The following is a 72,089-nucleotide window of genomic DNA, read 5'->3' as shown; positions in this document are numbered from 1 at the left end:
TTAGGTGCTATGCATACATCAGGATAGTCAACAAGGGGTTGGTTGGGTTGAAAAAAGCATGTAACGCCTTGTAGAACAGCCAGATTCAGGAGGAAGTGCCACTTCAATTTCTGATTTTCTTTACACTTGTGTGACCAAGTCCTGCTGAGCTACAAGAGACCACTGGGGTTTGTGAAGGAATATGAAGGAAATAGACTTGGCAGGGAAGATATCACCTCCGTTTCTATTAGCAGCTGCCATGATTTAGCAGAATGTCTAATTCTGCTAAATTGGCATTAAATCTAGGGTTTGTTATTTAATAATTGATAAACTATGCCTTGAAGGTTTCTTGGGAGGTTTTTTGTGTGTTTTGGGGGCTTTTTGGTTGGTTGGTTGGGTTTTTGTTGTTGTTTGTTTGTTTGTTTGTTTGGGGTGGTGGTTTGTTGTTTGGTTTTTGGGTTTCTTTAGTTTGGTTTGGTTCGGTTTGGTTTTGATGTTGCATTGATTTTTCAGGAGTAGATATAGAAGCGGTCTATGACCTTATTTACAGATTCTGGTTTTAGTTACATGAATGATGAAAAATGGCTTTGCACTGGGCTTTCCCCACATTAAAGCACCTTCTATTTCCTTTTTTTTTTTTTTTTTTTTTTTTTTTTTTTGTTCTGATAGTAAAGCTTTCTTTAGTGGTTGATTTTCTCTAAACTTCATTAATTTCCAGTGCTCCCAGGTGGTTTATATCTTTCTGGCTGTCTGGATTGTACTGGATAGCATTGATCATGCTGCCACATCTCAGAGTACAGCATGATGGACCAGGTGCAGTTTCTCATAATATGACTCTTTGTGGATAGGGAAAGTAGGTGAAAGTCTGTGCAGTTTTATCTCCCGAACCCTTACAAATAGAAGGGAATGAGATGGATGCAATGTACTCCTGTTTATGACAATGGTAACTTTTTCTCCTCCTGAACATGTTTGCAATAAAAATAAATGGTTCTCTTGCTCTGACAAAGCCCCTGTGGTGTTTTTCTGTCCTACAGCAGCAGTTCTAAGCTTCATGGATTTGGATGGGTATCATTATTATTGTTTAGGTCTTAATGAATACTGATAAAATATTCATTGGCTTTTGAATTTTTTTAAAGGTTTTTGAAATTATGTGCCTGTGTGGGTAACTAAAGATATCCTGCCATAAAGGTCCATAAAAAACAAGTCAACAGAATGAAAGCATTAATAAAATTGTTTTTACAATTACTTCCAAACTGCATTTTCTGCTGACCTGTGTTTTACTTCTTCTTTAAATATTAATTGTTGATTTGCTAGTTTGAAAACACATCCTGAAGTTCTCATAAGCACATAGACACACATTTTTTTCTGGTTATTTAACTCCCTTCCTCTCTATCTTCTCCTGTGCTTCCATTTTCCTGTCTTGAATCTTCCCCCACAACAAGCAGGGTTAATGAAACATATTTGTGAGTGACGATAGTGCTGTACATCAATGAAATCAGTGGTAGATATTATAAAGTTACTGGAAGTTGTGTTCATGCATAATGTGCCATCTTTTTGCAAAAGATAGTGATGAAAATATTTGACAAGTGCAGTAAGACCCAAGAGCTCAAGGGCAAGAAATAGAACATAGCTCTTTATACTCTTTTGGTTTTGACAGTACTATTCAGTCAAATACTTTCCTTAGTCCCAGCTTACATAAAGATGACCACAAAACCTTCTCAAGACTTGTGTTTAAGAGGAGTGCACTGAAAGATTTTCCTCCCTACAAAGTTTCCTTTTTGAGTCATGTTGCCTTTCCAGTAAGTTAGTCTCAGCGGTAGGTTTCTGGTGCTTACCTTCCATACACTCATATATTCACAGAATGGTTTGCCTTGGAAGTGACCTCAAAAGTCAACTACCACAGGCAGGACACCTTCCATTATCCCAGTTTGCTCAGAGCTCCATCCAGCCTGATCTTGAACATGTTCAGGAGCATCAACAACTTCCCTGAGCAACCTGTTCTAGTATCTATTCTCCTTCACAGAATTTCTTCCTAATATCTAACCTATATCTACACTCTTTCAATTTAAGAGCATTACCCCTTGTTCTATCACAACTTGGCCTTGTCAAAAGTCCTTCTCCAACTTTCCTGTAGGCCCCCTTTAGGCAGTGGAAGGCTTTGGTAGGGTCTTCCCTGAGTCTTCTTTTCCCCTGACTGTACAATCTCACTCTACCATTCTGTCCTCAAAGGAGGATTGTTCCAGCCCTTTGATCAGTTTGGAGGCTTCCTCTGGACTCTCTCCAGCAGCTCCATGTCCTTCCTGTGCTGGGGACCCCAGAGCTGGATGCAGCCCTGCGGATGGGGTCTCAGCAGAGCAGAGCAGAGCAGAGCAGAGCAGAGCAGAGCAGAGCAGGGCAGAGCAGAGGGGCAGAACTCCCTCCCTCATCCTGTTGGCCACACTGCTTTGTTACCAGGGTACAATTGGCTTTCTGGGCTGCAAGTGCACATTGCTGGCTCATGTCAAGTTTTTCATCCACCAGAACCACCCAAGTCCTTTCCCTCAGGGCCATTCTCAATCCACTGTCCACCCAGCCTACGTCGAGACAACAGCTTGTCCTGACCCAAACACAGCATCTTGCACTTGGTTGTCATGCAGGGACGTTGTCAAATGTTTTGCACAAGTTCAGGTGTCTGACTGCAGTTGGTCTTCCCTCATCCATTACTGCAACCCTTCCAGAGATGGCCTCCAAATTTGTCAGGCAGGATTTGCCCTTAGTGAAGCCAGCTTGGCTGTCATCAATCACCTTCTGACTTTCAAAGTGTCTTAGCTTCCAAGAGAATGCGCTCCAAGATCTTGCCAGCCACGAAGGTGAGAATGAACAGCCTGTAGTTCTACAGATTTTCCTTACTGTCTGTTTTGAAAATGGGCATGTCAGTTTCCCAGTTCCCCTTCTCCCTCTCTTTTTCTAAGTGCTAATTTCATTGAATTGCCACAACTTAAGTATGATGGATAGTGGCTTAGCCACTTACTCAGCCAGTTCCTTCAGGATCTGAGGATGTGTCTTATCAGGTCCATGGACTTAGGTACCTTCAGGCTCCTTAGATGGTTTTGAACCTGACTTTCTCCTATAGCAGGCAGTTTTACTTTTTGCTACTTGCTATCTGCAAATTGGGCAGTGTGGCTGGAGAACTTCCTGGTACAGAGCAGCATAAAAAAAAATCCTTGAGTCCTTCAGCCTTCTCCACATCCAAGGTAAACTTTCATAAAAATAAGAGAGCTAGGAAAATAGTGGAAAAAGTTAGAATTCATCAGTTGAAAGTAAGGTAACTATTTCAATCTGCAAAATGATAATTACTGTGTTTTGTCTAGATTCTAATGATTTTAATTGTAAGAGGAGGGCAAAGAAAACATTTTAAAACTTATTACCTAAAATGCCTTTGCAGGCTCTGTGGAAAACAATTCTTCATCTTAGTGGACCCAAGACATATTAGTCTTTTGATTTAAATTCACTGAATTTACTGAAGTTTAAAACTTAGACAGATTTATACTTCCTCAGTCCAGGGATGATCTTCAAAAGTATTCTAAGGTTTTTAGGATAAAAATGTATGTCTGTCCTAAGTTCAGATGCTTCCTTTAAAACCGAAGTAGTTTCTTCACTGCTACAATGTCCAGACTTCTTTCTCTGACTTGTATTGTGTCTAGCCTTTGGAAAGCAAGCAGATTTCTCTAATTAGCAAAGTTCTCCCATATGGTGCTTGGACTTTGTGTGAATGTATTTTGTGTGGTGTAATAGCTGGGAGCTGAATTGGGATTTTTATGATTCAAGGCAACAGCTATGCTTGGTGAGGCAAATGAAGCTCATCTGAAGCTAGTGGGAACTAAGAAACATCTCTGGAGCTGAATCTGCTCTTTCTTCCATTTAAGCCTTTGAGCACAGTTGCAGCCCTGTGGATATTACAGAAACGGATATTAAAGAACTTCCCTAAGTGACACAGCAGCTTGTCACTTGTAACAGTGTGCCTCCAAAATGACCATGTCTTTCTGAGTATGCAGATGTAGTTCCTGACTCCTAAAAGTATTTCCCTATCAAGCTGCTTCTGAGCATAGTTTGGTTGTGATTAAAAGCAAGATTCAAAGCCATAACTTTTGTGAAGTGGGAGGGATAGCTGCAGTTATCTTATGTATTTTTTTACCATTTTGTCAGGGGAAGTACCCATGCCCAATCCTCCTCTAGAAGAGACTAGAACTATTTTAAAATGCTAGATGCACCACCGAAGTAATGAAATGCAGACTTCTCTAAAACTGGTGTCATTGCTGTGTAGGATCTACCTTCTCTCCAAATGGTCCATAGATAGTACTTGCAGCTTGATCCTTACTGTGTGGTGGTGTTTTTCTCATTTTCATACACCCATTTTCATACTCATTTTATGATTTTGTCATTTTTCCTGTGCATGGAAATTTCTTTCCCATCTCAGCCAGAACCCTTTTGAGCAGAGTGGTAATTTTCGGTCTTTGTCCCTAGAGGAACTATATGGACAGCAAAAAAGGCAGAGCTCCCCACCAAGATCTGGTTACTTCTTTCTCAGCTATCATATATGTGGCATATTTTGAAAGACAGAAATTATAGTATCTTTATAGAATAAGGATTACAAACCAGTCATTTTGTCATAATCCTTTATGATGAGTTTCTGCAGCAGTTAGGACTAAACTGTGTGTGCACGATGTAGATTTATTTCTGCAGTCCTTCCTTTGGGAATCATGCAATTATGTGAGGATCCAGCCTGTGCAGTCACAAAGACAAGCTTGGAAATACATTAGGAGGGCTACTGATGTAGTGGAATGTTCTAAACCCACAGAGAATGTTGGACAACACAGCTAAGAACACCCAGTAGTCAGTGGAACAGTTCCAATGTTTTAGAAATTGTGTTTCTAAACATGTTATTTTTTGAAATCGCAAACAATACTAAAGAGAAGATATTTTTCATATTGAAAGTAGCAAAATTTGCAGTAAATTATATTAAATAGAAAAAAACCCTGTAAATATATGCAGATTAGACAGCTGTCAAGGCACATTCCTGTCCGTGACAGAGAAATTACTCTGCAGCAGGAGTGTCTCTGCCCCTCTGAAAGCGGCATCCACTCTGTGCCACTACACTTGGAAAAAGGCCCTTGCCATTGACCTCAGGCATCCAATTTTTTCTCTGGTGTGGTGGCTGCGTTGCACCATTCCTCTCCTGGAAATATGGCAGATAGTTCTTGTGACAGTGTCACTACAATAGTGAGTGGACAAGGAGAAGGCAGGATATACAGCAAAAGCAGCGTGCTGAATTCTTTTTAAAAGGGAGGATTTTAGGACTTTTTCCACCTATTATTGTCATATTGAACCAGTCTAAGTTAAAGAAAAAAAAAAGGTGGGGGTAAGAAAAAAGCATTCTAGCATTCTGTTACTCATACACTATTAGTGGATAACTAAATAAATAGAAGATACTTGATCTATTGTCCACTATATATGAAAAGGGCACAATATGTTTCTGAATACGTGGATACAATTCAAATGATTATTCTTCAGGCAGACATAGATTCCTACAGGACTCTGCCTGAATTTACTTGTTCATTATTACAGTCGGGCTTTTTTCCTTTTTTTTCCGTTAGGGAGGAATAGAGCAAGACAAAAAGAAAAGAATTCTTTTTTCTTCTTTACAAAAAGAATTTCAAAGAGTTTTTACAGGTGGGTGTTTTTCTGTTTGTTGGTTTGGTTTTTGTTTGGTTGGTTTTATTATTATTGTTAGTAGTATTAGTATTTTCTAAAGATATTGTTGGGAATTATTTATGGAAAAATATGATTTAAGCTCTAAACATTATTTACACAGGAGGTCTTTCAATTGCTGATTTTGGTAAAAGTAGTACTGTGAGTTTCTATTTACTGTAAAAGGATTGACCAAAAAAGTCAATTATGTTACAAATAATTAAAATGTATCTTTTGAAGATATTTCTATTTGTAGGCAGCATTTAATGAGTTTAGGATAGATGCATTCTCGAATTCCAAATCAAAAATCAAAAATTCTAGAATTCCCAATCAAAAATATTTCCCTGTATTTTAAAGAAAAATTTTTACAAAAAGTTAGTATCAGTATAACTTTCTTAAATACAATCTGCAAACACCCTTGGAGCACATACCATGAAGGGTATATGCTGTATGGTACTTTAAGCAGGAATTATTTGAAGTGTTAATGATTCACTTAGATGGGGAAGATAAGAAGTTGCTTGATGTCTCATGATCTGTGAAAAGAGCAAGATAACATTTCATATTGAGTGGGATATCTTTTAATTGTCTTTTTAAAGAAAAGTAAAGATGAACAAACCACATTAGAAATTGAATTGGATTTTATCAGCCTTGGGTAGCCATTGGGAGAAGATGAGTAAGTGTATCTGTATATAAATGTATTTATACACAATACATGTTCACACGCTCACACTTAAGTATATGCAGATAGATAGATAGATAGATAGATAGATAGATAGATAGATAGATAGATAGACAGATAGATATGTACGTATGTATGTATGTATATCCAGTATTTAAAATATTTATGCCTACCTCAGAGATGTCTAATGAAGCATAGGATAATTATGAAATCTTTTAGTTAAGTGATATATAATGCACCACTTTGTATTAATACTTAAAGGCTCTGTCATGATGTATATTGTCAAAACTGTTAAAATTTATTTCTTACTTACCAAAAAGTTTTCATATAGACCCTTCACTATTACTGAACATGATGAATTCATTTAACTCTAGTTAAGGTATGCTATGCATTACTATTTTAAATAAAATAATATTTTTATATGCCATCAGAATACACTTCAGACAGCTAACACAAAACTTTTAAAGTCTAAGTGCAAATCTCCATATCCCTTTTCTATACATATGCAAGTCTGAATCACTCAGGGAGATGTCATGCAGATATACAACTGAACACAACATGGCTGTTTTAAATTTGGTAGATTAAGACTCAAAAATGTTTAGGAAGAAATTTCTAGTCAAATTAAAAGGATAAATGTTCAAAAATATTCAAACTGTAATTTTATTAAAGATAAACCCTTCAGTTTTGAAACTTCTTTGCCAAAAGATTTTGAGAATTATAGCAACATTCTTAATATTCACTAAGGTCCCATATTATCTGAGGCACTACACAAGCACTTTCTAAAAGGCTGTTCAGGGAAGTTTGAAGATGGAAGGCAGGTTTATACTTCAGACAATGCAACAAGAAAGTCTGCTAAGGTCCTCTAAATAGGATTGGCAGGAGACGTGGAAACAAAATAGCTGTTTGACTGCTTTTACTTGAATTGAACTAATAAACGTGATAATACTGTTTGGACCTTACAGCCTTCATCGCTACTGCCATGTAGCAGTTTAATTTATGGGCAAATATACTTCTTATACTATATTTATAGGTTTTAGCTTTAATTTGCTTGTATTACATGGTTGTTGAAGGTGTTAGTCAGTTCTGGGCTCATTCCAAGTACCATATGAATATATAATTAGAGGCTAAGAAGGCTTACAATCTCAATTGTCAAAAGAGAAATAAATGTCACACGCTTTTTTTACCACAGGGTAAAAAATGCCATTCAGATGGCAAAACCTGTTACGGTTGAACAGAGAAGAAAGATTCGCGTTTTGGAAGATTCAAAGAGGGCAAGGGAAGGCCACAGCCAGTGGAAAACTTCAAAGGAAGATGAGTGACTGTCCAGCTCTACTCAGAATGTAAAGCAGCACTCACCACTGGGGATAAATAAAGAGCATTGCTGACTATGAGGATATCACCAAACTTTGAGTTGTCTAGAGATAACTAGAAAAATTTACAGCTTCTATCTAAGGGTTAATTTTCTGTCTGGGAGACAGTTCTGACCCTGAGTCTCCAAAGCCTGCAAGAAGGTTTGTTTATGGCAGGAGCCAGGCCATGCAGCTTCATCTGCTGGGCATGCTGCATTTGTCCATTTGCTCATTTTTCTCTTCAAAACAAGTTCTATATATCTTTGGAAAATGTTACAGTCTGGCTTTTTCTTTTTTCCTTTTTTTTTTTTATTTCTGATAGGAAATTATCTATATATTTTAAAATATGCCAAGAAAGAGAAAAAACACATTAATGTCAATATTTAAAAGTGGGGAGAGTTGTGGTCTGAGCAATACATTTTCATGAACTCAAAATAATGGAAGTATTGATATTGGTCTGCAATTGGTAATGTCCACTACTGTCTACAACTGAAAATTTTAAGACAAGGTTCATCTGCTGCAGGAAAAGCTGATGGTTGAAAAGAGTGATACAGAAATTCTGAATTATCTTGACACCCTTTCCTTTATTTTCTTTTCAGAGACAGAGGTAATTTTGTATTTTAATCTCTTGAACAGATAAAAATAATCAGTTAAGCATAATTTACAACTATAACTTTATTTCAATAAGTTAGTAAGACATTTTGAAATGTCATTTAGGTAAAGAAGTTTTATAAGCATTGCTAATATTATTTATTCTAATTTTATTGTACAGAACATAAATAATTGTTTTTTATAATTTTCTAAAGTTACAAATATCTGCTACTGCTATTATTCCCTTAAATATGGTGCAAGAATTTCTAAACTTGCACATCAGCTTATCTCATATTCCAGAAAAAAATCTCTCATGGAGATACAAACATAACGTAGTTTTTCACAAGTGCTGATCAACTGAATGAGACAACAAAAAACCCTCAAAAAACCCAAAAAGAACACCATAATTAGATGTGCTAGGTCTTTAAATGTAAATGGCTATAAAGATTAAAATTACAACAGTGAAATCCCTGGGGAGATTGATTTTCATTGTTAAGAGATCATTTTAAACTTTTAAAAATATATTTGCCTTTGATCCATTTGTATTTTTTAACAGGAGATATTAGATCTCTGTTCTATAATAAACGACAGGTTGCTAATACCCCTGAAAATTGAAGTAGTCAAAATACTGCAAAGACTATGGATAAGCTTTGTTTCAGCCTGTTAATATAATCTATTATTTCCCAGAAACTGGATCAAAGTTACCAAAAAAGATGGTAGGAAAAAACTGTGTCAGTATCCAGTGAGGTGATTCAGGAGCTGATTGTCCTCCAATTTCATTCAGGAAAAAAGTTTACATATTGTACATGTAAATGTATCACACACCTCTACAAACATATCTTTCATAGGTAAAAGAAATTTAATGAAATGGCTGAGAAAACAGTCATGTCAGTGGCTCTGTTGCCATAAACTAAGATTTATTTTGTACCCAGGATCTTCAGTAAATAAACAGAGAAACAAATTAATAAATAACGTAGTAGAAATGGGAGGCTTTTCAGCACATTTAAAAAGGGCCTATTGGTTCTGAACATATTTTATAAATATTTCAAAAATAGTTCATCCAGCATAATGTCATAATGTTGCTGAGCTCAATTTCCATTTCATGTCTAAGTTATGTTATTGCAAGTTTTATGATCTAAAGCTGCCTGTTCTCCAAAAATCTTCATATCTATCTCTTGATTTTGCTTTGGGAAATACTAGCTGTCACATTCATTTTGGACAGGCCATGTTTGTTTTCATATTAATTGTGTAACAGAGAAGAAATAGCTGACAAATACTACTTTGACAAATTTTTTTGACTTTCAGTGTGTGAAGCATGAGGACAACCATATTGTAAGGTAAATGGACTTTGACTTTTTTACATTTTGCAACTGGCAAGTGATTCCAGAACTTTATATTTTCTACCTACTGCCTTGCTGCTTGCTACTGAGCCTTTAGCAACTCTCCCTTCAGTTTGGCCATGACAGTGTTGGCCTTGGAAACATGTTTAAAGAAACCCCAAAAGCATATAAAAATAACTGCAGTAAGAGAAACATTTTGTTTGCCAGTATTGCTTGGTACAAAATACATATTTCTCCACTGTATTTTTTTCAGGGAATTACTGGTGGAATATATTCATAGCTTCATAGAGTCTTACAACCAATCCCTTTTGGGGACACAGCATCAGAACAAATATCTGTGCTTGGGGCAAGACTGCTTCTTGAACCTCTGGCTTCATTAGAGTTGTGGGTTACAGGAAACTCTCAAAGATACAATTATACATAATAGAGTTCCCAATGGATTTACTGAAACCCATCATGCTGATAATTAAGTCAACGAGGCTGTCAGTTTATGAATTTTTTACTAACATATAAGTTGATTATGGATTGTATTTGCTACTCTCAAAAACATCCATAATGCTACCACATGGTGGGTGATCCTGATAATCGTGTCACCCAGCCTGTGACTCCTTGTTCACTCGATGCAGGTACACCACCTTGAAGTAACCAATAAAAGCTGAATCACCTTTCAAGTGATTAAGTACATATATTTAAGTACATAGTTTTTTCACAAAGACATAAATACAGAAATATCATCTATAAATATTTAAGTGAACTGGGAAATACATCTTTTCACATATATAAGTGATGACAAAGCACAACAGGGGAAGTATAGCATTTTGTAACAGTTAAGATTTATTATTTGATAAAACCCATGATAACTGGATTTCAAAGACAGAATTAATCTTTAGCCAAAACATTGTCTCTAATTTTAGCTCTTAGCTATGTGACAGTCTCATTTTTTAACTTGTCTATAGTTTAATCTCACTACTTTTTTTATTCTGAGGACCACTAAATGCATTTGTGGGAGATATGCATTTTTGGATATGAGCATTATATGTATAAAAATATGCAAAATAGGGTATATCACTTCTACCGCACTCCTATGATAAATTTGTTTAAATTACATTAAAAGCAAAGAAACACTAGTCTCAGAGCCCTTATAATAAAGCTAGTAATTTTTAAGAAGAAAGAAATCACCCTTGGAATTGAAGTATGTTATAGGTGAGATAAAAAAAAAAAAAAATCACACTTCTGCTGGACTTGCTTTAGGCACAGATCTTAAAACTTGTGCAGGTGCAGAACACAACTGCTTCTGTTTTGTGTGACCTCACTAATGGATCCTTGGATACTCTTTCTTATGTAACAACAATCAAAAAAGTAAAAATATCTATAGACTTATTCCATAATCATTACAGGTTAAAGATTTTCATTAGTTAAAATAGACAAATAATATACATAGAAATATGATAAGAATTTTTTTGAGGACTTTTGTGCATCTGTGTTTTTTGTATTTACACATCTAGTAGCCTGAAAAGGAAATTGTACTTCTTTGGAAATACATGCCAGCTAAATGCATGAAAGTAAACATAAAGACATCAGAAAGTGAGTAAACAGTCTAGATAGTAAAACCTGGTGCCTTTTTTTATCTCAGATCATGAGTTAATAGCTAACTGATTTTCAATATCATCCATGTAACGGAGCACCTTGAGTGCCTAGAGAAGGGCAGCAAGGCAAGGGATGACTCTGAGACACAAGTCCTATGAGGAGCAGCTGAGGGAGCTGGGTTTGTTTAGCCTGGAGAGGAGGAGGCTCAGGGGAGACCTTATCGCTCTCTAGAACTGCCTGAAAGGAGGATGCAGCCAGGTTGGGGTCAGTCTCTGCTCCCAGGCATCCAGTGTCAAGACAAGACGATGCATGCTTAAGCTGCGCCAGGAGAAGTTTAGGCTGGACATTTAGGAAAAAGTTCTTCACTGAAAGAGCGATTGGGTACTGGAGTGGGCTGCCCAGGGAGGCAGTGGAATCACTTCACTGGAGGTGTTTAAAAAAAGAGATTGAATGTGGGACTTGGTTGTTGTCATCTAATTGCAAAAGTTACATACCTTTGTGGTGATTTCTCATGGGCAGCTCCTCACAGCACTGACTACTTCACAGCACAGCCAACAACTCCATCTCTTCTCAGCTAGCTAACCCACTTTTTTGTGGCACTCTTCTTGTTGGATACAGCTGTGGCCTATTGAGGGCAGGACTGTTCCTAATCTTTGGTGATTAGTACAGCTGCAACTCCCCAGGTGTGAGACTGCCTTCTGCACTTTGTTTTCTTACATTCTATCCCTCCACAATTCCCCCTTTGCTTTTAATTACAAAGTTGCAGCATCTCTGGAAAGATATGTTTGAGTAAATCAATATTATAACATTCACATATCTCACTTAGGACTAACAGTATACAAATGTTCAGGCAACACGTCACAGCAACAACATACATTTCTAAGTTCTGATTTAGTTTTGCTTTTCACAGTCTAGAGCATCAGCCATTTTCTTAGACTAATCTCTATCTTTTGTAGGCCCCTTTACAAAAGATAGTAAACCCTGTGCAAACATCTTTTGTGTAATCTCTATTTAACTTTGGAATATGTCTGTGCACTGACCTTGATTCATTACCCAAACTTACCTTACATATTACCAGAAACTCTTATACTTACACTTCTAGAATATTGACAAAATCAATAGCTGTATAACTTTATAAGACAACTCACAAGAATAAGTTAAAGGCTATATATTAGGGTAGTAACAAATCAACAGTTACATAATTTTATCCGTAGCTATATGACTTGAATAACATTGATCCGGTACCTGTCGATGTACTTATGCTTATGGAATATAAACTTTCATTTATGCCCAAAGATTAATACTTGCAACTAGCAAACAAAATGCACGTTTTATCAGCAAAGAAATACACCATACTGAATGATAGAGCTATTCTATCCCCAGCTCCAACTGCTGTTTTAATAATTCCCTTCTTCCTTTTACACCTCTTTGTTGTATCAGTTGGCCACTGCAAGCTTCTCTTGCCTTGCTCTGTTTTCTAGGTAGATGAAGCAATCTGTTCTTCTCTTGATATGGTATATCCCATTGTGTCCCCAGCGACTCACTTGAACTCCAGGTGTCAAAGTCTGTCAGGTCTGGACGAGGCAGCATCCCCTGCTGCTCTCAGTGCTAAGCTGGGCTCCATCCCCAGCTACAGCCCAACCCTGAATCACATCAGGTTACTGTGGAGATGGCCAGTATATAATTTTAGAAGGCTTCTCCTACATGTTGTCTGTGCAGCTCTGACTCTGCCTCTCAGAGCTCCGTGTCACAGCTTGTGTCCTGCTGCACACTCTGCCATTCTGGGGGAACCCGGCACCATCCTGGGTCTCTGCCAGACTGAGGCCATACCTTGGCAGAGGGGTGCAGGGCTGGCTCCAGCGTGCCAAATAAGTCAAGTGCGTAGCATCCACCCTTCATATCCAGCACCCTTCTTCTTGGGGGTGGTGTCTCATACGTGGTCCAGACTTCTAGGCTCTCAGGTCTGCCTAGTTACAACTCATCTGGATTTTTAGGCTCCCAGGCTCTTGGTCCACCTGCTCAGCTCCTAAGCTCCACCGTCTTATTTCTCTTAGGTCTGCAGTCATCATCCTGAATCGCCTTGGAATCGCATTGCTTAATATTTAACTCCTTTTTTCCAAACCACCATAGGATCACCTCCTTACTGCTCTCTACAGTTGTCACCATGGGATCATGTCAGGCTCACCAACTGTTGTCATTTTATTGCAAAAGTTCCACACCTTCTTGGTAATTTCTCAGAGCCAGCTCTTTAGAGCACTGACTCCTTCACAGCACAGCCAACAAACCCCAACTCTCTCCTCAACTAGCTAACCCACTTTTTGTGGCACTCTTCTTATTGGATACAGCTGTGGCCTATTGAGGGCAGGCTTGTTCCTAATCTCTGGTGATTAGTACAGCTGCAGCTCCTCAGGTGTGAGACTACCTTCTGCACTTTGTTTTCTTACATTCTATCCCTCTGCACTTGCTGTCATGGTTTACTTGATAAAATGGTGTTTGGTCATAGGTTGTACTTGATGATCTCAAAGGTTTTTTCCAACCTAGTTAATTCTGTGACTTGGTGATTCTGTAATTTTCAGTCACCGTTTTACAACTTACAAAATTCTTTGCTTCATGCATTACCTGTCCTTTACAATCTCTATATACAGTGGTATCTTTTATGATCACACAGTAAAACAGAATTTATATAACCTTTTCTAATTTATCAATTGGTATTTAAAGGTCCTGAAAGGCTAAATTGATTTAAATTACCTTCTTTTTGATATTGAGGGTCAGTATCTGTTTTCTGGATGTCATATTTGTAGACCACCCTCCATAAAACATAATGACTCTGACAGTGTTGGTGCTACAAAATTTTTAAAAGTACATATTTGTCTCAAAGTATTCTTGAAGTTTGTATGATTACAAGCAAACCTGGCGTGGACATAAGGAATTTGGTACCTAGAAAATTTTCACCTTAGAGGGTCACCTTCATGGTCTGGAGGAGCAAAGAGAAGTGAACCAGAATTTGGTTAAAAGGCTTAATGAAACACTAAGATCCTTATGGCAACTGAGAAGATGTTCTCAGAACTATGTTGTAACTGAAAAAAAGGTATCAGATATTTGATTAGAAGTATTTCTCTTCCCTATATTACCTTTCTTAGTAACTGGCCTCAGGTGAAACAAAGACCTTAGAATAAATTTTTTATAACTCTCTACTCAGTTCATATTTCTAAGTAAGACTCATTTCTTTCTGGAAAGGAAGATTGAACACAATCTGAAAGCCACAAGTATCATATTTTGCATGTTGAAATAGCATTGGATGGAAGTTCTGTTATTACTCTTTAATTTGGTAAAGCCCTAACAAGTATTAAAGATATGTTTGTTATTGCAGCAACTTCAACTAGTAAGGAGAGAGAATTGTATAAAGTGGAGTTTGAGCACTCTGGACAGATTGGGCTCTGCACTTCAGTGCAGAAACTGAGACAGAAAAATTAAATTTAGCTTTATCTTATGTCCAAAGAAGTAAATAATAAAAGCACTCACCTGTCCTTGTAAATCACTGAGCTATTGGTTTCCTTGATGCTTGTTTTCTTTGCTCCAAGGGAAAAGTTCTCATTACTACTTTTTACATTCTAAGACACATATATATTTGTATGTGTATATACACATCTATGCAAATATATATAAACATCTATGCAAATATTCGACTGCTTCTGACTGCACTTTTGCCAAAAGAACCATAAAATTAAAAACTGACAGTAGAACAAAGCAGAGCCCTGTAATATTTCTCAGCTCATCCTCAGGCTACAAAAGGTACATGTTTCTCCTTAGAGTGAAACTAGACCAAATTATGGTCTAGATGATAATTTATTTATAAAAATTCATTCTTCCTAATGTTCCCTTCCAATTATTCACCAGAAAGAAATTTTCTGTGAAGTAATAGCTATTGAAAAAAAGATAAAATACCCTAAATATGTAAGTTTTTGTTGGCAAGACGTTCACAACTCTAAAGTGATTTTTTTCAAGATATAGTCATAAGGGAATTCAGGAGTTGCTCAGAAGACCCAAACCAAGAAAACCATAGCATTGCTCCATTATTCCATTTAGTCCAGTGGTCATCTGAGCTGTGAACAAGACAGTTTTGAATTGTTACTCTGAATGAGCAGTTCAGCTCTTGGATTAAACACAGCTTTTTAATTAGTTGCTGTAAAAAGTCTGACCAAGGAAAATAAAATAAGGAGTAACCTGACAGAAATAAAGCAAGGAATGACATTTTCTAAGGTGTCACAGTGCAGCTAGAGCAGGGATGGGGAAACCTTCAATTCCTGGAGTGGGAAGCACCCTCACACTACAGCAGGCACACTACAGTTTTTGCTTTGCTCTATCTAGTTGGAGCTCTGAGAAATTCAGGTAAATTTGCAATGGCAGCACAGCATGCCCATAGATCTACAGACCATGTACATTCTCATTCATCACAACATCAATGTCAAGTAGCAGTGTTTACCTGCTTGGGAATACTGGAAGCTTTAATGGTAGAAAGAATATGATAAATTGAAAAAGGAGACTTGGTGTCAAAATAACTTTTCTGATTCCTATTCTTTCTTGAACTGCACTGTCATCTTGCTAAAAGATCCCTACCCTTGCACAAATAAAAGGCACAAAACCTGTTTTTGAATTTATAACAACTACTTTCCTGTCCCTTCTTGGCTCCATGGGGTCTAATGGAAGAACCTTTTTGAAACCTGAAAGCAAAAAGAAATTAAATTATCATATCTTTTGCCTTGGCATTTTTGATTGTTTTTTGGTACCTAAACACCTTCATAAAATTTATCTGCCTCTGAAATTTGCTTATAAGCGATACAAACATAACCAGTTAGAAAACATCTTTAAAATAGTCACAAAATCTTTAAACGTTATAAATTTTTAGTTTCCAGTCATCTTTATCTGCATTTCAGATGAAAATCTAATGATGAGGCAATCATTGTTTAAGACAATTTTCATGGTAAATATAGTTTCCTTCTATTTTTGACTTAAACTGGACTATCAAAGGGGCTCATAATGGGAAAAACTTTGTACATGAATCTATGAGTAGTCTAACATTCATTACACAAAGATGACAAAGTGTAAAGAGAAGTACATTTCCATGTTTTTGTCATTTTTCAAGGACTTTTATATGGTTTGGTTTGAGGTGGTTTTGTTTTGTTTTGTTTTGTTTTTCTCCAGGTTTGTTTGTTGTTTGTTAGTTTTTAGTTTGTTAATTTTCTTATGAGCTTGAAGTTTCTGTCATTGATACTACACATAATTGAGTGTAAATGTCTTAAAAAGTAACCACAATTTGTTTTGGTCTTGATAGCCAGAGAATCCTCTGAAGGTTCATCCAGGCCTCACACATGAAACTTTACTTAACTAGAAGCAAAAGCAATTTCTCAGAGCCCGTTGTACAGGTGATATTTGTGATCCTTCCTGTCCTTTCTTATGTATGACAAAAAAAACCAATAATCTGATGCTAGCATTTCAATGAATAAGTATCTGAAGTAAAATTTCACTGAGATAACTTTAAATTTTTTGTTTGTTAATAGAATTTCAACAATTTGGGAAATTTCTGCAAATTTTTATTAGATTTAGGTTTATTTAATATCTTCAAAAATTCTCTGCAATAACAGAATCACAATTTGTAAATTTAAAACACATTGAAATGCTGGAAATTGGATAAAGAGCTATTGTGGCATATGGGTGGTTGTATTTTGATAAATATTCAGAAGTGGATACAATTCCAAAGCCCTTAAATTTTAGTGACGAACAATTCCTTTCTTTTCCAGTATATATTCTTTTACATTTGACAGGAGAAGACATTAGACAGTCACGTACAGGCTGAATGTTTTGCAAGGAGAACGTGGAGATGTAGATATGGTTTCAGAAACTTACTTTCATTAAATTCTTTTCTGATTGACTGAGCACAAAAGAGAAACTGCAAGTAGAACTCCTTGCATAGAATCATGGAATCATCAAATATCTCAAGTAAGAAGGGACTGATTAAGTCTGACTCCATGCTCCTTGCAGGACTGCCTAAAACCAAACTGTATGACTTAGAACATTGTCCAGACATTCCTTAAATTCCAGCAGGGTTGGTGCCTCAGCCACTTCCCAGGGTAGCCAGTTATGGTGACCAGCCCCTCTCTCAGTAAAGAGAGCCCCTCTCTCTCCAAATCTCTAGTCTGAACTCCCCCTCATGTAGCCTAATTCCATTTCCCCTTATCCTACTGTTGCTCACCAGAGAGAGAGTAGATAGGCAGCTGCCCCTTGGCTACCACCCTAGTGGAAAATGTAGATTGCCATAAGGTCATTCCTCAGCCTTCTCCAAGCTCCTCCTCAGCCACTCCTCTGAATTCTTGCCCTTGAGGCCTTTCACCACCTTGATCACCCTCCTCTGAGGGTCCTTGGTCATCCTCCTCCCTAACAGTCTGCTCTCCTTCTTACATTAAGGTGCCTACAACCACACACAGCTCTTCAGGTGGGGCTGCACCAGCACGGAGTAGGGTGGGACAATCCCCTCCCTCGTCCAGCTGGCGATGCTGTGCCTGATGCACCCAGGACAGGGTTGGCCCTACTGTCTTCCAGGACAGACAGTGCACCAATTTTCAATTCGTCATCAACCCAAGACCCCTTGGGGCTGGTCTCCAGTCTTCCTTGCCCCAGTTTGTATGTAAAAAAAAGATTTCTCCATCTCAAGCAGACACCCAGCTCTCTAATTCCATAGAGCTGTTGACTGATTGTCCAGCTCTTTGGTCCACTCAGATCTCTCTGTAAGGCCTCTCCACCCTCAAGAGAGTCCTCAGCTCCTCCCAGTTTAGTCCTTCCAGTAAAGTCAAATAATGTATATGTTATTCCTGTGTCCAGATCATTTATGAAAGTATGCTCCCCAGGAAAACAGTCAAAGCACCAGCCTGACTGAGTTAAAGAACATTTGAACACTGCTCTTGGGCACATGGTGTGACTTGTGTCCTGTGCAGAGCTGGGAGCTGGACTACGATGATCCTTGTGAGTTCCTTCCAACTTAGCTCATTCAGTGATTCTATGATTTAAGAGCATTGACCCTAAAATTGAGACCCAGGGAACTGGCACCAGACTGACGTAACATTGTGTGCTGCTACTGTTTCTAGAGAAATACTTTATAAAAGCAGACAAAAAGCAACAAACCAAACTAAACCAAAGCCAACAAAACCCCACAATCTCTCTCCTGCCCCCCTCCCACCACTGCTTACTTTAATTTTTTTAATAGTACAATATATGCTTGAAACATTGTCAACCTTGCAGGTCTTGCAAGTATGTAAAAGCTATTGGGACACAGGGAAGCTGTATTCTGAAGTTGCTTTTCTGCAATACTTATAACTTAAAAGGTCTGGCTACTAACAGAAATTTCAGTGGAAATTTTACAAAAGTTGGTTGTAAAATCCCATTTGTTTTGCTGTCTTTTGTGTTGTATTTGCAAAATGTGTGTTTTGCCTTTTGGGGCATCTTTTGCAAAGAAGAGTTGCGGTCCTCTTTATCCACAAACACTCTCTGAGCACTTCTCTGTATAACAAAATCCTGCCATTTCAGATTCTCAGTGTTTTCACTAAGTGGAAATTTTATGTATATACAAATATATTTGAAAATTTTATGAGTATAACTCTAATGGAACAGTTTTTATATGCAACAGTGCATTTTTGTGTTCACTTCAATTTATCTTTTGCAACTGGAAGATGAGGGATTCCAAGGGTAGCTTTTATATCATCTGCATGTGAAAGTATTTTGCCTGTCTAAGCTTCTCTAGAACAATTTACTCCTCTGGATGACTCATCTAAACTACTGGAGTCATCAGGATTTTATGTTGGTACATTCATATTTTAAAAGGGAAATGTCAATACAATGATTTTTAATGATTTTTGTAGCACCCCCTAAACTTATCTGCTGCTGTTCTTTTATCTCTGTTATTGACAGCGTAACTTCAACTTGACAATACATTTTTTCCTTTGCACTGTATTTTTTTTTCTGGATGCATTTTTAATGTTAAGAATTCTTTGATTCAAAAAAGTTCCTCTTATGGTTACTAGACAGCATTTTCCTACTAGGTATTTGAAAAAAACTCAGAGACCAATGATTTATCTCTTCAACATTTCAATATTCTAAATTTTTAAATTTTAATTTAATAAAAATATATGTGTTTAACTATGGAACAACCAATTAATGACACAAAATTAAGCACCTACAATGAATGAATCACAGATCAGGTTGCTCAAGGCCTTATCCAAAATGGCCTTGGACAGCAAATGGATAACATTTTCTGCTATGTATCTGCCATATATAAGAAAAAACTTCTAATTGCTTTTCTATAAATAGACTCTTTAATTAATTTTGAAAGTAAATTTGCATAAAAGTAAGAATCTTAAATGAAAAATTTCCTCTGTTTCTAAAACAAATCTGAAAAGAAAAGATTGCAAAAACCAATAAAACCAATAAAACATGGTTGTGGAAAATTTGTGATGAGGTGTTTAATGTGAAACAAATATATAAATTATAAAATTTGGATTATAAAATAGAAATTTTTGAAGTTACTGTAATGAAAACAAAGGCTATTGGTCACTTAATTGTCATTTAAAGTTAATTTCAAAACCTAGACTTTGTGACCAGAAATACAGACTGCTGGTTTTTAAGTGTTTTAGATAAGAACAGTAGAAAGCTTTCCTCCACATAACTTCATCAAAGCCAAGCTGCACAGCTCAAAATCATCACTATTTAGTACAACACAACAATGTGGTGCTATTTACATGTACATCACTGATAATCATGTGTTAACCTATCTACAAAAGAGCAACATTTTTTTAGAACATATATTGTGGTATTGTACTTCCTTTACTCCTATGTATTCTCTACATCCTGGAGAATCCAACAGCAGAGGTGCTTTTTGCAATCCTATAAACATTTTATATGATTGACAAATCAGAAAATGTTAAATCATAAGACAACTATAAACATGTTTTTAATCTCCAGTAACAGGAGGATACTAACCAGAGAGCTAAGAATGCCAGGGGAAGAAAAAGGCACAGAAGAAAAGGTGAAAAAGCCCCATTGATTTGTTGACAGAGCCTAGCAGCTGTCACAGTAAACCATGGCTCTCTCGCACTTAATCAATGCCACCCTCCAAACAAATCACTCTGCAGCCCAGATGAAAAGCAATCAAGAGGAACACCTTCATAAGCATGAAGCTTGCTAGATGGAATTCAATGAAGTGTGTCTTTAAGCTTAGGCCCTCCAAGCGTGATCTGTGACCCAAAAGCTAATGACAAACTCTTAACCCTTTTGAAGAAGACAACAAATATCTGTCCCTTTTGCAAGCAGATTACATTGTAACATCTTCATCAATAATTTTTGGAAAATACCATGTGCATCTTTGGTGTGCATTCTTTTCTTCATGTGTGATCAGGTCACCAGCAATTATAGTTTGTCTCTCACAGTGAGCAATTACTTTAAATGTATTTTATTTTTGTGGAAGCCAGCACAGGAAGAAATGACTAATTTTAAGCCTTACACAATGCTTGCAGGGAATTTCTAAAGAACTAAAATATTATTTTCTGTTCTTTTTTATTGGAGCTTAAAAGTGCAATATGTTGAAGACTTAAAAAACCCCTGTTACAGCATTATTTCCAAGGGGAAGTCTACTCACTGCTCTTGCCTGTTTAGAGGCAGTAGATTGCTTGACAGCCTGCCACTAGCTTATATTTAATTTTCCTTTTATTATTTTTTTTAATTGACCAAACAGAGGCTAAAATAGACTCTAGAATTATGCTGTCAATTTCATTCACATAAGACAGTAACTCAGACAGAGGGCTTTATTTCACAGTTCACTGAAGGAAATTACTTCATAAGCAGTCCTCATGGCATGCCACCAACAGAGTGCACTGTCATATTAGACAATTAGATATTTAACAGTATTATTGTTACGGTACTCATGCATTATATTATAAACATGCTAGGAGCTCTTTCCATGTTAAATTAATACAGCATTTTAGAAACAATTTATTATTTTTTATTGATAGCTTTAGAAAATAGATTGTGCAACACATTGTATTTCTGATACAAATGGTGGAATGGAGATAAGCTCTTTTTTATTAGTCTTGTCTCATGCTGAATATTTCTGTTAATATGTACTCTGAAGTCCTTTGCTGCTTGACTCTGGGCTTACACTATCCCAAATGCTCACATGTCAGCAGACAGTAAACATGCCACTATTGATGTGCACTTGGATCCCTTCAGAATGATACAACTGACCTTTTTATTTAATTTATAGTCTATTGGACAGCACATATTTCCTGCCTAAGGGTCTAGCTTATCTCTCATGTAGTCAGTGGAAATTGACATTTCACTACTTTGCAGATTAACCTAATGGTAATTAAAGCATGAGGATGCCCTCATCCTTAGTATTTTCATGGAATTCACAATATTCTAAAATCAAGCTATTTCAAATTATGAATGCATATTTCAATTCAAAGGTCAGACTACTGAATATGAATGCAAATAAGAGGGTACATATAGAGCTAAGTTTTCATGGTTTAGGAATGGTACTCCCTAAATTAGTGCTCCCCTCACTGAGACTCCAAAACCATATGCAATTCATATGCTTCTCCTTGCCCTCCTCCTTCCCCTACAGGTGGCTGAAGAGGAGAATTGGAGACATCAAAGGCAAAGGAGAATTGTTCTTATCACAGGCTGAGATAAGAACAACTTACTGGAAACAGCAATGAGATAAGAAAACCAACAGTAAAAGCAAGAATATTACTAACAAAAGGCATAAGACAAAGAAATGGTTTACACAGGAAAACCGTGATAAAATCTAACTGTACCATCACACCACACTTTCTCTGACCTGGGAAAGGGATTCCCTTCTCAGAAGTGAGAGTCTCTTTCTCCTGCCCAGGCAATGACATAAGATGGCATCAAATAAGAATCAGGTGCTTGGCCGTGCCCATGCGTCTCCAGGCTCTGGTGCCTCCCAGGTACTGTGAAAAATCAACCCTGTGTCTAAAACTAGGACATTATCCACTCTCTATTCCATATCATCTACATCATCCCCAGATCCTATACCTTCTAATCATATACATAAATACACAAGAACAGATATAATTTTCATAGGCAGAAGGCTGTTCCTCCAAGTTATCCTTTGAGTTTGTTTGGTCCACAGCTGTAGATTCTATCTGCCTTAGATGTCTTCCAGGACAGGAGAGAGAGCTGGTGAGCTGTCAGGTGGTTGCAGTCAGCATCACCAGCTCACAACTGGTATATCTGGAGCAGTCCATATTTGTCCATGGTAGTTCCGGCATACACTGGCAGTGTCATCCAGCAACAAATATTAGACAATTCAACATTACAGACTCTTCTCATTCCAAAATCAAATCCCCTCGAGGTGCACATTGGGTTTCCTGGTCCCTCTGCATTACTCACCAAGTACACCCAGAACCTTGAGCCCAAACAATCCCACAGATGGGCATCCATTGGCTTGAGGCAGGACTATTTCTCATATGCACTGAGATTTTATCCCCTTCTACAGGACAAGGAGGTTTTGACTGGGTAGGGCCATCTCAATTAGTACAGCCTCAGGTGTTAACTACCCTGGTGGCTAGAAGCGGAGGGTCGCATGAAGCACTCTTTCTACTCCTTGTTTCATTGACATCAAAGCCAATGAGTAAATACATGACAATAGCACGCTCCCTATAAACTCCACTGTATGAATTGTGCACAAGGGACCTCATCTGGATCTACAGGGCGCTGCTTGTTACGTAAATCCCTATAGATTTCCTACATCTTAGGTAATTCTCTCAGGTAACTGACACCTTTCTCCATAATGTTCTATCTGATTGGGTGCACTACTAGCTCATCCTTGAGAGAACATCTTTCCTACACACTTGACAGGAGTTGCCTGCAGGGGCGGAGACTTTCTATACTCTTTGTGATCCCCTTGTCAATGCCTGCATCCTGGGACAGGGGTCACAATTGCTTAGCTTTACTATCATCTAGTTTCATGACATGACAAGCCAGGATCAGAGCAGACAGTCGCTGCGAGCTTACTTGATTGGCAGCTGAAATCACAGTATGATTATGAATGAGTTCCCAGATGTATCACCCAAGTCCAGGGCAAGAGAATGGCACCGAATACGCGCCCCAAATGACCCTTACTGCCCTTGATGTTATAATGTCATAAACTGGTATCACATAGCACAGCAACAAAGTAATCCTGATCCCTCTCTCACTGAAAAAGAGTGCTGTGAGGAGCACATAGAAGAACACGTGTTAGGTACCACATCCACATGAATGGTAAAGGAACATTGTGACCAGGGGCTCCACACCTAACACACAAGTGCTTAGACCAAGCTTGTTTCCACTCCCATAAGGGCAGCTCTGTTGCTATTTCAAACCTTCATGCTCAAGATTTGACACCAGTTAAGGCTTTTGTAATTTAGTAATGGTACTCCTCAGTTTCCAATTCCCCCCAAAAAGCCACACCCACCTCACTTGCTTCTCCTCTCCTGTCTTCTGCTCACAGATGGCCGAGACACACAAGGCAAAGATCATGGGCTGAGATAAGAATGATTTATGGGAAACAGCAATGAGATAAGAAAAACAAACAGTAACAGCAACAATATTATCAACAAAGAAACTATTTGCACAGAGGAACCACAACAAAGTACTGGCAGACCAACTGTCCCAACACACCACACTTTCTCCTGCCCAGAAAATCAATGGCCTTCTTGGAAGTAAGAGAGTCTGTCTCCCCTGTGACTCGCCTGTGACTCTCCTGACACTGATTTAAGATGACATAGAATAACATTAGGGTCTTGGCTATGTCCATACAACTCCAGGCTGTGCCCTCCCCTGGCTACTGCAGAAAATTAGTGCTGTCCTTGTCTGAAACCAGTACACATTTATGTTGTGATTCAAGAGGCCTATAAAATAGTTCTTCTAAATTTGTCAGCTAGCTAATAATTATAATATTTAAATTATGCTATGTATGATATATGCTATATATGCTATGCCTTAAATGCATGATTCCATATCACTAGAAGGATACTAAGGAAGCCCTTAAATTGGAGATACAAATTTGTCAGCTCACAGTAATTTGTTGTTGTCCACTGTTTGGAACCATATTTTCTGAGTAGTAATCATATCTATCCTGAGAATTTTAAAGAGCTCTTCTTTGTTGACACTCTCTGTGTAGAAAAATGGGAAATGGCTCTGCTATAAAAAGGCTAAATAAGGTTAACCATTTGGAGACGTATGACTGTGTGCTTCATCTGACTTGTCGTCAACTGTCACCTAAGGATTCCGTACTGGTCACTCCCAGAATCACATTTTGCATGGCCCTTTTGTCTGAGCAGGGGCAGATATTCTAGCCAAAACATTCAAATATGACGCAAAAGGCAATTCCTTCTCTAAAGATCAAACAGTTTTAGTGTAATAACAGATTACACAAAGGCATTAACCTGAAATCTGTGTCATGAAGGGAGACTTTTAAACATTAAAACATTTTAAACATTAACTTATGTATCTAGGTTAGGGATACACTTGGCCAAAGCTCTTTTGAATTATCTTCCTTGAAAGTGATCAAATACCCAAATAATTGTCAGAGAAAATAGAGGAATATGAGTGATGCTCACACTCAGTAAACAGTGTTAGTGCTGGCTAACTAGTCTGTCTGAGTTATCCCGCAGACACTTGATCTTCAAGTGGGCAACCTTGGTTCAGGGCTGCAAAGATTTCCTGACACTATTGTAGTATGGGCAAATACTAGGCCAGGAAACAGCTGCAATGCAGAATGTGCCAGAGGATTTCCCTTTATAGTTTAAATATTTTTTTCTGTCATATTAATGACTGATTCAAATTCAATACAATTGAAGCTGATGAAAGGCAGTCAGCTGGTGTCAGATTTGTTGCCAAGTTCAGCCAAATCAGTGAAGTTCAAAATTCTGGTAAGTCTAGATAAAGAAAAAAAACCCCAAAAAACCAAACAATCAACTTTGGGAGATAAGGACAGGGAAAACAAAATTCTGATTTTTCCTCATTCTGAATCAGAATCCTTTCCTGAATAAGTGTTGCTCAGCCGAGAATTCAAATGATACTGGGGGGAAATAAAGCTGCTTCCAGTAATACACTCAAAAATAATTTTGTGACTTCATTTCATGACATGAAGCTACACAGAACATCATAAATTTATTTCCCAAAGTCTAGGATTTATGTCTGCTTTACATCCACATCACATCATAATACGATGCAGTTTGACACACCATAATTTGTTTTTAATAATACATTATTTCAGGAGCTGGAAAAGTGTCAAGCCTTTGTGGGATTTATTTATTTATTTTCTGTGCAAAATTAGTGACTGCTCTGATATTGCTGCAACTCCAAATTAATCCAGTTATTCTGTGATTTGATAGCATAGGGGGAAGTGTGTTTAGAATTTCCTAATGTAAAAAAAAGAAATTGCAAGAAAGACAGTGCTATTCATCACTGCATGCTTTGTACTTACATTCTGTTTAGTGCAAATATTTCATCAGAACAGCACATGCCACATGGTTGACTGAATAAGAGGAAGAAGGAAAGGCTTAGGGGTTCTTTGAGTTCTTGCCTGCAAACATGCCTCAGAAAACAGAAATAGAAACTTGCAAAACAAAGTATAATTGTATTCTCCCTAACCATCATTCTTAGTTTCCTGTGTGCCTAATGTTTCATATAGTGTATGATTACACCATTCCCTTTTTCTAGCTGTCCCTTTATTTTTAATGGTCTACCACAACAGTAACTTTTGTGTTAACGAGCTCAAAGTATAAATGGCTAGCATTCCATATCAAGTTTTACTGGCTACCACTATTTGCCTAAAAATTATCATCAATCTTTCTATAAAAAATGAAAAGACGTTTTGTGCCTTTTCTTTCCCCTCATTCAGTCCTTGATTTAAACTCTTTCTTATTTTATTTTCATTAGAGGCCTCATTTTGTTTTATTTTTAATTAATGATGATTATTACACTTACCATTTCTTCAATAGTTAATTCTAGCAACAGCATGAGTATTTTGAAACATCGCATTTAATTATTGTCATTACAGAATAAAAAGCCTAGTTGGACTTTGAAAAGAAAAAGAGAGGAGGCCTGAAAACCTGTCTAGCTCCTTTGTAATGATAATTTAAAATGGAAAAATCTTTGTTGGATAATGATTTTTTTAATCAGAGTAAATTGATCATTGTTGCTTCTCTAGAGAACTCAGTGGGATTTCACTACTTCACCTTTCTCTGAAACATTGTTTTGTCAGGTAAGGCATTTTAAAGCCTTTCTTCCAATGTCTGTTTCTCACAGCTTTACGTTTCTTCAGATTTAACAGATCATGCTTGATACTTCATACATCTGTGACATATGGTACATTTCAAGTAATATGGCTTTTATTGCCCAGGAGAATACAAACTAAAGACTGGATAATGGTATGGTAATACTTGAGGTCTTGCACAGAAATATCTTTGCTTCAAAGCCTAGTCAGGAATCAGGCTGGGAGTCTTCTCAGGGACAATGGGCTGTCATTTTTAGCTCAGAGAAAGGTGGACAGAAACAAGAAAAAGCATTACTAACTTGCGGTATCTTTAATTATTTCAAGGAAAATTGAAATATATGATGATGTGACAAACTTTCATAAAGTGTATTTGCAATTTCTGTAGTAGGTTCAAGGTTAAAGTACTGGAAAATCCATGCCAGGTAGCTCAAACCTAATTCCCATATTCTCATACAAAACATGTTTTGAATTCATGATTCCTAATCTGTAGTTTTACAGAGTGTTTTAGAAACATAGCCACTGAACACTGAACTAATAATGTGGCATTTCTGAAAAATTTCTCTTTGTTTTTGTAATTAAAATATAAAATCCCCTTGTTTCTCTTTTTGTTCACATGTTTACATTTTATGCTTATCTTTATTTACACTAAAATTACAGAACCAGATGCCATTTTCAAAAATTTTTTAGGAACTGAATTCTAATAGAGAAATCATTGGATTTAATTGCTCAGATAATTTTCAATTTAAAAATCAGGCTATTAAGGAAGGAAAAGTCCGATTGAAAATTTCACCTTTTTTCAGCATTAAAAGTATGCATGGTTTTACTCATCATTTAAGCTATTAAATTCTGACTTACTTTACTACAGTTCTTTAGTTAGTCTGCTTGGTAGCCAAAAACTGGTACATATCTTGTGACCCACTGAAACTTTATGACAAAGATATGTTAAGCATATTGCTTTTTGATGCATTTCAAATACCTCTCCATATCACGCTTATATTTGATATCTCTCCATATCAGGCTTATATTTGTATGGAAGAGCATCTATTTGGAATAGCTTTATAGAAATACTGTTAGATTTTCAGTCTAGACTACTCAGTGTTTGGAAGTTAATGCAGGATTTTGTTTGTTCATCAGAAGATGATTCTCTTATTTTTATAACATTTCATGTAGAAAAAATGATAAGTAATGAAGTGGTGGGTGTATGAAAAATGAAATTAAAGAGAAGCTGTGTGTATATTAATGCTGTGGACTTTGAAATAAAACCAGGAAATGCACTTCCATATGGAAAGTTTGAGTCCATATTAACTTCACTGTCTTGCCCCACCTCATCAATAGCATTTTTCTACTTTATTTTTCAGTAGTTTTAAATTACTAAATGCATAAATACATATAGAATATTATATCTTGATAAAAAGCATAGCATCCAATTATGGTGTTTATCAGTGTGTCATGAATTTCACTTTATGATCTGCGCCAGCAAGAGTGAATCTGAATAAGCCCAAGAAAACAGAAAGAAGTATTTCACAACAGAATTTCCCTTTTTTTCATGGGTAAATGCTCTCTTGCTAAAAGAGTAAGGTAATGTAGAGATTTTGCTAATTCTTGCTTCAATGTTCTGCTGCAGTTGACAGAAGCAGAGGTGCACAAATGGAGTTAGTAGGAGACACGTTTGTAAACACCACATTTGCAAAGCACCGAAACACTTAAAAATGCCATTTCATAGGGAAAAGATATAGGCTCAGAGTATAACAGGAGTTCTAGGGAATTAAAACCAACCAGAATCTGTTTGGCTAAGACCCTCAACTTCTCCCACCAAGGCTATGAATGTATTTAGAAAGTTACATTAGATCATTCTGCTCATCAATGACCACAGCTCCTAAGGGGCCTCTTGCAAACACTGGACCCATTGAGAACCATAGGAAATATGCTACATGCAGTAGCATATTTCATATAGGACGCTGAAACATAGGACCACTGAAAACTGTAGATTGCATGGGAGTTGGAGGTTCAGGCATGCTTGACAGATAACCCTTTATGATATATTCTTAATTATCCTAAGTGCTTAACAGGCTTGTACTTGATTTCTTTTGTCCAGACCTTAAGATGTCACTTTCTATATCATATTACAGGGAAAGTGATGTCTGGCTCTGATAGAGCTCAGTCATTAGACAACCTTCTACATCACAGACTAAATAAGTAAGAAAATATTTTACTACCCTCCATCAGACATCATTTACAATATAGTAAAGAAATTTTAAACAAAGTCTCCTTTGTCTGGCCCTCTTCAAATAGAAGTTTTATGAAGAATTGTCTTTATTTGTGGCAGCTGTCTTGACTTTCATATGATTTTTTTAATATAAACACAGGTTTCCACATACACTATTTTTAACTCTGCTTTCAGTGAGCTCTCTTTAAAATGGAAAACAAAGAAATGTCACTCACTGGGAATAAATTTGTCCATTAACTCTTCCAAAGAAATACATTCTCATGTATGTTTACATAATATAGAAAGCTGCCACTGAACAAACCCAAAACTAATGTACACCCAAAGAAAATTGTTCATTTTCCTCAGAAAATGGTGGAAAAGCTGGATAGGAAGAACCTTACCCAAAGAACAACCCATTTGCAATGAAGTGTGGATTTTAACTAAAGGAATGATCTGGCAAGATGAGTTTTGAACACATTTAAAGAGCCATCCCTACATTTTATTGTTGGATCTAAACTGTGCTCCTATAGGATCAGCAACTTAATTAAACCTATGTTTTCATTCAGGGAACCAGCTATTCCACCACTCTATTTGAGACTCTGCAATACGGATTTTGACAGAAGGCTTAGAGGTAACATGGAAAGATCTTGTCTCAAATCTATTAATCAATTTACATATTCCACTTTCTGCTTCACACATAATTAGACATATTGGAATCTCTAAGTGCAATGACTTACCAGGAAGTAACAAAACTCATAGGTTTGATGTGTAATACCACAGTCATATCTCAGGTACTCTTCCACTTTAAGAAGACAAAAAGAGTTATGTGTGGTGTCACATCAGGTTTGCTTTTGAGATATTATGTATGTTTTGACCAAATTTCCATTTTCACAAGATGCTACAAGAAGATATTTTAATACACAAGTTATCCTTAGAAGTGGTCATTCAAAACAAATTTCTTAAAATTTTGAAAGTTTTGTCAATGCAAGTATCTATCAAGCCCACTTAGGAAAGTATCTAATATTCTGATAAATAGGGTTTATAAATACAATGAAGAAATAACTTTTTAAAATATTATATTTCCACATTAAATATTTCAGTTTCATTTGAATGATGAGGAAAAAACAAACATAGAAAAAATATAACAAACTGAAACAGGACATTTTTAATAATTTTCAATATGCCTCAGATTTCTGAATTAATTTTAGCATGTAGATAAGGAAAATAGAAAGAAAGTTAGGAGAACAAGTGGAAGGAGTCAGGTATTTAGCAGTATCTTCCTCCTTTTCTAGAATATGGTAGCTCTGAAGCATGCCATTCCTTTTCCTAGAATTTTTTTCCTAACACTTCACTTAAGAATATCTTAATCAGAAAAAATAGACATTCATTATGGCTTCATTATAGGACTGTAGTATCCTATATTTAATTTTGAGAGTACAGTTGGTCAGTACTTTTGATAGGCAATGGATTTTTAAAAATAATTAGGGATTTAGGGTGTCTGAGGGAGAACGTTCGAAATTTTCAGGAACAAAAAGATACATGCAAGTAGCTAAGAGATGGAGAAATACGTGTAGAAAGAAGAAATTAAATACATTACTGAATATTTTCTATTAAGTCACAGGGATTAAATTGCAATGAAAAATGTTCACTTTAATGGATTTATCCGAATTTTTGTACTGATATGCCTAATGGTGTGTATGACCCTGGGCAAAGTTTCACCAAATAAAAATTTTGAAATATGTAAAAAATTCTGCAAATTATAAGGCCACAATTCAGGTGGAGTCACTTAGGATACATGTAGGTGTCTGGAAAACTTTATGGTTGGAAGTTAAGAGGGAGACAGAGCAGAGAAATGCAAGCTGCTTACAAGAATGGATAATTTTACACATTATCCTCACTGTACATTTGTGAGGAGCACAACCAAGAGGCAGGAAGGATGGTCTAGTCAGAAATCTGGGGAGTCTTAATAAGCAAAACCAGAAGACTGACTTTCACCTTATAGCTAAACAGTAGAAGTTAGTTTAAGGGAGTAAAAGAAGGGAGGCAATACTTAATTTAAAATATATTGGGAAAGGGCAAGAAAATATTAGTATTTCAAATTTTTTATTTTTCTAACAACATTGCACTGCAGTCATCTAGATAGTGTCAATATTAATGTCAATATTTCCTCTCACATGCATGCAGCACTAAATCAGTGAAGAGGCATTGTCTTGCAGATTTTGCATAAAATAAATAGAATTTTAAATATTTTCTCAAACTTGAAGTTCTTGTAGTGGTGAATGTGACTTCTTTTTTCTTTGTGGTTTTCTTGTGACTCTTTCTTTAAACTGATTTTTGGTTTTTAGTTTGTTTTTTATATTATCATAGTAATTCCACATAGTTCAGGCTTGGTTTATGTTTGCATTGTACTGAGAAAATCCTTAAAAATATTGACAAGTAATTTAATTAGGTAAGTCTTACATCTGTCATCTTTCTTTTTTTCTTGATATCCATTTGGCTTATTCAAAATGTGGACTAGAAACTGTATGTGTTCACAGATATTTGTGATTAAGTCTTGAATTTTTAATGGAATATTTCAGACTATTCCATTTCTGACTTGATAGGTCTTGTGCAGGGTGACCTGATCTAGTCCAAACTGAATACTACAGCCCCTGCTCAGTAGTAGGAATAGCATTATCTAACTTGTTTAAATGCAAATTTTGAAACCATCAAAATACTGCTTTCAGATGCATGATGTACACAAGTCTTAGATTGAGCTGACTTGTCCTTGTCTGCACTCATTCAAATAATATTTTTTAAATCATGGAGACATTCACCTGTGCCCTTTGCCCAATTAGCACTTTGGAAAATGCTCAGTATTGCTGCAGTGTACAAGACTGTCCTCCATTCCCAAACAGCAAGAAATTTCTGCCTCTTGATGTTTTTTCATGCCTGCTTAGGGTTTCCTATTGTGCGAAGTTCTGTATTTCTGAATTTGCTGTTCATCTTGGGCATTTTTGTATCAGCTGTCTAAAAGACCACTAAGTATAAATAGCAAATACAGCAGATAACTCAATGATGTGGTCAGGCAACTAAGTTAGAAATGAGATGATTTCATTAGCAACTGTTAAGGTTTGACTAAGGTGTTTACAAAAATGGCGTATCTGGTTGCAGTACCTTCATGATTGACAGAAAATATATATTGTTAATTTTTCTTTCTTTGTGTTTTTTTTTTATTATATAAAAAGTCTTTCACAAATTCTTTAGTTTGGCATTCATTTACTTGAAATAAAATTTTAAAGTTTCTTTCTTGCCTACAATATAGAAAAGTGAATAGTTAGAAATACTTTTAGAGCCACATATGTTGGCATTTTCCAAGTCACCCATGTTAAATAATTAACTTCATAATATTAAAGCTAATACCACTAGCAAGATTTTCTTGCTTTGGAGTTCAATAAGACCTTAAGTGCTCCATCTCTGAAGCCAACGGCTACAATTACAGTAAAGCAAAAAAGGAATTCATTATAGGCTGGGGAAAACCTTTTCCAGATGATGAATTGTTAAGTTATGCCACTTTGAGGATAAAACCCTCAGATATTCAGTGTAAGAGACTGAGAGGGATATGATACTAGGCAAGCCAGCTCATTCATCGTTAGGGACCTCCTGTGCAGCATTAATTTGTTTGATATGTGCATGGTTCTGTTATCAATGTTGAGCTCCTTTGTATTTGGAGGTATTGCCAATATTTTTATCTGATGTTCTTTTATAAAAAACTAGTAACCAAAACTAGTAATGCTAACCATTTTAAGTGCAGTATTCTAGAAAGAAGAATGTCTTCTTTGTGGGACTCCTTCAAAAGCACCAAACATTTCCTTTTCTTCCAGTAAGTTTTTATAAATTGTTGTTCCCCTAATTTTCCAGTATTAATGATTCAGAGAGGGATTCCAATTTTGAAGCTTGTTTTTGCTGTGGTTCCTTTTTTTCTTTCTGTTTCTGCTTTCATTTGTTGTTTCTTCCTTCATCCAGAATTTTTCCAGTCATAGTTGTTATGCTTGAGGACAATTGAAAGAGATAGAGATTATTTCCTTGTCTGTCCTTATTTATAACACCTCTGCTATGTGAAAGTAGAGATTTTCTCAAATCATTTGTGTTTGATTAGTCTGTTAGTGCCAGAGAAAAGCTGAGACTCATGTGCCCAAACAGGCAATGTCCTTTTATGGGGATCCTTCTCTAAGCAGTCCTGTTGGATTGGAGGGCGGTTCAGCTGACTTGCACAGGGCCACATGCAAACAGAAGGCCCCTCTCCTGCGTTTCCACACCTTAAATTGATCTGTCAGCAAAAGGAAGGATTCAGGGAACCATGCCAACAGAAAGACTCCGTTCTAGGTCTCTATAGGCAAGTGGAGAGTTGCTGATGCAAGCAACTTGTTAAAAACCTTGAAGGGCTCACAATTAACACTTTATGGAGTAACACTCTTTACGAATATATTAAAAAATTCTGACAGGTATAAGGTTTTAAGATTGCCAATGATAGTATCTAGCTGCAAGAAACATATTCATAGCAGCATACGGATAAACTCTAACTCCTAACAAAAACTGGCTTGGGATAATCAATCAAGACATATGGAGTACAGTTCGTACCCCACAGCTATCCCTATGGGAGAGAAGACAGGTACAGGCCATTAACTTATCCCAGGAGTTATTATGGATTCTTCTCTAACTTTTCTCAATTTTTAACTTATTATTATATTTAGATGGAGCTTGAGTGAATCAAGCCATACATGAACTTCAGTGGTGGGTAGTCATACCTTGCAGGTGGGTAACATCAGCAGTACATCTGAGATAACCTTTAGGATGAAATTAGGCATCTGTGATCTTGCCACAGTTGCTGGTTCAAGAGCAAGAAATCTTTCTTCTTTGGTTGAACAGCTGCTATGCGCCTTATAAAATACAAGGTACCACTGAGCTCCCTCCTCTGCAAGGGTTTTGACAGAGACTGGTCATGGTGTCTCCACTCCATTCCACCCTCTGTTTTATCCCCCTTAGGATGTATTGTGTGTGGCATGCTGACTGAATGTACCGCAGGTGGCATTGCGGTTGGGAATGCTGACCATAGACCATCTGGAGGGTGGCAATTGCATTTCACCCTATAATTTTCATACTGTTATAATTTCTGTTAGAGTGTGAGTATAACTTCTTAGTTTTGTCTGATTTTACCCCTAGTCATTTTCCCCCACACTTCTGATGAAAACAAACATGCTATGCCTTTTATTTTCATTATAGTCCTGTTATTGTATTAAAATAAGGAATGCTATGCATTTTTGTGGGTTCTTTCAAGCTTTGCAACAGGACTGATATGCAAAGTATTCAGAGACACAGCTGTTCATTAAAGTAAGCAGGTAGGTAAACACTTCCACTTTTAAAATATAATTCCTAAACCATTTCTTCACTGACTATTTTGTCAAAGGAAAACAACATCTAGCACTGAAGGAGCTCCCTCACTTCAAGTACAGAATCCAGACAGAGGCAAGTAAAAGGGGTTGTGGAAGAGAGAACAAGTAACAGGCTCATCTAACAACCATTCTAATAATGAAAGTAGAGTTAAAGTCAAAGAAATCAAGGTAAGACAAGTACATGATACTGCTCCTATATTGGCTCAATGACTTTTAAATGCATTCAAATGTACTGCAGAATTACAGAATGGCTGAGGTCAGAAGATACCTCTGAAGGTCATCTGGTCCAATTCACTGGTCATGCAGGGCTGCCTAGGGCTACTGTGTAGGCTGAGCTCCTGTTAAATGAATAAAATTATTAAAGGATAAAACATAATTCACCAGGCAGAACTAAAAATAAACTGTGGTTTCTTGAAGTTTTAGAAAATGTTATTTTTATAGGGAGTTTTATTGTTTGGAATAATTAAATTATTGTCTTGTGGTATTCTTTGAAACAACATTTTGTTAAAGAGTCATACAATGAGCCAGATGCAGAACTCTGGCAATTTTCCTTTTCAATTGAGAGAGTTTGGAATCTGTAGCCTTTTAGCAAAATTTTTAAACAGGCAAAGCAACGCTGTCATATATTTCTAGACAGCCTACATTAAGTGAAGTTAATGTACAGTCACAGTCATGGTAAATAACGGGAATTGTTTTCCCTAGAATAGATCACAGGTTTTTTACATTACAGAAATGGAACTACCTTAGAATACTGAAACCATGTATTTTGACATATAACATATACAAATATACTACAGAAAAATAAAACATAAACAACATTTGTCACAGAGAAATCTGTACTTCAACTTCCATATAGATTTTAATGAAAATGCCAAAGAATTCCAGAAGCCAGCATTTGGTTACTGCCAGGTGGATTGGAAAAAATTAAGATGGGTCACAGTTAATTAACCACACAATATAGCTGTAATACAGTTTCAATTAGAGCATTATCTTCTGCACACAGACTAACTGCACTGTCTCAGTTGGCTTCCTCTGGAAGGTCTTCTTGAATTACAGACTCTTGTTTTAAGGCTTCAGTTGTGATAAAATAAACTAACCCAAGCAAGAGCCAGTCCTGAACTAGACTAAGACAGAGAAGCGTTGGCCACCAATAGCAATACTAAATGACAAACTCCCTTCTTTCAAAGAGGAGATATCTGCTACTAGGGCATTCTTGCAGTAGATTACTTACCATTCTGTGCTGGCTGGTGAGGATACAGAGAGAAGAGCAACAGACCTGGGACTGAAACTCACTCTGCAGAGAAGAAAGAATACTCACAGGTCATCTTCTGAGCTTGTGTAGAAACATCATTTTTATCAATTTACTAAAAGTTAACTACTCGAGTCTCTCACACTGAAAAGGCATGTTTTTAAAGCTTAGCTGGTGAAAAGCTAGGATACCAACTACTTTTGGAGTTGAATTCTGTATAGTATGGACTTTCATTGCTGTTGTCCCAGCAGGGAGAGAATTTGGTCTTAATGAAACTTGTGGGCTCTTTCAACTCTATGATATGATTCTATTATTTAAAGGTGTGTTTTCTTTATTTCTGTAATGCATGCCATGGACAGAATAAATGATATTAAATCAGAAATCAATCTATATTTTCCATTTTCCTTTCTCCTTGATTCAGTGAGTAGCCCTTGGCTACCATACTTAATTCCATACTAACTATTCATCAAGTAAATATTTACTTATTTACATGTAGTCTTTCTATAGACATTTGCCTTAGAGTATTTCCCTCAAGTTAACTAATTTTTTTTCTTTGAAAACTGTATCCAGCTTATAGGAGCTTGCTATCATGTTTTAAATATGGAAGAGAATAATAAGAGAGCTCAAAGCCAAAAGTATATACACTAACCTCATAATCTCTTTGGCATAAAGAGGTTTTTTTTGCCTTGCTTTTTGTTAATTTTGGGCTGGTCTTTTTTAAAATGATTATTATTAGAGTGCTTTTTGAAAATTCAAGCACAGTTTCTCTTGACTTCACCTGCCTCCATGGACCAGCCTTCTAAAAGGAGATAGTCTTGAATAAAAAAAGAACTGACAAGTGGAAACTGATGTTCTCTACTATTAATATTCAGTAAAATGCAGGTATCAGTACTGCAAAGATAGAAGCCTATCCTTAAGTTCTCCATTTAGCTACTATCATCATGAACATAATATTTCTTATCAAGAAAAGTGGTTATCAGAAGAACCTACCCAAACATTCTAGACAAGTCTTAAACTTTGCTCAAAGAATTATTATAAGGGAAATCATAGCTAATTTTGACAAGACAGTTGGTATGTTTATAAAAAGGATTTAGATAATGATTACTAGTGATATCAAAAAATTACTCAATATTCATTATTTTGTCCAACTTACTATCATATGTCCTAAGGAACAAAATATACAAAAAAATCCATCTTGTGATCCATTAAATTAAAATTATTAGTAGTATCATTTTTTACTATTTATACCTCTGATGTAGACAGAGTATAATGTGCTTAAATGCTGTTTCAAATTGACAGATTTTACAAATGGTATTAAAAAGACATGTGAAATTAACTGTAACTATAATACTTTTTACTAATAAGATCCTGAAAGAATGATTAAATGCAACTATTAAAATTTTCTTTTGATGTCTATGTTGAGAAACATCTTTCTAATATAAAAATGTTATGTAAATATTCAATGTACTGTATTTCTTTCATGTTTAATTGCTTGCAAATCTTTGGCATTACCAAAGTATTAAAACAGCAAGGTTTCCCTTAAGTTGCAAATGCTCCCTAATGCAAATGTTGAATTCTTTGTAACCACTGAAACAATGTTCTTTGATCTGAAAGTGTGTAATATGGTTATGCTTAGGAATCCTTCAACCTTTTGCCAGTATTTTGCTATTACTTGAAAAAATTTCATCTGAAATGCATCATCTGCTCTTGGTCTTGATTTTCTTGTCATCATCCCATGCAATGCCTGCAGCCTTTTGCATTCTGTACTATTGCAGATCCCTAGACTATTTCCATGCCTTGGATGGTCTCTGAAGAGATTGTGCCAAGGTCATCTTCTGGACTTCATTTGACTTTAAAATATTATATCAAACAAATCTGAATGAAGAATTTGTTAGTTTGCAATATTTAGTCAAAAAGCAGTTACAAATTTAAATTCAGTCATATGTAACAGGATATGAGATAAAGTTCAGCTAAAGGGAGTGATCATTTCTGGATGATGAAATACCAAGAAAGTATAGGCCTAATGTTGAATTCCCTTTCATTCATCATTTATGAACAGCAGGTCCTACAATTTAGTCTGAAGGTCTATGAACTAAAGCTTTGGTAATCACAAAGCTTGAGCAGTTATTTTTGCAGTTGTTCTCAGTGCCTTGCCAGTGCTTTACCTGAACTGATGATGTACTTTTCCCATTCCAAGACCTTTAATATTCCATTTTCAACAGTTATATGAAATACCAGCATCAGTAGTGTCTTTTTTGCCGCCTTCATGTAGACAGTTATCAAAAGCAATTTTTAATGTGGACATTCTTTTTTTTTTTTTTCCTTGTGAATTCTATTATTTCTCTGGCATGAAACAGAAAGAAAAGGAACTTCAAAATGCTGACTTTCATTGACATGAAACATAAAAGTGCATACTGTGCATCACGCATGTTTTATATAGGTAAATACTGCAGACTTTATTCTTTCTAATATTGTTTCTATTTTTCAATGCTTTGAATAGTTTTTACAGAGTAAAACACAAACAAAATAACCTCACAATTCTTGCCTACTGTTCTCCCATGTATATTATTCTTTCCTCCCAAAACTTCGTATTGAGTTTGTAGCAAATAGAGTTTGTAGCAAATATGCATGCTGTGCAAGTTTCTATGTTTTACCTTATTTGACAAGAACACTTGAAAAACAAAGCCTGACCCATCAGTAACTTAAAAGATTTTTAAGTTGAAGAAATTGTAGCAAGCTCACTTTTTTTTTAATGCTTGTGACCTGGTAAGCAAAAAATAGTTTGCATTCCCTGTGGTTTTATAAAAATTGTCAGAACAGTGTAGTTTTAAGAGTTCAAAGACTTAACTGTCTTAAAACTGAAGAGGAAGTAGCAATTGCGTAATGCTAAGTGATATATTAGAAGCATATGAGAGGTTTTAAAGTGGCTTTGTGTAGAAAATAATGAGCTACAGAACTGTGTATAGCAGTGTATTGCTAAAATTCTGAGGTTCTAATATTGGTTTTATAAAAAGTTCTAATTTTGAATCAGTAATGTACTCTTTTTATATATTTTTTTAATATGTGACACTATAATTTCTGGTAATATTCTTCAGTAGCTCAACAAAGCTTCCATGCATCTGCAAGGAGCCATTCAGAAAAAGTGACTGAAGGGGGTACTTTCTGTGGATTTTGGAAATTCTTCAGAAACTCAGCTGCCCTGTAGAAATTATTGTGGTTTTCCCCCCCACCCCCAGTTAAGATAAATGAATGGTTATTTTGCATCATATCTTTGGCTGATGTAAATTGTTTAAATGTCAAGGAGGTATGACAATTTTGAGCAGAAAATGCTAATGTATATAAATAAATTTGCTCACCTGTGTCCCAAGCTAACAGATTTTTGAAAATCTGAAAATAGCATTTCTTGGATATAGATGATATCCATGAAGCCTATGAACTAATTAATATGCCTGGATTAAAACACCATTCTTCAATGTTCTGGATACTGCCTTTTTACATTTTGGGGGGTTTATATTTTTTTTCTAACCTGAAACCACAAATTTCACATTTTCAATATCAAAGCCATAATGGCATTATGCAATAAGACTCACATCAACAGAATGTTTAGTTCTTGTTTATGATAAAATTCCAGAAATATTTATCATATATGTCAATTCCTCTGAGACAAAAATTAAGCACATGAATGAATGTTTTGTTGAACAGGGCAGGCTGAATGGAGCTTCATTGTGTAATGGCTATTTCACATTTAAGTGATAAAACATTCCATATGATCACTAGCTTCAGTGGAGCTTTCCCAGGTCCTATTTTTTTGAGGTTTTACAATTGATTTTATTTACCAGCTTTTATTTTTTCTTATTTCATCATTTATATTCCTACTGAGTAGCAATGTTTCAAGTACAATGCTATGGCTATTGAAAGTAACTGGCAATCAATGTACACAAGCAGAGCTGATTAGAATTTTCAACATGAGAATGACTAATGAACAGATTTCTATGTATGAAAAACTACATTTTGCAGGAATATTTCAAGTTTCAAAAAAAAGATACTTAGTTTTTCACTCAAGCCGAGTCACCTTCATTATATGAGGGAGAATAAAGTAAAGATTAGCTTGCTCATTGTGACAAGAATTTAGTGCAAGATAGTGCGGGTACATGAACATGAGTTTCGCCCTTTTTCAGTGAACACACTAAAGACTTTAATAGTTTCTCATGCTTTTCATAATCCTTTTTGGCTTATCTGATGAGGTATGCACTCTTTACATTTCACTACTGGTTTAAAAACAGGAAAAAGTGGGGGTTTCCATTTAATTTTGGAAGAAATTAATCAATGAATGTTTTTCAGGTTATGGTAATCATTTATTTTTTTATTTAAGTAGGGGTTAGCGTAATGGAGACAATTTTTACTTTTACTTTGAACCGTGAAGAATCTTAGTGGTCATAAACTTCTCTCCTTTGTATGTTACCACCCTAGACATATGATAAGATTGGTCGTATGCACTAAGGAAACATAACATTATTTTAATGTCTTTTGGATGATTAATTTTCTTAAGCTCAGTTAATTTTTGGGGTTTTGCAGCTATTATGAAGAAATATTTTTAATCTATTCTGAAATTAGGTTGCTGTCTGACAAGTAATATGCAGTGGAAATGTATATTTGCAGTCATCAATAACTGAATTACTTGAACTGACAATTCAAACACAGAGGATTTCATTTCAAGAGCTTGAAACTACAGTGTTTAAGGAGCAAATTCTCTTTAGCTATCTGTTCGGGCTTGCTGTTATTTGTCTCTGCCCAGACAAGGGTGAGATGGGCTCGCTTCCTGGGCTCCAAAAGACAAGGCTGGACTCTCAGGTTCGGTCTTCAAGGTTGTTTATTATTTCTTATCTACAAAAATTTTCTTTCTGCTTAGCTGGGGTCTGACTAGCAAGGCAGCCAAAGGCACTCTGACTGCCCACAGGGTGGTCGCATCTTTTTATAACAAAGTCTATGTAAACTATATTTATCTTTTGTCTCTAATACTTATCATTTTTATTACTAAGTGTACCTTTACTATAAACCTATCAAAAATACCTACGTCACACAGAAAATGGAAGACAAGAAGAAGGAGGAAGAACTATGTGGCAGGCTCTAACTCTCTCCATCTTGTTTTTCCAACTCTCTTGTACCAAAATCTTAAAAACTGTACTTTGACCTATAAATGTTCTATTTCTACATCTTTTACACACTAGTGATCCTTATATCTCCACATATAGGTGGTACATCTCTTGCAGGGTCAAAGTTGAGCCACTAGGTACTTTTAGCAACATCTCAAGGCTCCCGAGCTCCCCAAGGGTTCTCTCGGTAGCTCTGGCCTTCAGGAGAGGTGCGCTGAGTTCTCACATCTTCCCCTTCTGTTTGCACAAAAAGCACCTGTTTTATGACTGAACTTATGATGCGGCATATACACAAAAGAATACAAGGTGTAACAAACATGAGGACTATAAGAACCACTAAAACTATGAACCCTATTCTCAAAACTTCTCTCCATAAAGGAGAAAGATCGAAAAATCTTGCCATGTCATCAATCTAAGACCCTGTGTCTTCGCCAAGTTTTTTAATACTATCTTCTATTCTTTTGATGTTCTCGTGAATAGATTTTGAATGATCAGAGAGATTCATACAGCACATCTCTTCAAATTCTTTGCATCTATGCCTATGAGTGAGCAATAGATAATCAATTGTTGCTCTGTTTTGAAGTGCTGCCTGTCTTACACCGCTCATGTCTTCTAACATGTCGCTCAGTGCAAGAGAGACTGAATGGGCATGTTTGCTCAACCAACAACCCATGTGGTCCAGTTGAGTCAAGGCCACCCCTGATGCTGTTTGAGGTGAAAAAATTGCTACTGCAATTCTTTTTGCCTTGTCCCAAGTGTACACTTTGTCATCGCAATTTGTACCATATTGTTGCAAAGATCTTTTTTCTTTATGTTTTTGTTTTCCCATCAATTTTGAATCTGGTGACAACATTGAAATTTCTCCGATGCTGCATGGACCTCCCTTGGTATTCGCAGGAATACCATACCAAATTCTGTCTTCACAAATCAAGAAAAGTCTTCTTGGCAATTGCACAGGTACTTGGAGTGATCTTTTGTCTATTGTGATTGTATTTTTGCACCATGTTGATGCGTTTCTATAAAATTCTCGATTCGGAGTGACATCGATGGTTTTGTTCGTTTTTGCCACATCTTGAATCTGAAACTGTATGCATATCTCTATTGTCATGGACCCAAAAATTTCCAATTCCTGAGGTTCGGTAGAAGCCACAGGAAGAAGATGTGTCCAAGCGCACCACTCATTCACAGGATCTTTAACAACTTGTGAGATTTCAACCTGAGTGTGTCTTGGAATTGGCCATGCATTCACTGGCATCTCAACCATACAAACTGAAAATGGCTTTCCTGGTCTAGAATGTGTTAAACAGATACTATCTAAATTTGCTGCCTGGGCTAAAGCTTCCTAAATGTTCTTCTTTGGTTGGTTAACCGGTAAATTTGTTTTTTCGTTTGAGACAATGGATAATGATATGAAACATATAAGCATTATAAAATTCACGACTTCCCCTTTGTGGTGAAACACTGTTGTAAAGTTCCCAACCAAAAAATCTCCAAAGTTTTTATTCTTTTGTTTCTTCTGGACCGTTGTTTGCAGCTTGAGCCTCCTCCTCTGTTTGAGTGCTCGCTTCGCTGCTCTTGGGATCAGTGCTCTCTTCTTGCGTTCAAAATGGTTTCACGTGCCGTGCTGACATCCACTTCAAACCTCGTCCTGTGGAAACAAAGCAAAACCCTTGCCTCAGGTGATTAGTCTGAAGGGACTCTCTATTTGTCCCGACTCTGGGTTTCTGATCAGCACTAAAGGATTCTCCCTTAGTCTCGCCTGAGAACTGTTGGAAAAATGTTTCAGGATCGGTGGATTGGGTTCTGAGGATGAGCTGTTAAGAAAGTTCAACACATACAATGCTTTGTTTAATTTCATGTGCGGTGTTGCTTCCGGTTCCCCTCTTTTCTGTCTATCTAGGATGGATTTCAGGGTGTGATGTGTTCTCTCAATGACTGCCTGACCTGTGGGTGAATGCGGAATACTGAATGTGTGTTTGACACCCTATTTTTTCAGGAATCTATCAAGCACCCTGCCTGTATACGTTGGACCGTTATCTGTCTTTATTTCTTGAGGCACACCTAACGATGCAAATGCTTGCAGAAAATGCCGACAAGCATGATCTGCTGTTTCCCCTGCATATGCTGATGCGAAGACTGCTCCTGAGAATGTGTCTACAGAAACGTGAACATTTTTGAGTCTTCTAAATGATGGATACTTTGTGACATCGGTTTGCCACAGCTGAAGACTTTGCAGTCCTCGTGGGTTGACTGCTCCTGTGGAAGCTGGTGGCTGCACAAGCTGACAATCTGGACAAGCACTAATGATTTCCCTCTCCTGCGTTTTTGTGAGACGAAAGGATTCTATCAGCACTTGCGCATTCTGATGAAAAAATGCATGACTCTTGTGCTGACCTCCAACTTCTGGGTCTTATAGTTTTTTCTGAGATCTTCCACCCTAGATATCTCCAAGGTGCGACCTCCTGGATCTTTGAGACGCTGATTCCCAAGCCTGCCTTCTGCACTTTTTTGGCATACAGATCTTTTCTCTACATTCACTGTAAGTATTCTTTCCCCCAATGGTTTAACAAATTAAAATCTGAAAAAAAATTGTGTTCTTTCTACTGAAATTGTGTTCTTTCTACTGAAATTCCTTTCCCTTATTGTATGCACCTGCCAGCTATTATAGGTTCCTTGATGACATGCTATACAACAAAACCTTGCTTATATGTGAGACATCGTTTTCCTCTTTTTTGCTTATTTTATTACTTCTACAACTTTTCGCTAATTGTTAATTTCTGCATTTACCTTTATCTTTTCTTTTCAATGCCAAACGTCATGATTGGGAAAGTACCTGAGGGATATCCTGTTTCATTAGGACTTTGTTTAGCTCAGCACTGTGATGCCAGCACAAGACTTGATTGTAAAACACCTACAAATCAAATTGGGTTCAGTTTTGAGTTTTCAGTATGTAAGAAATAGCCAAGTCACTTTAACAGGATAAATGTCATTACTTCAAATCATATTTTATGTTTGCAGTGGAGTAATACTTCTGAAAACTGCCTCTTGCATTAATGATGTGACGCTGATTATGACTGGTGATGGGTGCAAGCAAAGACAATCCAGGTAAGGTTATAAGAGATTAAATGCTATTTGCCTGACAGGCTGAATTTCACATCTTTATTTCCAGATCCATGAAACCTAAATGATTGCAGCACAACAAAGCATCTTAGTATGCATAGGCATTAGGAACACTAACTGTTCTTGTGATCCTATCCACTGGACTTCCTTGTTTTGCCTTTTCTTTCTGTCTTGTTTACATTTATCTTCAATTCACAGTGTGTAAATAAATGATTTTTACTTTCCCTTTTTAACTTTTAACTTTTTTTAACTTTACCAGTAGTTTCTCATTTTCCCTTACTTTTGGTATTAGTGTTACTTTTTTTATTTTTCCACTGTTATGTGACAAGTTTTCCCCCCCAAAAGTTTACAGTTGTTTTTTGTTTGTGGGGGTTTTTAAAAAAATTCCATGGGGTTTTCTCTCTCTCTCTCTTTTTTTTCCCCCTCCCTTTTCTTTCTCTTCATTTGTTTGCTCTCCTCTTTGTTTTTTCATTTTAGCTGAATGACCTATAAATATTTAGGTGTATGCCTTGTGCAACAAACATACTGTGTGCTGTGTGGTTTGATTATGTAATTTAATGATCTTTGAGTAATTCCATGGAAGAGAGTAGATTATTTTCAATTCAATGGCTGTTTTAATAATAATGGTAATTTTTATTAACCACAACTAAATAGTTTCTATTATACTTTTTGATTTACATCGGAAGAAAATTCTTTGTTTCTCATAGTACAAATGACCTCGAAACAGACATAATAAGTCAATATGGATGAGTTACTGAAAGTCAGGAATAATTCAAAGGCATTTCATTTCTACATTCTGTGCAAACAAAAATCTGTGAAGACAAACTGAAACATCGTAATAGTTTAGAAACTTTTTCGATTCTTCCTTCTGTAATACAGTTGCCTCAAATACCCTTAAAAATATTAAGAATCATTTGCTTTTGCTTTCTGCCTCTTATTTAAAAGTTCTGCCCCTTAATTAAAACTGGATCAAAAGCCCCAGACCTTAAAAAAAAAGAAAGAATTAAAAAATTCTGGTTTTAGAGTGCCTTGCTGTGGCCATTAGCACATAGAGCTTACTGCTGGGAAAGACTAATGCTCAAAAGACAGAGGAAAATAACACCTGCTTTCTCACGCTGGTTTATGTTTGCAGTCTTGATAAAAATGCAGGACAGCATATGCAGAAGCTGTGTGGAAACACTATTCACATGGTAATTCCTTTGTATGTGAATAATTTCTTTTCAGGTGCCTGAATGAATGCCAGACTAGTGGGAGGATTTGAACATCCCTTCCCTTAAGTTAAGAAGTTCCACATATACAATCTAACTGATGTCTTAGATCAAAGACCACCACTTCGGGCAACCAAAAATTAAATGTAGACTCACTGGTTGAAATCAAACCCAAGTTAAACTAAAACATTTATCTTTAGATAAAAACACTCAAATGAAATTTACCAAAACCTTATTTTTTCTAGATGAAAGGTAAAGGCATTGTAAAGTTTTCCTCATGTTATTTCCATTCATGTCTAGTGACAAAACACAGAACTGGACTGACACTTGCTAAATCTCAGATACAAAACACTATTTTAAATTAAGTTTTTTTCACAGGCCAATGCAAAATAACCCTAGATCAAAGGTAACATTAATGATATGACAAAAATAACTGTAATCAAACTGGTAACATGAGCCAGGACTGGTGGATCAGAACGGACACTGTACTTTTCTGAACTGTCACAGCATCTTAATCTTCGTTCAAGTTAGGAAAATGCTTAACTAAGTGCAAGCATTCTGTACCCAGAGTTTCTGCTTCACGTTCGATGTGCTTGAAAATTAAAGCAAGTAATATTCCTATGTGAGCATGTCCAGTGTCATTTTGACAAGCTTCTTACTGGCCAGTAATAACTAATAAAATAATACTCTGACTGAAGTAGCTGGTCAAAATCTATAGCCTCTCATATGCTGGAAGACTGGCTGAACATGGCGTCATCAGTTTTAGTGCCAACATGTAGGTGTAGTGGTATGTCACTTAAAATCTATTTGCAGCATAAATTAAGCTAAAGAATTGCACCAATGCAAGGAAAGGATATACAAAGTAGCAAGTGGTCATTAGACTGCAAGTCACTGAAGTCTATCTAAGTCCTTGTCCTAAGTCCTTTTTTACCTCTCAAGCATGTTCAGTTCCAACATTACTGTTCAGATTGGAAATGGGATATAATTTAAGGTATGAGTAAGGCGCCCTTCCTTTACAGTCTGTCATGTATGTCTGTTTCTGCTTGCGTTGTTTTACTGTGTTTTCATTACACTTCTGCTGACCCAAACAACAAAAGTCATTAATCACTGTCTTGATTGCTTCATTTCAACCCTAAAAGCTAAATGAGTTTTCCTATCTTCCTCCGTGTGGACAGATAGTGAATCTGTCCACATCCACTAAAAGCTCTTTAAAGATTATTAACAAACCATGCCTAAGTAGGCTGATAGTTTTGGCAAACCCTTTGGCATCCATAGCTAAGCACCATTTTCTGAGCAAAACAATAAACTGGGCTCAGATTTACATCATTTTAGTTTTGCTTACAGAAAGTTTTTGATTCTCTAACTGTTGACACTCAGTACCCCAAAAAGTTTGGTTATTTTTCTAGGACTAAAGAAGAGTATTAGTCCTACATGGGACTAAAACATTTTGAATTTGACCCATGTTCTTGGAAGGAATGGCTCCATTTTCCTTCTAGATATACATCACATAAAGGGAAAGAAAAATAAGTGCTTTCAGTTTTGCTTTTTGCTTATTTAATGAAAAATATAACTTCCAAAATAACTCAGAAATAAAATAGAAAACTTGCTCAAGTCTGGGAAACTGTGTGCCACAAAACAGCTTTTGATAAGTCAGTTAAAATCAATGGAGAAAACACGTAAAGATGCATGTGGGAAAACTTTTTGGTTGCCACAGGTAATCAGAAGTGTGCCAGGTGCCCTATTGTGAGAAGAGTTACAGAAGTCTACTCTTGCACCAGTTGAGTTCAGTGCATGAAGGGCTGACCCTTGTTCAGTTGCTGCCTGCTGGAAGACAGAGGTCCATAAAGCCTCTGACACAGTGGCATGACTGAGAGTGCAAATGATCCTGCTCTCACCCACCAAATTTGTGGATGGTACATTAAGTTGTTGACAGCCATAACACAATAATTAACAACAGTAAATTAGATTAAAAGATGCCTGTACTTTCTTTCTAGTACTGGTAAATCAACAGATCTTCCAGTACAGAGATACAGGAGGTAGTGTCAACTAGAAATGGAAAACTTTGTGTGTGTAAGAGGAAATAACTCTTTTGCAATCTCAGGAGTAAAATGCGAGGAAAGATAATAGTCTACTGCCTTTTACAATCCTGTGCTAAAAAGCCATTTCTGAAATGCATTATTTTCTAACTCAATTTGAGAACCAGTAAGCTCAATTTTCACCGTAATGTAGAAACTGATTGGCAGAAAGACAACATGCATTTAAACGCACAGAAAAAACCCAACTAGATCTTCCCCTTTTTCATAGTCACATCAATTAGTCATCTCAGCTTCAAGGATAGCAGGGACTTTTAGTGATGCAGAAAAACTTGCCTGGATTGCATGAAGAAAAAGGACAAAATAGGAGGAAAAGAATGAAGTAATATTGGCAAGGAAGACTATTCCATTTGAAACACCATTTTAATGATCAGTATTGTATGCGACAGGAATAGTAAAAAAGCCTCTCTCCACTGAATTTTTACATCTTTTAATGCTTTTTCATCTTTGTCTTGGAAGGGGGATTTAGTCTACATTTACATTAAAATCTGTGATTTTTTTATTATTATTTATATATGTCTCTGCATGTTTGAAATGTTTGTTAAGCAATCTTTCAGTTGTGGAATAACAATGTTATGGCCTCTGTAATTAGATCTTCCACATTGTGAAGGGCTTGTCGGATATAGTGTCAGTCAGTAAGCATATTATTAGCCAAGATGAATTATAGATGAGGATATGGGTTTTTGTCTGTTGAGGTATTGTGTTGGGAAGCTGTTCTGGCTCTCTCTGTTTGTAAATGTGAAGGGAAGGGATTAAATGCAAATGCCACAGCCACTGTGTTACCTGTAGGCTAGGGTTTTGTGTTTTTTATTTCAGTTGTTCTCAAAATACCACTGACTTATATTTATCAGGTGTAGCATAAAAAACCCCAAAACAAAACCTTAACTCTTGTCCTAATGCTGATGGGACAGATTTCATGAACTATAGTCTGAGGAAAAACATATTAACTGTAATAAATGGGTAGTATAAAAGTTTTAAATCCTACTACAGCTAATCAGTTTGAACAAGACATTTAAGCTGTAAATAACTTTAAAAAGTAAACAGAGCTTTGAACTAAATGACAGCTACTATTACATTTTCTGCTTCTGAGTGTGAGAAAATTAATGTACCAAGAAAGTGCCTACTATTTAAAGACATCTTGCTCCAGACATTTTTAACAAGTGAAGTGTCTTGTCATTAAATTATGCCCTGTACATTAAAAACATATGTATCACTGGAAACCTTACATGACAGCACAGTCTTCAAGATCTGCCAATTTAGGATGCTGCTAAAACAGAAAACACAACACGAGTTACAAATTAGCTGGCCTACCTAAGAAAAAGAAGAACAAAATGGAGCAAAGATTTTCTGTTCTGCAATACCACTCTATGTTTGAGAATTAACTAGTGGATTAAGATTTAACCTGAGGAATTTAGCGGTCTGAATTTGGAGGAAAAAAGTTAACAGAGAAATTAATATAACTTAAGGTGATACAGTTATATTGGAACATTATGTATAAATTTACATAACATTGGCTTTGTGAGGAGTGATTCAAGTTCTGCCATAATTCAAGACCAGTTCATTTATTTATCTGGCATTGTTAGGATGTGGACTTTTTGTTTTATTTTAGTTCATTAAAAAGAAAAAAATTTGTTATGCTGTCAGTCAAAATGACTTTTATTTCATCACACAGAAACTTTTCTGTCTCCAAACCTCAGAATATTTATATTACAGAAATATCAATTTCTATTTTAAGCAAGCTACCTTGTATAACTTTATACTTCATGTTGCTTCTTTACGAGAGATGAGGCTAAAACGCCTAACTTCCCTCTTGTAAAAAACAGTGAAATCAAAAGTTTAAAGGAGATTAAAAGGCTAACAAGAAAGCTAGCATAGGTGTGCCTTAAGTGTCTGATCCAATAGCTGTCAGTGTTCCTTATGTTCAGTAGGCTTAAGAAGATGGACTGCAAATAGGCTTTGCACATGAAAAGAGTTTAACTCAAATTTTTTCATTTTTTGAATATTTGTACTGACATGTATTACAAAAATTTCTGCTCTTCTGAAGGTTGGATGTCATGATCTTCAGCATGGGAAAGAGTATGTGCTTTCTGAAGTGATGATGATGCTCAGCAGTGCATATTGTCTGGAGAGTTTGTCAGTTGTATCAAGGAAAATTGGTTTTCTGAGTGAAGATGTGTAAATCCTGTGCCTCAAATTTGTGATTTTAACATACATTATGTTTTTTCCTGCTCCCCTTTAATTTCTGGTCCGTTTCCCTTTGGTGATGGTGATGAAAAACAATCAAGACCTTCCATTCTGCTCCCTCCCACCAAACACCCATGCCCTCTCTCATTCAGCTGTCTCAGATGGGCAGTATGAGTTGTCCTAGATAAAGAACACCAGGTCAGTATTGCAGGAGGAGATGTTTGGATGGTTGCCTAGTTAATGAATTCCAGACATGAGGGAACAGAGATATTAGCAACTGTGTGACTGTAGGTGCACACTGGCCTGCAAAAGGATTTAAAAGACTGTTGGAGACTGGACCAACCAGGCAAACTGGTCTTTCAAGGTTGCAAGCAGCTTCTGGGTGCATATCATCCTCTCCCCCTCCCCTGCCCCTTCCTCACAGGGATGCCTGCAGGTCACTATTGAAGACTGGGAACACTTTTTTGGATGGCCAAGTGAAAGAGTTAAGATCCAGTCAAATATGGAGATAATATCTTAAAGTAACTATGTAAGTGTTCGATTGCTTCACATTTAGGAATTCTGTAAGGCAAAAAAACCCGTAAACCAGTACATTTCTAGCCTGACCTATTTAGACACAGACCATTGACCAAATCTGAGATGAAGCAGACCTAGTGACACATAGACTTCTCCAAGCTGAGAAAGCAAGGGGGTGTCACTGAACTCACGACTAGACAGTCTCATAATCAAGATATGATTATATTACAGTCTGTAGAAACAGATGATGGAGTTGTTAATCATACTCTGCATTGGTAATATTTAGATATTGTGTTGGCAACAATTCTAATTATAATCATCCACCATTATCACCTGTTTCTCATGCCTAGTCAAGAAACTTCTCTCAACTACTCTGCTTCACCTTCCTATGCTTTATTCTGCTCTCACCTAAATTTTAAGCAACTATGTCTGTGGGGAATGCAAGCACAGAGGGCTCCCAAGGCTTCGAACATACAAGCTCAGAGATAGAGATGGATATCTTGGAGAAGGCTTGGAGCTTTAGAATAGTGAAAGAGACATGAAAGAAGAATAAAGATTTGTCATTTAAGGCAGAAATAAGTTTTAAGCAAATAGAAATATGCCTCATGTAAGCAAATAAATATGTTAAGCAATATAGTAGAAAACAAAGTCTAATAATAGAACTTGTTATAGAATTGGTAAAAAGTAGAAGATACACCAGTAAGTGTCTGTAGAATTATATGATTGGATAAAAAAGAGACATAGTGTGGCAAATAGTGTAAAATGTAGCAATCAATAATTGGTTAATGAAGATGCTAGCAAGCTTGTGGAAGTAGCTGACTGGATTAGAAATTCATAAAAGACATTGTAACTAGAATTATAACAACTTCTGATGTAAAGCTTCTGATGTGATGGCTTTGAATGTAACAACCTTACAGTCTCACCCTTCTATGACACTGATTTCACAAAAAAACATCTTTTAATTGCCTCATCAGTCGACCCCGTCTACTCACTATCCTGAACATCCATCAAAAGAGATATGGCCAGGTGGAAAAAAAGCTAATGGCAAAATGCAGCTTTTGAAGGGATTAGTTATCCATCTCCAACATCAGTGATTTAAACAACAAAATTGAAGGAAATAGATTTGAAACAAACTGCACAAAATTCATCTTCTCTTACAAAAACAGGACTACACAGAAGGTTGGGATGCAGGATAGGAAAGAAAAGAACAGAAGTTTCAGAATCCTTCAAGAATTATACATATGCCAGTGATTCATTAGAATAAGGCCAAATCTGCTGCTGACAATTGCTGAAAACAACATTCACTGGAATAGCTTGTAACAGGAAAATGCTACTTAGTTTACAGACTTTAAAGCAAAATTAGGATCAAAGCACTTCATTAATTTATGAATGGTATGATGGATCAGCACTCAGTGTACAACACATTCAGGATCAATAGCAATAATATAACAGATGAACTATAATACCTGACAAATAAAATAACATTAATATCCAGATAGAGACAGTCACATATGCAGACACAGAACATGTTCACATGCATATTCCCCCGTTACACATTCTTTGGGGATTGCAGTCATATCCATAAGGCCCCAAAAAACTCATTTGATGAGTAGAAAAGTTTACAGTTTTTATGTATCCTGAGTTAGATGCCAGGGAGAAATACTGATAAGAAATTCTCAAGAAGCTAAAGCAACATAATACTTTACTGGCCAATTCAGAAAATCCAAGAACTTTGCCAAAAGTTTAGAGCAGCATTCAATCAACATTGAACGCTTTACAAAGCACTAATTTAGCCTACTTAACTTAGTACACTCCAAACCCATCTGATTTTAAGTTACTCAAAACTTAAGAAGAGGGAATTAGAAGAAGAAGCAGAAAGAGAAAGAAAGAAAGAAAAGATGTAGAAAAGAACAAATATAGCTACCAGTGCTGGTTCCAGTGTTGTTTGGCTGATAGAGTCTCCAAGAGCAGGTAGGGTCAGGCCGTGTGCTTGCCGCAGGCTCTGGTTTAGAGACCCTTTGGCCTTCCTGGGCCCTTCCCCAGGTGGGACCTGCGGTCCTTTGGCCATCGCAAGGCCAGCCCGGGGCTGCAGGCTGGGTGCGGGCACGGCGTCCCTGCGGTCCTTTGGCCATCACACGGCCAGCCCGGGGCTGCAGGCTGGGTGCGGGCACGGCGTCCCTGCGGTCCTTTGGCCATCACAAGGCCAGCCCGGGGCTGCAGGCTGGGTGCGGGCACGGCGTCCCTGCGGTCCTTTGGCCATCACAAGGCCAGCCCGGGGCTGCAGGCTGGGTGTGGGCACGGCGTCCGGCGGGCCAGGGCCTGGCGGCCACGGCAGGGCCGGGACACAGGCCCGGGGCTGGGCTGTGCGGGCAGGGCCTCGCTCGGCAGGGCCGGGCCCGGCCTGCCCTGCCCGCACACACAGCGCTGGGGTCCCGCACTTGGAGCGTCTCACAACACCCCGCTTCTGAATGTGTATGTTCCCCTCCGTGCCTGCACCCCCTTTCTAGGGGACACGGATAGTTCAGCATTACTTTTGTTATATATGAGTGATAAATTCATGCTGTTAGTGAATATATATATGTATAAAATATTACATTGAACTACCACATGCCTTTGACCAACTCCGCCCGGGAGCAGAATCTCATTTCTATTCAAGCATTTCCCGGAACATGCTAACGATAACATCAAGTCTTTAGCTTATGAAAGGAGCCTCCCGAGCCATGAAAGCAGATTCTCCCGGCCATTCACGAGAGTGATGCCAGGAGCTGATTACATCGGGCTTCACACCGGAACACATGTGAAAGACATCGAAGCACGCCTTGTACATTCGAAGGAACTTGGTCATCCATGTGAAAAGAACATCCAGGAAGGATCGAAAGGACTGTAGAAGCACTGAAAGGACTGTAGAAGCACCGGGAGTGAATCTTTGCATTCCTATATGCAAACTCTACAAATGAACAAACACAAGAGACATCCTGTGTTATGCAGGCGTCGGGGAGAATATAGAGTATATAACCAGGCCGTATGAAGTGATTGGGGTGAACCTCCAGGGAAACGCCGGCACTCTGTCAGTTGAATCCAGGTTCACCCAGCGCCAAATTCCAGAGTTGACGCTGTCTTGGCTGTGGCAGATTTTTTCCAATTTGTAATTAATAAATCTTTGTCATTTTTTTTTAATTTGGCTGTGGAGTCAATTCATTTATAACACTTTCACCTGCACTACATGCCACACCATGCTGATCCATGTTTACTTTCCGCAAGATTTTAACAATAGCAGCTGTGTTTGCTAATATTTGACTAAACAATGGTTCCATATTCTGAATGTAGGTCTTTTATGAAAAGCATATGTCAAAAAATACCAATTTTAAGAGAAAAACCATAAAGAAACAATGAAACACACACATGACCTGTAAGAAGCAGATTTTTTTTAGTAAGGCCTAGTAGACTAAGCAAGTGACTATCCCCAAGGTTCTTCATCTTTTGATTTTAAAATTAAAGTGTGATTTTAAATTTTTTTTTGTGACAAAAATTATGATTTCTTTCAGATCATTTTAGATCTTTTAGATCATTGTCTGGAGTTAGGTTATGCCTATTCCAGGAGGCCCAGTGATGTGTAATTTGAAACAAAGTCAAGTTTTGATACAATCATTAGCTCATGATTGGTAGCATGCTTGTAGAAAACCACCCACAATGGACAATCCAATATTCTGTGCTCTCAGCAAGGACATTATGCAGTTTCACTGTAATTGGACGTTATGTAACTGCAGATTATTCTCTTGGACCTAATTATTAATTTGTTCTTGGATCTTACTGGACAAAATACATGAGATATTTTAGGATAAGGTTTTTTGCCTGAAATTTAGCAGGAAGGCAAAGAGAAATTTATTTTTTAGAAGCCCATTTATAGCCTATTTTTTATAAGCCTATTATAAGCCTATAAATCTATTTTTTTATAAAATCTTTGATATTTTTTATATCAGAGACGGGCTGGCCATAGTCAGTGCAGACCTGAAAGGAGTCTCTGCTCCCTGCCTGTATGTCCAGTTGCTCAGAAACTGTTGGTTTTGATGAAAGATTAAAAAGGCAACTTATCCCTTTGTGGGTATGTTACTAATCAAAGATTTGATGACAATTACATCTGTTTAGAGGAAAACAGGAGATGAGGGGAAGAGACCACAAGCAGTATATTAATACAATACTTGTGGCTTTCCTTTATGTTTCTTCCTCTAACTGGATGGTATTTTGAAGATGTCAAAGATGTGAAGAAACATTTCTAAAGGAGTAAGAAGCAAGAGCCTGAAATCTTGATTTTTTTCTGACTTGAAAAAATAAACTAAATATAGGTTTTACTGGACTACTTTAACAGAAGGCATTGGCTGAATATCTGCTGTTTTTGTTATAGTCAACTTTATATTCTGTTTTCATTGAACGGGGAAGAATAATGGTGGTGCTTTATGTAAACAGTTATGACTTAAATAGAAAAGTTGTGAGGAAAAAAAAGAAAAAGAATGTGCTAGAAAGTAAAAAGGAGGAAGTGACTCTGAGAAACTTAAATAGGGATAGAAGATAAACAGAGTCTTTGTGGTGGAGGGCTGAAGGAGAAAGTAGTGAATTTCAGTAATATTAGGGTAGTGTTGCCATTTTGAACATTAGTCAAGAAAGAATAAGATGTCCCCTTTCCCTGCAAGCCTGATAATAACAAGGCTAAATTCTAACTATTCTTCTAATTCTAATGTTTTAGGGGGCTGACTTTCTAGGCTTGCAGTAGGTTGTGTGCACGAGCATGTGGGCCAAGAATTGGAGTGTGTTATTTGTTAGATGCCTGAGATATGAGAAGGCTCTGCTTTCTTATATTATGACCAAAGAAAAATTGATATATTTACCAATACTAAGGTGTTTCAACTACACTCCTTGGCTTCAGCCTCAGCCATTGACAGACCTTTCACTACTTAGTAATCTGAGATAGAAGGCTTATCACAGAATCAATTAAGTGGAAAGAGACTTCTGAGATCACCAAGTCCAACTTCTGACTCAACACCATCTTGTCAACTAGATCATGGCGCTGAGTGCCACATCCAGTCTTTTCTTAAACACCTCCGGGGACAGTGACTTTTCAACCCCCCTGGGCAGCCCATTCCAATGTCCAGTCACACTTCCTGTGAAGACCTTCTTCCTATGTAGAATTCCCAAAGAAACTGGGACTTTTATTTTGTTAAAGAATTTATTCCTATTGAATAATCTTTCCCCGGCACTTTTGCATCTAGATGGACTACAGAGAATCCATTGATAACAGATTAACATGCCCTTTGGTCTAGCATGTATTATGGACGTGTGGTTTCAGAACTACAACTAGGCTCTATGCAAGGCTTTCTGTACAACAAAATACAACAGATGAAGGAGGATGAGATAAGGATAGAGCTTGGGGATTCTCCATTGTCTTCCTCTTTATTCTGTTGCCACTACGTCTCACAGATCCAACTTTTTTTTTTTTACACCAGTCATCCTTTTGTTATCAGCTGTGCCCTGTTCTGGTTTACAGGAGACTATTCCCTGGTATAATGCATAACAAAGCTTAAAGCCGATAGTTATTTTGTCTGTAACACCTGGGTATAATTTGGAATTTTTCACTTACAGAACTCACACAAGCATTATTGTTTACCTTGAAATAGCTGATCATTAAATTTTCTGTGGCATAATGTGTCATTGTAGAACCATTAAGTTTCTGAGACATATTACTAAGATTTTAATTTCTGCTGGAATGTAGAACAAGAAAAAAAAAGACTTTCCAAATGTTTTATTTCTAAATGGATTTATTTGGATTCTTTGTTCTTACAAATCACTAGTGATGTAGAACATAATTATATTTCTGAGAAGTTTTAACTGCTGAAGTTTTGATCATTTCTTTAGTACCATTTCCTTCTAGTAACTTGAGCTAGCCTAATGCTGCCAAATTTTGCCCTCCTCTGACCTCTATTCTTTCTGAGCCTGGCTGTGTTTTTGCTAGAGAATGCTGAGATCTGGATTTCATTGTCAAGGAATGCCTTGGAAGGTAAATTTTCCCACGTGGCAGAGGTAAGTGCTTGGCTTTCAAGGCCTCCCTATTATAATTCTTAAACTTTTATTTCCAAGTGGGGAGCAGAAGGAGTCATAAAAATGTGAAAAATATGTGTTCTGAGGGAGAGGTGAGTAGGTAATGTATCACAAATTTTAATGTGCATACTGTTACGAGGTAACCACATTTTGAGAAATCTGACACAGTTCATTTGTTGATGTTTTCTTCTTGCTTTATTCATTTAGACTTCTAAGCATATATTGTAATGTAGATCAGAGAAAGATGATGGACTGAGGGCTTTATATTAGCAGGGTATGGACTTATGCACTCATGGGTCAGTCATAGGGGCAGTCAGTAATGGTACCTATCTAAATTTACTTCTCTCTCGTTAATGCTAGATAGGGCATATGAGCAAACTAAGAAATTTTTTACTCCTTAGGAGGAAGCCCACTGCTTACTTTCCAGATTTCCTGACAGATGCAACAGATTAAGAATGAATGATGACTGACCAAAGTTTATAAGAAACTGTAAGTCCTTGTACCCTGTGTGAAGTCCTCGGATCTTGAGTAATATAGCATGCCTCTTTGAGGCATTTTGATGGAGAGATAAGTGTAAGACAAGAGCTCAGCAACTGACATATTTGTCAAGCTAATGAAAAACTAAGAGACAGTTGCAATTGATCAATAAGTACTAGTGGGGCTCATGAAGATTTCCCGAGGTCTCTAGAAGGAAACAGGGTACTTTTCTAAATATGGTGTTTCAGTGGGAATTGCAATTGATATAACATTTCAGTATACTGAAGAGTGGGCTGTGAGCTGCACTAGCCTGAATGGACTAGTAAACTAAATGGCATGCACAGCTCCCATCTCAGTTAAGCATATATGGGATGCCCTGATCAAGGACTCATGATTCGTCATTTTGCTTACTTTTAGATGACAACAGACAGTTTAAACCTCAAAGGAGAAAGTAATACCCAGAAGATAGTTCTCTTTTCCTATTTACCTTATTTCCCATCCCTCACAGGAGTATTTTTGTTAAAATAGTGTACAATACTTATAATACAGAATTTGGGGGGAGAAAAAAAAAGACCAGTGATTAACAAAAGACCCCCAAAACCATCTGAGGGTGTTTTTGAACACGGAAGTAATGCTACATTATGTAGAATTTCATAATTGTAGCAGACTTGGTGGTTTATTTTTTCAGCTAAAATAATGTACTCCTTTAAAAAAAATCATAATTTTGAAAATCTTTTTAAGTTATTTAGGAGGTCCAAGCTATTTTATGTGAACAGTTGTTAGAAATCTGTGTGAAATCAGAATACAGATGAGAATTTAAATTCAAACCATCTTGTTTGGAAAACTGCAGTCAAAATCAAAACTTTAAATCAATCTAAATATGTAATAGTACTGAAAATTCTTCTTTCAAAAGTGTATCCAACTTTCTGCTGTAAAAACAATATATGGGTTTTGCTACACTTTTTTTAATTCTGCCAGCTCTATTCAGACAAAGTGCTAGGATTAATTTTTTCCTCTACCATTGCTTCATTTCAAAACTTTTTCAAACATTGTGTTTCGTTGTTCTTGCCATAAAATTTAATAGGCCACTTGCCCATCTCAAAAATAAAAGGGAAACATTATGCCTTAGGTCCACAAAGATTCTGGACATAAAAAATAGACATTTATCCAAATATCTTTGACTGTCTTTTGTGACCTTCATAAAGGTGAGGCAATTTTAAAAGTAAATAGGTCGAACTCTTCTAATTTTAGAATTTCCTGTAACTAAATGAATTAATTTTCTGTTTGTTAGTTTAGCTATTAGGTTATGGAAATATTTTGCTGAAGTATTGGTCTTCATTGCCTAAAGACCAGTAAGACATCATCAAGTCCAACTCTCTGCTCCTCTCTAAAGAAAGTAAACTAAAACTGTATCATATAGCAGTACACAGATGCTCCTTGAACTCTGACAGACTTTACTCCTCCAAGCTGAACAAGCCAAGTAACCTATGCAGAATTCCTACTCTTGAGGCCTTTCAGCATCTTCATCACCATCCTCTGGACACATTCTAATTCTTTGACATCCATCTTATATTGCAGAGCTCAAAACTGCACACAGAACTCACAGTAAGGGAGATTCAGCATAGGATAGAGAGGGACAATCCTCTCCCTCAACTGTCCAGCAATGCTGTGCCTGATGCACCCCAGGACATGGTTGACCCTCCTGGCTGCCAGGGCACTGCTGACTCATATTCAACTTTCTGTTGACGCAAAACCTTTCTGTGGGGCTGTGCTCCAGACTCTTGTTTCCCAATTTGCAGGTTTAACTAGGATTACCACATTCCAGGTAGAGAATCCTGCATCTATTAAAATGCATACTGTCCAGGACTGCCCAGCCCCCAGTCTACCCAAATCTCTCTGCAAAGCCTCGGTACCCTCAAAGAAGTCCAAAGTTTCTCCCATCTCTGTATCATTTACAATATTTCTTAATGTATATTTGACTCCTGCATCCATATAATTTGTAAAACCATTAAAGAACACTGACACTAAAACTGAGCCTTCAGTTTGAGTCTTTCAAATGATTTGTTATCAAATAGTATGCACTTTCAGACATTTACATATACAGCAGCAAGCACAACCGTATGGGTAAGTCTAAAGTGCATAGAAGATACATAGGGATTGAAACATTGTGACTATTTATGTAGATAAAGAACTCAGCTTTTTCAGGATCTGAAAAATAGTACATTGAATTAGTTCTTTAAATATACCATCTTTTTCAGCAAATCTGATAAGGGAGAATGTCTCCCAAATATTTTACATCTGGTTAATTTAATAGCTAGCAATAGTAACACTGGTTTACACATTGCAGCAGAATGTAAGAAAAAAGATTTAAAAGTTTGTAAAAGAGCACTAAAAAGCAATACTAATTCTAATAAATGTTTTAAGTTTGCTCTTCTTTACATGTTGTGGCTAGTTAATGTCATCAACTCTAATACACATTATCAATTAAAGGATGTTTTTAATTTGTCCTTTTGTGAATTATTTTCTTGCTTGCCATTTGTTTTTCTCTAAAAAAGTCTGTTAATTTCCAGTTTCTGCCACTATCAATATCAATACCAGGACTGTACTTCTTTTGAGAAAACAAGCATTTATAAGTTCATTTTTTATTGTCTTTTATCCCTGAAGTTCAGAAATCCTAAATTTTTTAAAACTGTGATGCATTCAGATTTCCTTTTTTCTTTTACTGTTTCTTCACACAATTCAACCATTACTTTTCTGAGTGTCTCTTCATTAAATCTCTTCTTTAGATATACCTATTTTGTAAGGAGTTCCTAAAAAGAAGTGTGTGTAGTGCATTTGATGTGTCATGGTAAACTTTCTGTTAAACGAGTTTTCAGTAAATATGATGGATGCTATGCATAGAACCTTTATTGTGAAGGCATTACATGTTTTATCTGTTTATTGTGCTCCCTCAGCATTCCCAGAAATAATAATAAAAAAAAAAATTAAAAAAAAAGGGGCTGAAGCTTTTATTTTAATTGGAATAGAAATTTTCCATAAAGAACTGTGAAAAACATCTTGTTTCATTGCTCTTGGTCCAGGGATTTTTAGTCCTGGAATCAGTGTGAACCCAAAAATTTAGAGCGAAATCATTCATATTGAGAACCTGATGTTTCTCCTGCAGCATTTCATAGTCTTTTTCATTCAGGCAATTGGAATGCATCCTCTGGGCTTCTTTCATCCACATGTTCCAAGAGTGCTCCATCATATGAAGCAAATATAAATGGAGACAAGCAGAATATTTGTTTCAAGATCATACTCCTCATCCAAGCAAAACACTAAAGTAGATACACCCATAAACTGTTGCTTCTGCTTATCTGATTTCCTATTTCTTGCAAATATTTTCCAAATCACAGTTCTTCTTTGCATATCTGAAACTTCTCCTTCCATAATTGTTGATTGCTTTGTTTGGAATATTTTGAAGTTTACCTGAAATCTGATGAGACATGTTTAGAGACTTAGAGAGGTAAGTTTGGGGAAAAAAGGCTAAATTACATGAAATCATAGAACAGTTTGTGTTGGAAGGGACCTTTTAAAGGTCATCTGCAGGGAGATCTAGTACTAGATTAGGTTGCTCAGAGCTTCATTCAACTTCACATTCAATGTTTCCAGCTATGGTGCATCCATCCCCTCTCTGGGCAACTTTTCTCATGGTCTCACCACACACATTGTAAAAACATTCTTCGTTACTGCTAATTTAAACTGACTCTCTTCCATGTAAAGCCTTTCCCCCTTGTCTTATCACTCCATGCTCTTGTAAAAAGTCGGTCTCCCACTCTTTAGACCCCTTCCTGGTATAAAGTCTCCCTGGACCTTTCTCATCACTAGGCTGGACAGTTCCAACTCTCCCAGTCTGTCTTCATCAGAGATGTGCTCAAGCCTTCTGATCATCCTCATGGCTTCCTCTGGACTCATTCCAGCCACATGATGTCCTTCTCCTGTTTGGAGCTCCCAAGCTGGATGCAGCACTCCAGGTGGGGTCTCAGCAGAGCAGAGCAGAGCAGAGCAGAGCAGAGCAGAGCAGAGCAGAGCAGAGCAGAGCAGAGGGGGAGAGTCATCTATCTCTCTCTCTCTCTGCTGGCCACGCTACTTTAGATGCACCCCAGGGTGTGCTTGATTTTCTGGACTACAGGTCCATATTGTCAGGTCATGTCAAGTTTTTTGTCCACCAGCACCCCCAAGTCATTCTTGCCAGAACTTCTTGTAATCCCTTCATCCCTCAGCCTGTGTTGAAACCAGGGGTTCATGAGATTCCCATGGCCTCAGTTCTCAAGCTTGTCCAAGTCCCTCTGGATGGCATCTTGTTCTTCAGGAGTGTAACAGCACCACTCAGCTGTTACTGATTATGTTTATGATGAAGTCTTCAAATAGTAGCGGTCTCAGTATAGACTGCTGAAGGACACTCTTTTTTACCAGTGTCCATTGAAATACTGAGTCACTGACATCTAAACTTTGGATAAGATAAACCATGTATTCATTGAATGGTCCATCCATCAAATCCATCTCTTTCCAATTTTGAGAACAGGATCTACTGCGTTCTGGGACTGTGTCAAAGGCTTTGCAGAAGTCTAGATAAATGGCATCTGTAACTCTTTTATGTAAATTACATCAGTAACTGCCCACAGATATAGTCAATCCATCATAGACCACTGGGCTGGTCAGGCAGGACTTGCCCCCAGTGGAACTGCACTGAATATCTCTGATCATTTCCTCTTCTCTCTCTGCCTTCGCACAGCTTCTAGAAGGATCTTCTGAGGCACACAGGGGAGGCTGACAGGGTGGTAGCTCCCAAAGTCCTCCTTTCTATCCTTTTGAAGATAGGCAAAATGTTTACCCAGTCCCCTGGGACTTCACCTGACTGCCGTGACTTTTCAAGTATCATGGAGAATGGCATGGAAAACTACATCACTGAATTCCCTCAGGACTCTGAGATGAATTCCATCAGATTTCATAGACTTGTGTATATTGAGGTTTCACAGGTAGTCATTCACTTGATCTTTACTTACAGTAGGATTTTGCTTCCCTTATTCTTGTCTTGCATAACACCTAGTTGATAGGTGTGGGAAGATGGGTTGCCATGGAAGACTAAGCAAAATTTGTTTAGTATCCCTTTTTTTCTTGGAATAACGTCATTTTTATTTTTAAAATATCTTACGACAGATGGAGTTAGGAGCAATAAGAAATGGTGATTTCTTTTTATTTTATATCAGAAAAAATGACAGACTTTTACCTGAATGTCAGGAAGCAAGCAGCTTGGACAGTCACATAATATTTCTTTGCATGAGTTACAGGACAAAAATTGGATTGCAGGAGAAACTCAACAGAACAAAATGAACTAAAAGGTAAAATCTGAAACTTAGCAATGGATAAAAAAGTCACCGAATACATGGTGTTCAGTCAGTAGCTTCCAAGAAATTTCATGTTTCTGGAGTCCCTGTGTCTCTGAACAGAGTAAAAGCAAAAATGTCATTATGGAAGTGCTGACAGATGGCTTTTATGAACCACAGAGTAAGTTTGACACATAATGCATTTGAAGAACACTGCATGGAATAAACTAGGCTGCAATATTTTTTAGATTAATTATTGTGACTGTGATCTTCCACTATGGTTATAAACATTCTTTATATAATTTGGGGTTATGCGTTTTCCTTTTGAACTTTCCCTATGTCAATAACACTTTTTATTCTTAGCATGCAATTTAGACAGCTTATGCTTAATGAAACGTGGCACACTTTTTTCTGGATCTGATGTGTTTTGTATTGTGCGGTCTGTTTCTTGTGTTTCAAGCTGTCTGTAAAAATAAAAAGTAAGAAAAAGAGCTTGTGAAGTTTTTTTTCCTTTAAACCATAATCTTATGCAATGTTGAAAATTTTAAAAGTATACTGTAATTTAAAAAGTATACTGTAATCTATCACCTCAGTTTCCTTTTCCATAATTTCCATTAATTTTCCATTAATTGAGACTAAAATATATTTTCAAACACTGATTTTGATATGATCCATACCTTTGTGAGTAATATCCTTAGAAAGTAAATTAAAGATGCTTTGGACATTTTGCACCTCTTTAAGCTGTTGTTATCTATTCATCACAGTTTGTGCAGTATAGAATAGAAGACCAACATTTTAAAAGAAAATCCAGTCATATTTCAGAGGCTGTGGGAATAGTTTTCATTTCTTTCTCCTAATATATAGAGCTTCTCTGCTAGCACTGAAACATGATGAAACATAAATTACAAACTTGCCACTTGTAATTTCATAAATACAAACTGAAAAACTTCAAAATAAAAAACCTTAAAATTTTGCAATATCAAACCCCAAAGTGCTCAACTTTATTCTGTATTGATTCTGTGATTTTATTAAATTAATCATGGGATATAAGTTTAAGGGAGATTGAAATAATTGCTGTTAGAGATCCAAATTAATATTAGATGGGTATTATTCTTTGTTTGTCTGCTTAACTGGGAAAAATTTTTTCAGTATTTCACCTTTTTCCAAGAGCCAACTTTATGCTAGTAGGGATATAACCTCTTTCGTGTGTATGTGTTTCATTTTGGTATGCATCTTCACATTGCTTAGTGAAACAAATAAATGAAAGGGGTCTATTTTTTACATACTTATATATGTGGGTTATACTTTGTATGTTTTTAATTTAATAGGGAGTACTTTCCATTAAAAGATGTCTCTCATTACAAGGAATGCTGTTATGGAACTGTGTGCATTAAGCTTGATTCTCACTCCATTTAAAAGAAATACTTTGGAAACAAATACATCAAAGCACCAGAAAATGGTTAGTAGGCATTCTGTTTTTTAAACAGATGAGCAAATTCATATGATGAGTGGGGTCTCTGGGTCAAATAAAGCACCCAAATAATCTTAAATGGGGTGGCAGAATTTGAGTAAATGGCCCTACTGATTTATACACAGCTTTCCAGCTTTTCTTTAATAACCACTTTTCCTTTCCCTGCTACTGAAGAAATAATGTGCTTTTAATTTTTTTTTTCTAAAGCTGACAAACTGTTTCATTCTTCATCTGTAAAACACACTAGTTAGCAAGTGACATTCTTACTGTCCAGTCAGAATCCTTTCTACATCTTCTATTGCCAAAACCTTGCTTACACTAGCTTCAGCTTTAGGACTGAAGTTTGATGATCTCTGTCTGGTTCCTGGTGAATAGTTGCAAGAAAACTTCTTAGCAGATACTACTGACTTTCAGATATGTAGAAAAACTTTTGTAATTGTGCAACAAGCTGAAAGGACAAAAATACAGAGCTATTCACTCATTCTTCAAAGTTACATCTTCTAAGAAAAATGCAGTAAGTTTCTCATAAATTTAATGTGATTTTTTGCTAATGTTTCAATTACCTTGTCAAGTTACATTTCTATTATAAGAAAATTGTTATTAATTATATTACAAATTTAGCACTCTCCTAAGTTCAATATGCACGGAGAAAGTAAGAAAAACCACAATTATTACTTTCTCTAAAATCCCTGGGAGAAAAGATCTGAATATCTAATCATTCTACTTATCTTTCTTTGAAGACTTCCACATCTGTATCTGCAGCAAATCATCACTTCCAGGCTTAGTCCCTGATTTTACAATTAATTCAAATAATCAGCACCCTGAACCCATGAGGAAATCATTGCACTCCAATTGAAGTTTTAAGGGAGGACAACTAAAACAATACAGAACTCATACCTCTGTGGATAATATTGTTAGGACCTCTAGTATAAACTTTTTAAAAGATGAATCTTTTTTCCTTTTCATATCTTCTGATAATGTGTGTGTGCGTGTGTGTGGGGGGGTTGTTAGTTTGTTTTGGCTAGTTTTATTTACATAAAGAGATATTGAAGGATTTTAATTGCTTGAAATTTTATGGCTACAAGGAAATGTTTTGTTTCTTAATATAAATTTTCTCATGCAGCTTTGAAATTTAAAGTTCTCATATAATGATATATTGCTTCTGGCAGTAAGTAGTAGGTTTATTTTTTACTTTGTTTTAATTTTTAAGTCAAGAAATAAATTTAGATTAATATAAATCTAAAATTAAATCTAAAATGACCAATAGTCTTCTGGAGGCAAAGGGGTATAAATTCTCAAGTATAATGTGGATTTAGAGGTAGTTTAAAAAATAAACTATTTGGTCAGCAGTTCATAAGGGTAGTCATTAACCAAATCTAAGGTGTTGCTGTTGAATATGGTAATTTTAAGAGTTAAATACACCTTAAAACCCTATTATTCCCATTCCTAGTTAGATATCCATTTCTGAGTCAAGAGCTTTGTTATTAGATCCTGCAGAATTTGTAGGTTACATAATTTCTGACCCTGTAGCATCGAGACATCAGTCTTTGGGTTACTGACATTTAAACTTGGTGGCAGTTTTTAGATTTTTGTCTATTTTGCCAAACTCAGTCATTATTTTTCGAGCCAGTTGGACAAAAAAAGCAGGTCTGTCTGGCTGTTCTGGCAGGCATTTCATCCCAGCTGGTCTGTCTATAGCTGGTTTCTGCTAGATCTCCAAGTAATTAGCAATTCGGCCTTAGTGAAAGGCTTTTACAGCCTTTAATGTATGAGAGGTGAGCCTTTAATGTGAGAGGAGGTGTTCTAACCAGTCAGTAAATCACTGGTCCTTTCCCACCATTGGGCCTAGTAAATATAATATGGTAGATGCCACATACTTGTTCCCTGACTGGTTAATAGTCTGCTTTTATATCCTCTGATTCCTATGTGAGATTTTTTTTAGAGAGCTGAGCAATGTCCTCACAGAACCTAATGGCACAAATTACACAATTAATATCTGTCTTTAAGTAAAGAATACTAATAAATAAATAAATAAATAAGGAAAGCTTCAAATGCCAAACAAAACAACCAAAAAACCCTCTAAACCAAAACCAACAACCCCACAAAAACAATTAATTTTTCCTATTTCATGGCTATTGAGTAGATGTGCGAAGGAAATTTGATAAATATAGCTGTTCATGTAATCCCTACCTAAAGTTAAAAGTTTAGCTTTCCTATCCAAAGAGTGGGTAGAGCAAACAGAACGGTATCTTTGACACTTTACAATGATAATTCATCTCCCTCACACTGTGTGGATATACTTTCAGTGGAGAAGCAGATTCCATAGCTTGTGAATGGGGCTTTCCTAAAGGCACCTTTTGGAGAATGGTTAAAAACACTTAGTGAATGCTCAGGCATCTATGGATTGTAATGGGAACCTTTTTTAGTGTGATAAAAGGCAAGATTTGTAGGGGGAGTTGATAACTTTTATCTGACTTTATACTGATGGAAAACCACTATGCTATAACCATGCTAAGCCCATCGTCAGGACAAAATAATGCTCAAAAATAGGATTTGCAAAAGTTTGATATGAGCAAGTCAATGGAAATCTGGAGGAAAATTATACGCTTAGTGGAATTCAGGTACACTGAATTATTTTTTCATCCACAACAGAAACTCACAAATATAAAATTTGTAATTTTTAGGTTTTTTTACATTTAAATTTCATTTTATAGCACGTGGTGTACATCTAATATAAACACAGCGGCACACAGGTGAAAAAACTACTAAGGACATAGAAATGAGTCATTAAAAAAGGTGAAAATTGTATTGGGATGTGCCATCAGGACTCAGTCAGTCTGAATTTCAGTGCAGTGTAGCTGACACAATGGGCCATATTTTTTCCATTAGATATATAACGCTAGAAAACCTCTTGACGTCAATGAAAGTTTTGTATGTGCCTATGAAGGGAGAATTTGTCCTGCTGTGGTTTTCTATATTATCATGCATTTTCCAACAATAATAAAGGGCAGCCTCTGTTTGTCTTTCAAAGTACAACTTTGCCACCCGGATTTCAGAGGTTTTGGCCGTGTTGTTACTCAGTGTGGAACTTGGGATAGAGAAGGAAAGATTCACATGTTCACAAAAGAGATACATTTTTCATATTAAAAAATTGCCGTTCACATGCTGGGGGTGGGGTGAGGAGGGACAGCATATGCCAATCCAATAGTTAAGAATCTTTTTCACATAACCATATGACACCACATCACAAGTGGTGTAATATATCCCCACATCACAAGTCTTGGAGAAATTATGGCATACACTGGTACATACATACTTGAAGTGAAAGGAAGGTGGCAAATATATTATACTCATTATACTCAGCAGCAGAAAAGTTACTTTACAGAGATTGTGGCCTGCAGATCCATTAAAACTTATTAGTTTGAGTGTAAAGTCATTGTTTTAAAATTTCCTGCTTTACTGTCTGTCAAAATAAGCTGTAAAGCATGTGTACTGCATATAATTACCTCTTCTGGTCTCATTCCACACACCAGAGTTTGGAAGGCATTCAAATTTATAATTTTGTTTAATTAAAGTGTTATAATTAGCCCACTAATATAGTCATTCACTCGTCATGTAACTGAATTCCAAGATGCTTTACATGCACATTTCTAATCAATTATGTTGTATGTTTTTGTAGATCTTATCTCTTTTTCTTAATGGGTGTAAGAAAACATTTATTTTTGTCATTTACCTTCTCTTATGATCTGAGTACAGATCAGTATGTTGGACTAACTGAAGCCTTTAGAAAAGAATAAAAGTTCAGAGGAAAAATTCTTCTTACAAAGATAAAGTTAGAAGTCTACATCATATTTTGATCAGTGGATTGGGGGCACAACAGAACTAAAAAAAAGATATAACTAAAGTTAGTCATGACATTACATGTACTTGAGCTAAGAAAAATTATAGAATGTTTATCACATTTTTGAGCAAAATGGCAAATGCTAGAAAGCTGAACATGCATTTTGTTTTGTTTGTGGAGTATAAGAGGTTTAAGCCATGAAGTTATGAAAGACTCCCCTTTTTTCTTTTTCCAGTGATTGTTGCTTCCACAATTATGTCTTCTTATTCCTTTCATTTAGACCTGTATAAATTATTAGGACCACATATCTCCTTGTTTTCTTCACCAGTGACTAGGAGATGACTAGAAGTGGGAGCATTCATATAGTCATGAGTTTTGGTCCAGTTTGAAATATGATACGTTTGAAATAGTTCCTCATTCTTTTCTTGGTTTGTTCTTTGTTTTTTTGGATTGGCTTCTTTGGTGGCTTGTTGTTTTGTTTTTTTTTTTTTTACTGATTCGAGTAAATTTTTGATTGTAGTATATATAAATATTTGTATTATTCTGAGTGCAAAGGAACTTGCCCTGTGATTCTGAAAAACTTGCAGTAACAAAAGGAGGGCAGGCTTATGACTTAATAAAATAATAGGCTAAAGTTCCTCTTGACTTTTATTACAGTTTCTTTAATATTTGAATGCTTAAAGATTATGTAAATATCATTTACATTCTTCAAATGAAAATGTGATTTCATTTCTATTCAGAGCAGAATCTTATCTGATGCCTTTTTTTTTTTACCCCTAGAGGTTTTGGATTATGTTTAGGAGTATGACCCAATCACATGTTGGATTGTGGATGCCTGATCCGCAGGTAGCTCTTTGTAAATACACACTGTGTCATACAGTATCTTCAGTGCATGGAGTTTGTCTTGATTCAAACTCAGAGTGAAAGAATGGCTGATTAGCTTGACAGAAAAGGTATGGTATGATGAACATAACTAGGGAATGCTTGCATATTGTTACTTGTAAAATAAGTAGGAAAAAACTCTATCAAAATTAACACACATCCGTTTTCAAATCTAAGCACATTTTCTATGCATATAACTGAACTGTGGAACTAAAGAGCACAAGATTTCCTGCAGATCAGAAACACAAATAATTCAAATAATGAGCAGGTAAGCCATGGAATAAAATTTCCACATGAAGGCTATTTATCCAAACATTTCTAAATAACCATTATCTCAGAATTAGTTCAGGTTGTAAATTAGTTCAGATTGTCAGAAAACAAACCAGTGACAGTATTCATGGTATCCTTTTTTTGTTCATGAAGTCTTTTCTTAAAAGTCTTTTCTTGGCAACTGTTAGAACTGCCATTTTCAAATTAGATTGCATTTGATCTCATGTATGGCTAGACATGTATGAATTGCAGAGGGTTGCGCTTAAGCCTGGGGCATTTGATTATGTTAGCAACCATCATATGTGCTTCATTTTTAGTCCCACTGGAAACTTCCAAAAAGCAATGAAGTATTTAAGGGTGTTGGCAAGCAACACAATGATGAAAAAAGACGGTATTATGAGAATAAAATCAGAAAGAACATATGTAGTTCATCCACGAAATAATAATATAAAATCATTAGTGGGATTCTCTGAGCTTTGAGACAGGCAGTGGAGAAACAACTCCAGAGAGCACGTTGAGTTTTTATCTTGCTGAAGCCCATACCTAATTAACATGCACATCCTTCTCTGTTTGTGCCCTTGTTTGCTCTGTGTAAACAGCTTGGTATAGCTGGTTTCCCCTTGTGTTCAAACAAGCAAAAACCTTTGATACTATGAAGAAAATTAGTAACAGGTGAAATACCATGTTTAGCAATGCTGGGACAAAACAGGCATTTGCTTTAAAGTATTTGTCCTCTAATCTTCTTTAATTCCTAACAGATAATAACTGTTGTCTGTCAGCAGAACTCACATATATCAATGTCTCTGAAGCCCCATGTAGTAAGAATACACATGAAAATAAACACTGAAGTAATATTCATTGTACATGCTAAAGAAGTGTGAGGGAACATATGAAACTAGTGAGATTTACACAGGCACATTTGGCTTCCTTTTCATATTTACTTGAACTGCACAAGAAAAATTGAATTGGATTATCTCACTGTAAAGGATAGCCTATTATCAGAATACATATGTGCTGTGATCAAATGCAGGTAAAGTGTTTGTACTGTAGACAGAAATTGTAATTTACAATCTCTTTATAGACTTCAATTTGGGATTATTCAATTTGTGTCTGTGTGCTTTGTCACCATTGTCTGTGTTTTTTTGATGTTTGTTTTCTCACACATAAATAAGGATGAGGGTTTGAGGATTTTTTGAGGTATTCTAAATAGGTTCCTATCCCAAAAAAGTCATCTAAAAGGCAAATATTCTCTTCAGATTTAAATTTCCCTTTAGAGCCACATTTGACTTCTTTTGTATTCTCAATTTAGAAAATATTCACTCAATTTTTCCCCCAATGAATACATTTATTTTCCTATTGTTAAAATAGAAGAGGCCTGATAAAACAGGTTAGATCATTCACAGCCAATTTAAGTTGGAAATCTCAGTCACTGTGACACTATTATGTTTGTTTTCAGAAACAGAGGTTTCTACTGAAGATTGTTAGCAAGAGCTTAGCGGTTGTTCCTAGCTGTTCAGCTCTGCCAAAAAAAGGAAGTCCAATCACATCCCCATGCATTCCAAAAGGACTTTTAAAGACTAGTATTTCAACCTAATTCATTGCACTAAAAAATGACACAGAAACTCAACACAAAATCATCCTTAAAATGGCCTTTCATTTTAAGATACCATTTCATAGCTCTTGCTTGGTAAAAATCAAGCAAGGGGAAGGGGAGCTGCTCAAAAAAAAAAAAAAAAGTAAAAAAGAAAAGCACTTCATTGTCAATTTATTTTGAATAGCTCTAAAGAACACAATTAAATGCAAAATTCCTGCTTTGTAGATAGTTTTCTGGAGACTTTCTGAGCTGCTTGTGGCAGACTTTGAGACCCAGCTACTACTTCAATTGGACTACAGAACTGAAGCTTCTAGTACAGACCAGAAATTGATTTGCAGTAATTTAGCCACAGTTCAGTAAGTGGCTGTGAGTGCCATTGCGACTTTAACAAATTCAGCATACTTTGCAAAAAATATGAGAGTATTGGGTTTAGGTCTGAAATTCTACTGCGTAGAAGTTTCCTACACAGTCTTTGTTCTTAACAGCGTACAATCATGTCCATCCCCCTGCCTTCCCAGCAAAAATACCCAAACAAACATAAGAACAAACAACCCCTGCCCCAAACCCATTCAACCAACCAACCAATGAACCACGTAAGCAAGCAAGAAAGCCTCAACCAAACAACAACAACAAAACCCATATTGTTTTTTTCATATTATTTACATGAAAAAGATTGAAATAATTACTGAATTTTAATGAAAGTATGCATGGTCAAAATTGACAGAAAAAAGACTGCTAGTCAGGGCATCAGTCTGATGGAAAGAATAAGAAATGTTTATAAAGTGTTTCTTCATCAGTAAACAAAGACACTTTCTACATAGAACTTAAGTGCTACTCTGTGTATGATAACATGTGAAACAAGCATATGTCGTGGTCCGAAAATGAGATGGCATATTGCTCTAATATGTAACATAAAAGAACTTCATTTTGGCATGTGGAATGTTGAACTTTTCCTTACCAACAGACTTCTGTGAAATATTTCATAAGGTTTAACTTAAACATGTTTATTTATACAACACGTGCTATTTTCCAAAAATGCTCCCTAAATTAAAAACGTACCGCAAATGCACCTGGGATCAGAAACCTATAGTCCAAGTGTTGTGAAGAGGAATCAACTTTTATGGAGAGAAACTACTTGCTTACTTAATTTCAAAAATACAGCTCAACATTCTAACTGACAGAGATCTAAATATGAGGATTCTCAGCAAGGAAACTGCTGGTTTTTTCTCCTTGTCTTTACATCTCTTTACCATGGGCACACTTCATGCCACATCAGAAACATGAACAGACCAGGGTTTTAGCTTTGGGTTTTTTTAGCTTTGGAATTTTTTAGCTTTTTGATGCAAGCTCATTTGGGGTAAATGTTTTATTTCCTGTTTTGCACTAGCATAAAAGCAGTTAAGTCTTTGAAAAACAGTAGAAAAAAAGAAATAAAGACGTTCTGTGTTAACCAAGATATTAAACATGAAACAGTTTGTTGCATGACACTTAGAACAGAAAACATTTTTTTATGTGATCTTGATATGAAAAACCAACTAAAAATCATTCGAGCTCTTTATCCTTCCACTTACCACTTTTCTTCTGTCCCTTCCTACCATCTCTCTTCCTCTCATCTTTTTTTCCCTCTCCCTTTTCCTTCAGCTCCCCTTTTTGTTCCTGGAACATTCTGTTTCTCTTATGAGCTAACAAGTTTGCTGTGGCCTTGTGTCTCATTCCCTTCCAGGCTTGCAGCTGTTTTGGCAACAGAAGAAAAAATCCCCATAACAAATCAAATAAAAGCCCATTCTGTGAAGAGGAATTGAAAACAGCAGGCCTCAAAGAGGACTGCACATGAGATGCCTTGTTCTGGCTTTCAACACGACTCAAATCAGAAACACATTACCATAATCTGAAACAGCCCACTGCTAACACAAGACAGATGGTGGGTAATAACCCATGCATCATTAATAAATAAATTCCAGCATTAAAGGCTTTACAAAGTATGACAACATTATCTGGGCAAAATTACTGCCCCTTTTCCACCCCCGGCATTATTTCACTCTCTTGTGGGTCTCTTTCACTCCCTCTCTCTCCCTTTTAAAGCGATTGTTCTTTTGAAGGAAATTAAACATGGTGCAAATTTTAATCACATGAAAGCTATCTTAGTGTATAAGTCTGAAACTCCATAAGGGAAAAATAAAATAGCTGCCAAAGTGTAATTGCTCCCATGTACTTCTATTGGATCAGCAAATGATGATTTATTGCATTGCACTCCACGAGCTGTCTTTGCCCTCTCTCATATTCTACTATTTTATTTTCACTACAAATTTCAGGCAGGAATTTTGCATTGTGCCTTCTACTAAATTGTAGAATATATG

The sequence above is a fragment of the Fringilla coelebs genome (genome assembly GCF_963513975.1).
Source record: "Fringilla coelebs genome assembly, chromosome: Z".
In the NCBI taxonomy this organism is placed as follows: domain Eukaryota; kingdom Metazoa; phylum Chordata; class Aves; order Passeriformes; family Fringillidae; genus Fringilla; species Fringilla coelebs.
This window is presented reverse-complemented; position numbering follows the sequence as displayed.